General features: G+C 37.9%; 2 protein-coding genes across 4 annotated transcripts; one reads left to right on the top strand and one right to left on the bottom strand.

Moving 5' to 3' along the window:
- Nucleotides 1-2,829: 2,829 nt before the first annotated feature.
- On the top strand, nt 2,830-30,084 carry LOC149822762 (switch 2-like). 3 transcript variants are annotated; one of them, XM_089981251.1, is made up of 8 exons: nt 2,830-3,405; nt 5,321-5,427; nt 9,137-10,055; nt 10,130-10,377; nt 11,052-11,178; nt 11,247-11,522; nt 11,623-11,950; nt 29,483-30,084. In XM_089981251.1, the coding sequence occupies exons 1-8, from the start codon at nt 2,905-2,907 to the stop codon at nt 29,800-29,802; spliced, it is 2,826 nt and encodes a 941-aa protein (XP_089837377.1). In that variant the 5' UTR covers nt 2,830-2,904; the 3' UTR covers nt 29,803-30,084. The 3 variants fall into 3 exon arrangements, with proteins under 3 accessions (XP_089837377.1, XP_089837376.1, XP_089837378.1); XM_089981250.1 differs by having other exon boundaries at nt 11,052-11,181; XM_089981252.1 differs by having other exon boundaries at nt 11,052-11,181; nt 29,572-29,761.
- An 18,724-nt stretch (nt 30,085-48,808) lies between these two features.
- On the bottom strand, nt 48,809-50,892 carry LOC149822761 (glutathione S-transferase F9-like). The gene is made up of 2 exons (XM_089981249.1): nt 50,697-50,892; nt 48,809-49,307 (listed from the first exon to the last, which is right to left on the bottom strand). Exons 1-2 carry the CDS (start codon nt 50,890-50,892, stop codon nt 48,865-48,867), a joined length of 639 nt encoding a protein of 212 aa, XP_089837375.1. The 3' UTR covers nt 48,809-48,864.
- Between the last annotated feature and the right edge of the window lie 10,056 nt (nt 50,893-60,948).

The following is a 60,948-nucleotide window of genomic DNA, read 5'->3' as shown; positions in this document are numbered from 1 at the left end:
CCCGAACTAACTTCGTTTAAACAAGCCAACCTTGACCCAAATGGAGCACGGCTATGCATGATGAGTTTTACACACTTTAACTTAATCATACTTGGCATCTTGTTTCTTCTCAACATCACTATAATGTCATTGGTTTCAAATGGGTTTTTTGGATCAAGTGATACGCTGATGGCTCGATGGCTTGCTACAAGGCTCGTCTAGTCGATAAGGGTTTTCATCAGGAAGAAGGAATCAATTTTTTCAAACCTTTAGTCCTATTGTTAAACCCACTATTATCTGTGTTGTTCTTGCTCTTGCAGTTTCATCACACTGGCTCATTCACCAATTGGATTTTAATAGTGTCTTCTTAAATTGTTTAGTTTCTAAAGATGTTTACATGGCTCAACCTCTAGGTTTTGAAGACTCTTCTTATCCTCAACATGTATGCAAACTGGATCGGGCCTTGTATGGCCGCAAGCAGGCTCTGTGTGCCTGGTACCATCATCTTAGTTCTTATCTTCAGTCCCACAAATTTCTTATCTTAATTTCTGATGCCTCATTATTTATTTTTCAAGACAATGGTCTGGTTATCTATTTACTAGTTTATGCTAATGATATATCATCATCATCGGAAGCTCCACTCTTTTCATTAAGCAGTTGATTCAACGCCTAAGTATTGCTTTTTCTATCAAAGATCTTAGACACCTAAATTATTTTTGGGGTATTGAAGTCCATTATGCCTCCTCAGGTCTTCTTCTCTATCAGCACACATATGCTCTTATTTTACTCCATCGTGCTTCTATGGCATATGTGAAGCCGATCTCTACTCCTTTGAGCTCCACTACCCAGATATCCAAAGATGATGTTCCTCTCTTTCATGATCCTACTTTATATCTGAGTGGGTTACAATATCTAAGTATCACAATATTCGACATTGCCTTTGCTGTCAACAAGGTCTATCGGTTTATGCATCAGCCCACCATTACTCACGAGTCTACTATCAAACACATCCTATGTTATCTCAAGAATACCATTCAACATGATTTGTTTTTTGCACGATTGTCTTCTCTTAAACTCAATGTCTTCTCTGATGTTGACTAGGCTGGCAGCCTTGATGACTGGAAGTCTACTAGTAGTTTTGTTATTTTTATGGGCTCTAATTTGGTTTCTTTGTTTTCTCGCAAACAACAGACAATAGCTCGATCCAGTACTGAAATTTAATACAAATCTCTTGACTTTGTTGCGTCTAACCTTCTTTGGCTCAAGTCACTTCTAACTGAGCTTGGCTTCGTTCTTCCTTCACCACCTACTCTTTGGTTTGATAATATTGGGGCCTTATATCTCGCTGCTAACCTGATGTTTCATGCTAAAACCAGACATGTGAAAATTGATTTTCATTTTGTTTAAGATCATGTGCAAAAAGGTCATCTTCAAGTTCAATTTATCACCTCCTCTGACAAGTTGGCTGACAGCCTCACCAAGCCTCTTCCATTCTCTCAGTTTGTTTTCATTTGTAATAAGCTCAACGTGTTGAGCTCGTAGGAGCATGATAAGGATAATGATAATATGGTTACATCTCACAGAGATAAGGATATCGCAGAAAACAAATGCGTCAACTTGGATTCCTTCCATAACAGTTCTCATGCCTTGGATAAACCAAATAAAGACCAGAGAGATCAAAACCCATCAGGATTATCGTGAGATCAGAAATTATCATTTTTTATAAAATTATCAAAAACGCTAATTGCTGATAATTGTTATCTTTTGTTAGTTGTTATTTGTTATCTTTTTTATAGTTGTTATCATATCAAAATCGTGTAAATTGATATATCAAAAACCATGTATTCAAACTCTTGTAACACTACTATGTTCATAAATAGAATACTCTATCCTCTTGGTGAACAAGAGAGTGATTATTGAATTTATTAATCAAGTTCCTTATTCTTTCAGTAATTGCCTACTCAATTTCGTGCCTACCACAGCCTACCATGAGTAAATAGGAGGTTTTGAGGTTGTTTTGAGCAAATCTGACAATGTAGATACATTTGGCATGGTTGATTTACTAGAAACAACAATTGGATCATGTTTTTTATAAAAAAAAATATGAATTTTTAAGCTCTAGATATTTGTGATATTTATAAAATATATATCGTTCAAATCTTATATAAACTTACCCATGCAAAAGCCATTTCCAATAAAATCAAGCATGTAGAACACATTTGTACGGTCAGAATTGAGAAAATTTTGAAAAAGAATCCTTCAAAAGCCTGATAAGCACATGTCCAAGTAGAAGTGCCAATGAGTTAGTTTTGACCCTGACCCATACCAAAACCTATAGGGTCAGACTTTGTTTATAGCCCATACCAGACTCAGGCCCAACCCGAGTTCTGACTAAGATCCACAAAATTTCAATGTAAAATGATAAAAAATATTATTTTGTTGGGTGTGGTTCGGGTTTGGTTCATGTAATCGTTATAGGATCTGAGCATGGTTTCTCTTATAGTGGGTCCAATTAAACCTGGTTCGGACTCAAAATCATCATCTCAAATAAGGTATGGGTTTGGTTTCACCGTGATTCAAACCAAACCCTAACCATTGACACCCTTAGATCGGAGTAAGAAGCTACTCTTTACTCCTAGATTCAATACTATATAATCGGATCTTGTTAGGATTTAGGTACGGGTTTGGATGAATCTCATACAAATCGGATTTGGATTCGCGTCCACTGCACATATTTTGGATTCGGACCAGACAGGATTCGATTCGTGTCCGACCCGTTTGTAGGCTCTTCTCGTTGTCAACCCGCCCACGCCCCCACTCTCTCTCTCTCTCCAAAGGGACGACCTCGTTTGGTCGTTCCCAACCGCCTCTCTCTCTCTCTCTCTCTGCTTATGTCCGTTCTGGTTCGTCGTCTGGCATATTTCCATGTCTTTGAAGAGCTTGAAGGAATCTCTGAAGGCTTGCACTTCCTCTTCTTCTTCCCCTTCATTTTCTTCGACCACCGATGGCTCTTACCAGACATCTTCTCTTGTACCACCACCATGTGAGAGGAAACCCCCCAAATCTTCCCTAGCTCTACAGATTCAACGTTTAGAGCATCACTATCCTCCTCCTCCTCCTCTTCCCGCATCTCAAGCCGATGAAATCCCTTCTCGGGGACATGAACCAACTCTTGTACCACCATTGTTTGAGAGGAAACCGCCCAAATCTTCGCTAACTTTGCAGCTTCAACGTTTAGATCATCACCATCCTCCTCCTTCTCTTCCTGCTTCTCAGGCCGCCGAAATTCCTTCCCGGGGACCTGAACCAGATCCTGATGAATCATCATCCGCTTCCCAAAAGGCGTATCCGGTGCCTCTGCCGGAATCTCATGGACCCTATGAGCCTCTTCTCCTCTCGGAGCCCGGCGAGCTTCCCGTCGTCCTGGTAACCTCACCGATATCTATAGAAGTTTTCTTAGAAAGCGTCCAGCACTGTAAATTTTTTTGAAGTGTTTGGTTATTTCGGAACAATCAGTATACTTCTAATGTCAAATCGGGAAAGGAATCAAGAACTCGTTTCAACCAATTTGCTTCTTGGGGAGAAAGACAACAAAAATGATTCAGTGTGTGGCGTTAATAGGATAGGAGATCACCTATCATGGCAAGATTAACAACCTGATTGGAGTTTTATATTCATAATGATGTTCAATTCTCTTGTTCCTAGCTGCCGGAAGCTCTCTTCAGAATTGTGAAACTGCACCCTTCTTTTACCATTCGAAAGCTTTAGGAGAAATCGAATCCAAAAAATGGAAAACTTGCTCTTTTACATGTGGAAATAATTGTGTTCGTGTTCAAAATTTTGTTTTTATAACAAAATGTATTGAAAAATTCAAAGTTCATTTTAAGCCAAAAAAAAAACAAAGTTTTCACTATATGTAATTTGTTATTTGTTCCTGTTTTTCCTTAACTAGCTTCCGCTTTTTCTTCCTAAAGGCTTCGCTCTTCACATATCCTTCTCGCATCTCGCATATTGCTTCTTGCGCCATCTTCTTAATCTGGTAACTTTTTTCTTGATGCTTAGAAATTAGAAATGCAACAATCCCCAAACTATTTGTTGTAAAAAAAAGGGTGTTGCGTCTTTCTGGTTAACATTAATGCAGTCTAAGGCGATTTTTAAAGGAGTATTGTTGTGCGGACACCTCAAGGGAGCGTTTGGATGCACCAAACTATTTGGGAAATTGAAATGTGTTAGGATATTTGTGGGCTGCTCCATAATTCAATCTCCCAAGTTGTTCAAGTTTGCTGGAAAAGTAAATGCATCCAAACACAACTTAAAGGTAATAATGGTTATTGGATATATTAAAAGAATTAATTAAATCAAAAGGTTATGCTGAAAAACAGAAGGGTATGGTTCTTCTCTTTGTATGTTCAAATCTGCTTTTAGTATTAGCTGTAAGATACAAATATAGTGAGAATCCTTGATGATGGATTATTCATCATACATGTACCCGTTCTCCATCTTACTATTCATTATGATAACTATGACTTTTTTTCCCTTGTTTTTCTCTAGTTACTCATGAACTTGAGAAATATATAAAGCACAATAGAATGCTTGATTTTTGCTGTTTTGGAGCAAAAACCTGTGAAGACAATCAGTGTCCGACACCTGTATGTCTGATCAGGTAAACACAGCATTTTAGCCATACTTTTGGCATGGTAGGCCCAAACTTAATCAAATATATACTTTCTTGCTAGGCCAAACTTGATCTGTTCCCTGTTCAAATGAGTAAAATCTACTCACAATGAAGTTCAGCTAGTCTGGTCATTCTACTTCAAGAACCATTAGCGTATGTAACCCATCTATAGTGCCCCTAACCACTTAGATAGCTGAACTGCTGTAGAATATATATCTCTGACATAACAACCATTTGCATTTTCTTTAAATGTTGCCTATGTGCAATTATGTAGTGGGTCTGTCAGTGTACTTATTGGCTGGTTCATTATCTTGGATATGCCAAAAAACGTGATTTTGGATGCAGGTGCTTTTCAGTTTAAATTGACCTTTCATTCATCTGCAACGGTTATGTAACTTATTTACATATTACTGATTTTGGTTTTGTTAAGCAATTCTAGAGGGGCATAGCTTGAAACTGCAAACAGTGGTCTCCTGGTCTACATGTTGATGTTTTATGTGCTATTATTAGCGATTATTCTATAAGCTTGTCACCTCATTCTTCTGATCATGTTCACGGTATTACTTTATGGAACTGATAGCTTACTGTTAGCTAACAAGGCAAACATACTTATGTAAACTTTTCATGAAATACACAATCATGTTAAACATGCTTTCACCATCCTAGGTTCCAGCTTCCATCAATTGTAGGCTCCTCGAACATCAGCGCGAGGGAGTACATTTCTTATATGGGTTGTATAAGAACAATTGTGGTGGCATTCTTGGAGACGACATGTAAGTACATAGTATCTTTTTTGTGTAGTATTGGACATTGATGTATCTTTATTCATCTATCATTGTTCACTGTTCTGTGATATGATGGCCAATTTTGTCATTTGATAAACTAGATTTTTGTTTATATGAAGAACTTGTTAAAAAAATGTATGTGTACTTTAATCCATCTCCAAGAGCAGTATGATTTCATTTCTCTTTTTATATGAAAACTGTAAATGATATTCATCTTTATTCTTAGTTCTTGCTGCATCTGTGTGGACTTAAATTCCAACTTCCCAGAGCTCTATTTCTCCGTCTGCTTTTATTTAAAGCCAAAGTATGAGTTTGAACATAGCCTTACACGTATTTACTGTTCCATTTCAGTCTTCATCAGTCTACCTTTTTCTTTAGTTCCTTCGGAATGTATATTATCACATTTTCATATTATTGTTTTTCGCCTTCAATTTTCCCTCCTAAGCATCCGCTATTATGGTGATTTCTTGTTATTTCCTTCTTATTTTAGATGTGCACTTCAAGACACACACGCATGCACATGAACAAACATGCATGTATATATATGTTTATCTATGTGTGTTTTCTCTTGTTTTGCTACGTCACTTCTCAAGACTTGACATCATACCATAGTAAATATTTTAATGCAATTTTAGAGGGCCTCTTCAATGGGATAAACACCTTTTTGTGATGTAGCACACACTTTACATAACACATTACACACACATACATACATACCCCTCTCATTAGGCTCTCTCATTTCGTCCCCTGCCAATGTTGCAAAAAGCTTATCATGTCTTTATATATGAAGGGTCTAAGCAATGTTGCGAAAAGCGTTGAGGTGTAGCGAAGCACTCCACCAAAATATGAGGCGAGGCTTAAAATGTAAGCCTCAAAAACCCATTTGTAAAAACTTTAAAAAATATTTAAAAACACAAATAAATAAAAGAAATGCTTTGTTGATGAAGCAACAATCATTAAGAAATAGGAAATCTTAAATTTATACCAAGAAATATGAGAATAACATATGAAAATAACATTAATGCAACAACTTGATCTATCTAAGTATCTAACAGATAAAATATAAACATTCACAATCTATCTATCTAATCTATACTTGGTCTCACTAAAAATAAAAAGCTTAAACATATTTTTGATTTCCATGATCTAATGAGTCAAACTGACAGTCACAAATTCACATACACTCTTTATATACAAAATTACAAACCTACACATTCATGGTCGGTTACATGTACATACACAATCTTTATATGTACATGTGCAAACCTACGCATACATAGTCAATTACATGTACACCCACCTATCAAAAACTTATTTTTAAATAATGACACAAACTAACAGTCACAAATTGACAATCTTTATAAAAACCAAGACATACACAGTAGATTACATGTACATACATAATCACATGCATACTTGCAAATAATTACACAAACTGAGAGTGACAAATCAACTTACACAATCTTCATATAGACAAACTGACTCACAATCAATTAATTGCACATACAGATTGACAAAATGACACATACAGTCATCAAGAAGAAGAAGAAGAAGAAGAAGAGGAGGAGGGTGCTCCTGTCCTTCTTCTTTCGGCAGAGAGAGAGAGAGAGAGTCCTTGGTGGTGGCTGCTGCCAGTGATAGCTGAGAAGGTAAAGAGGAGGGGTGGAGAGGAAAAGAGGGGAGAGGTGCCCAAAACATCAGGCACTCCCCCTTTTGTTTTCTCTCTTTTTTTTAATTGATTTGGGTCAAATGGGGGCTTTGATCAGCCCCCGTTTGACAACACAAGTATGAGGCATGCGCCTCACCCTGAGGGATGCCTGGTCATGAGGTGTGCACCTCAAAGCGTATGAGGCACACACCTTAACCATGTTTACACATTAGGTTTGCGCCTCAAGGCGAAAATCCCTTCACCATGCAGCACACTTTCGGTAACACTGGGTCTAAGTTACGGACATTGTCATATAATATTGTATTGCATTTAAGATGCAGAAAAAAGGTGTGCTTGAAAATGAAAAGATTTTTAAAAATAGGGAGTATATTATACCTATATTTCTACATACATACACAAGCCACATATAGATCATGTTAGACAAAGCAAAATAAGAAAAGGAGTAAATATCTAAATTTTTAAGATTCTGAAATTCTTTTACTTACATTTATTCTTTGTTATCTATCTCTGTGTTGTGTCATCCATGATTATCTAAATTTTTAGAGATCCTGAAATTCTTTTACTTACCCTTATTCTTCCCTATCTAGCTCTATATTGTGTCATATGTGATCATTCTTGTGTGTACCTTGTATGATCGAGAAACTTTGTTTCCTCCACTTACAGGTAGTAGTGGAGGATTGATGAAATATGGCTCGACTAAGATAATGGTGGATGTATACAGTGCATACATAAATATGTACATGAATGTGTGCTTCTATTCTTCTAACAAAAGATATATGTATGTAGATATGGTCTACGTAAAGGGGAAATAAAGAATAATAGATAGATAAGTACATAATCCACATATTTTATGTGTGTGTGTGTCCTAGAGACAGATGGGTTAACTTGTGATGGTTGAGTTGACTTCTGACTCAGCCAGATCAACCTAGTGAGTCATCCGACTGGGAAAGCAGTTTATTCTAGATATAGAAGATCACCTTAACCTATTTGATTGACTAGGTTTCTTGTCGATCTGGATCAACTCGGGCAAGTAACTTGGTTGACCTGCTGAGCTTTGAAAAATGTTCTATTGGAAATTTCTTTGCCTAAACTAATCATGTATAATAATTTGATAAGCAATTCTAGAAATTTCAATTACCTGCGCTTGGCATGAACTATTATCCATGCCCCATTTCTCATATTTCTTACTTGTATATGAATTCTAATGCTCATAGGAAGACCTCTTGGCTTCTCGTCTTTCTCATATTGTCTCTTGAAATCACATTTCTCTTTCTTTTCGCTGTTCAACCAACTGAGCTACCTTTGTCAACAATACACCTCCACATAAGATGCTGCACATTCCTTTTATGCAATGATAAATGATATTTCCAATATCCAATTCACTAAACAGTAGTACAAGCACAGGTAACGGGTAACTAAATATTATATTTATTATTCACATAATATCATTGTGATTTTTTGTGTTTTTTGTTTTCTTCTGGTTGTAGAAATCATTCCGACATCGTCTTTTCATCAAAATGTTCTAGTTTGCTTGTACATTGCCTCTGGTTTGTTGGACTAGCATTCTTTGGACTGGTTTTGTGTGTAACTTCTTGTTGCTGGATTCATTGATTCAGTTTGTTAGGCTTCAATTTTGATCTGCATTTAAAAATGCATTTTTTTCTCCTACATTTGGCTGTCTATTTTCTGCATGTTCCAGGATTTCTAAAACTATATAATATATATTTGAATTATTTCATGTAGTTTCTGAACAATGCTTTGAATGGTGAAATCTAGTTCAAATGTCTCCTGTGGAGGTAATGATTGATGTAGAATGCATATGAGCTTTTGGTTTTTATGAAATATAGACACACTTTTTTTATTTGATTGTTATTGCAATTATGCCTTTTCTACTTATTTTGTACTATGTGTGGACATTTTGGTATTTATTGAGCCTACAACTTGTCTATCATCCTGATTAGCTTCTGTCACTAATTATAGCACTTTCTTTTCTATCTGTTTTTAGGCATTGACATTGATATTTGGCAGGGGACTTGGTAAGACCATTCAAACAATTGCACTCCTGGCTGCTGTTCTTGGAAAGGATCCAGATCATGGGGAACAAAGCTTGCTTAAATCAGAGAACAAGGGTTTAACGTTGATTATTTGTCCTACCTCTGTTATTCATAATTGGGAACATGAGCTGTCTAATTGGGGAAACTTCAATGTTGCTGTTTATCATGGCATAAATCGTGACCTCATTCTTGAAAAACTTGCAGCACGAGGCATTGAAATACTTTTAACCAGTTTTGACACATTCAGGATTCAAGATAAGGTTTTGTGCAACTTTAACTGGGACCTTGTGATTATGGATGAGGCTCATCGATTGAAAAATGAAAAATCACAACTTTATAAAGCTTGTTTAGGAATCAAAACTCGCAAGCGCTTTGGACTGACAGGAACTATAATACAGAATAAAATTATGGAATTGTTTAACTTGTTTGACTGGGTTGCTCCTGGGTCTCTGGGGAACCGTGAACATTTTCGTGAATTTTATGATGAACCACTGAAGCATGGTCAAAGGTTAAGTGCACCTGAAAGGTTTGTGCGTATTGCTGATGAGCGTAGACATCACTTGGTCACGGTTCTGCATAAGTACCTCTTACGAAGGACCAAGCAGGAGACAATTGGACATCTCATGATGGGAAAGGAAGACAATGTTGTTTTCTGTGCCATGAGTGAAGTGCAAAAGCGTGTGTACAGAAGGATGCTGGATCAGCCCGATGTTCAGGCCCTTATACAGAAGGACTTTCCATGCAGTTGTGGAAGCCCTCTGACACGGGTTGAATGCTGCCATAGAACTGTTCCCAATGGGATCATTTGGTCCTATCTTCATCGCAATAGTTCTGATGGTTGTGATTCATGCCCCTTCTGTCTTGTACTTCCCTGCCTCATCAAACTCCAGCAGGTGGGCCAAATTTCCTTTTACTCCTTGCCATTTCCTTGGCCTTAAATAATCTGGAGCTGGATTTTATTTATCAGATAAGCAATCACTTAGAGCTGATTAAACCTAACCCAAAAGATGAAGTAGAGAAGCAAAGGAAAGATGCAGACTTGGCTGCTGCTGTTTTTGGGAATGATGTTGATTTAGTTGGTGGAAATACTCAAAGTGAAAGTTTTATGGGCTTGAGTGATGTAGAACATTGTGGTAAGATGAAAGCACTGGAAAGGCTAATGGCCATGTGGGTCTCGGAAGGGGATAAAATTCTTCTATTCAGCTATTCTGTGAGGTGATCTTCTATATCTAGAATCAACTGCTTTCCTCTATCCTGATATCAGGTCTCATAATTGAAATAATGCCTTATCAGTGAAATCTAATGGATCTTTTATTCGAGAAATAGTTTTTATGAATTTTGGCTCTTATGTAGCATGCATGTAATATATGCTCTCATGCTAAAAAAAATTCTGTGTACTTTCCCTGTTAGAACTAGTCTTTTGCTGTTGTGGTTTCTAGTTTACTATGTATGCTCAAGCATGGTCCAGTGGCACTAGCGGCGACTGCTGCTAAGCTCTTTCAAGGATGCCTTTCAACTTGAAGAGGTGCAAACCTGGCAAATGTTTCAGCCTCCGAATGAACTGAACTAGAAATTATCGAGTGTATAGTGACCATCTAGTGTGCTCAACTGTTCATCCTCCACAAATGACAAACTTTGATCTAATCCCTTATGAATTTACCAACTGTTACCTTTTATATATTTCCTTTCCCAGCTCACCAAAAAAAAAAATCTAATTACTGAATAAACCTTCATGCCTCTGAATGACTGGAGGTAAATGTGCTTCACCTTCAAATGAAAAAGAAAAAAAGTTTGTTGTACAGCTCAAGCATTATATCATGCTGTTGATGAACAGCTTTAAGGTGAGCTCTGGCATGGAATGATCTGCCCATAATGTTTTTTACTTGCAGAATGCTTGACATACTGGAGAAATTTGTCATACGCAAAGGCTATTGCTTCTCCAGACTTGATGGTGCCACTCCAATGAACTCTCGTCAGCCACTTGTTGATGAATTCAATTCAAGTCCTAGCAAGCAGGTAGTGTTCAACAGCAATTAAATTGCATAATTTATGCAACCCTAGTCTCATGGTGTCTGTTCTTCAAGGTATTTCTTATATCAACTCGAGCTGGTGGGCTTGGGCTCAATCTTGTCAGTGCAAACCGAGTGGTAGTTTTTGATCCCAACTGGAACCCTGCGCAAGACTTGCAGGCTCAAGATAGGTCATTCCGCTATGGGCAGAGACGCCATGTTGTAGTCTTCCGGCTTCTTGCAGCTGGTTCTCTCGAAGAGCTTGTTTACACCCGTCAGATATACAAACAGCAGCTTTCCAATATTGCTGTTTCAGGAAAGATGGAAAAGCGTTACTTCGACGGTGTCCAAGTAAAGTTTCTATTCTTGTGTTTTCAGTGTTTTACTGTTGATTTGCATCCTGTTTCCAAATTCAGGTTTTACAAATTGAAACTCCATATTGAATTGGCAGGACTGTAAGGAGTTTCGAGGTGAGCTTTTTGGGGTATGTAATCTGTTTCGTGATCTTTCAGACAAATTATTTACCAGTGAAATAGTCAGAATGCATGAGAAAACTGTGAGAGAACCTGTTAGTCCCTCCAATGGCCTGGGAGGAGAAATGCCAGATTGTAAAGCACATGCTATACGTGAAAACTTGGAGACTAGTCCACAACTTATACATGGTTCTTTACAAGCACGGGTGGATGCAACTGTTTTTTCTGGGGATGAAATTTTCAACGTCATGCCCAGGAATTATGAAAAAGAAACTGCGCAGCTGTTTAAAGTACTTGATGGAACAGGTAAGGATGCTGGCTTTTCACATTATCTTTTACTGCATACAGCTTGCATAAACGTCTTTCTTCATTGAAAATTTAACACAAATTACATTGTGGTAGGTTTCCAATGTGAGTTTGAACTAAAACTTGATATGAGATGCATGTGGCTATATTTTTTATAAGCTATTGAGCAATCTTAGCAGTTGTATTAATAACAGGGCTATATATATGTGTGTATGTTTAATACCCACATTAAAAATTGCCACAGAGCTATCACCATATGGATAGATGATGAGGGTACCCAAGATCGACATGAAATTCATTTCATGCATTGTATCACTGCGTTCTTACAGTCCCCTTTGATTGTTTGCCAGAAATATCCCTGACACTATTTTTGGGCAGCATTTCGCTATTAACATGACAATTGTAGATGCTGAGGTGTCCTTTATTCAGGAATCTTCCTGTGTCCTTTGCTTAAGTGTTTAGTCTGACAGCTTGTTTCTTGAGGACCATATATAGATGTGTCTTCCATGTGAACACTTTATCCCTTGTACCTTCATAATCATAGGATCTCTAGAAGATGCTGTAAGAAAATAGGCGGAAGTGTTAACCCAAGAATGCGCAAGCATTCACAAAGTTCGATAATGGACAAGCACTACGGCATTCAAACAAGAAGTCCATAAAGGGACAATATGAAAGCCTAAAAAAGGCTACACAAGTATGAAAAAATAATGGAATATTTATTAGATTGAGCTTTGAAAGGCATTCAAATACAAGGGGGATAACCCCATATTTATACAAGAGAGAGGACCCAATGAGAGGCTCCCATAAAAGCATTGGAACCCCTCCAACGGTCATATTTATTACTGTTGGAGGGGCCTAACGTCTATATGGTGGGCCCCTCAATGCCTAAAAGACAAAAGAAATAAAAATAAAAATAAAAAATACAAAAAGAAATAAAAAAACATATTAAAAAATAAATATGCAAGAAATGGTGAAAGACTATTTTACCCCTATTGGGTATTACAAATGAATTACATGTTTTATATATATATATATATATATATATATATATATATATATATATATATATATATATATATATATATATATATATATATATATATATATAACACTCCCCCTCAAACTTGACGAGGAAAGTTATCTCAAAAGTTTTGAAATACAAAAAAAATCTCGGGAAGAAGTTCAAGTCTTCAAGGAAAATCTCTATCTTTATGGTATCTCAGAAGATTCTAACAAATATAAGTCTTCAAAACGTCTTTATTGGTGATCATCCCCAAGCACCTTCATTGGCTATCTCCATGATGTATCGAAAGTATCACATCTTAAAAATTCTGCATAAAAAGAACAAACAAAAAGAAAACTCCAAGTATACAAGCAAAATATTCTAGCCCAAGAGTTGCAATTTTTTTTAACAACAATATATTGTAAAGCAAAAATAAAATGGTTTAAACAAAATAGTAATAACTTTTTGAATCATTAGATATTAAGAAGGACAAGAGGAGTATCCCTCAAAGATTAAATTAAATCATAATCAACTTATTTTTCAAAAAACTATAACATTGATCATAAAAAGATTTGATTATTTAAAGGACATATGATTCATTGAGAAGAGATCAACAATTATGCATAAAAATTATCTTAAATAAAATGAAATGGTGGTCTTCCAGAAAGCTCACGAATCTCTCAAAAGAATGTCTATTAAAGACACTTCAAACAAAACCCATAAAATGGTATAAATGGAAGAACACAAATAAAATAAATGAATATTTATCACAAAAATGCTTAAGAAGCATTTCAATCAAGCACCAATTGAAAATGTCTTAAAAAGGAATCAAGTCCGAAAAATAACTTCAATGTGAAAATATCTTCAATAAGATAAAGTTCAAAAGATGACTTGATTAACCCACAAAAATCACAAAGATGCTACACAAAGGCACAATGAAATACTCACAAAGGAGTACAAATGCACAACGGCATAAAAAAAATCTTTATTTAGATGTAGTTGTTGTCATAGCACGATACTTAGCTTCAGTTGAGGAGAGAGACACCTTCTGTTGCTTCTTGTATCGCCAGGAGATTAGGGAGTCACCTACAAAAACACACAAACCAGTAGTTGAGCGTCTATCATTTACATCCCTTCCCCAGTTAAAATCTGAGTATGCAATGACTTCTAATGAGGAAGAATATGATAAAAACAATCCATGACTTATAAAATTCTTAATATATCTAATAATTCTCATTACAGCACTCATATATACTGTAGTGGGAGCATGCTGAAATTGATTGGCAGAATGAATAACATGAGAAATATCAGGACGAGTAATAGAAAGGTAGGACAAAGCTCCAATCATTTGTCTGTATGAGGTTGAAACTTGCTGAGGTTCTCCACCATCCTTCTTCATTTTTGCATTTATGACCTCTGGAGTGTCAACCCGTTTTTCATCTAAGAGTCCTGATCTCTCTATGATCTCTACGGTATACTTAGTCTGTGACCAAAAATAACCACGAGGTGAGTAAGCTACTTCAATTCCAAGGAAATACCGTAAAAAGCCAAGATCTGTCATATCAAAGTTGTCTTTAAACACATCTTTGATATGGTTTACTCCCTGCTTATCACCTCCTGTGATTATCATATCATATACGTAAAACAGCAGTATAAACATCTCTGCATTGGAAGACTTAACAAACAATACAGTGTCAATAAAACAAGATTTAAAATGCAGTTGAGTCATCAGATTATTAAATCTATCATACCAAGCTTTGGGAGCTTGTTTTAACCCATACAAGGTTTTTCGTAGACGAAGAGTTTTTCCATGTGCTAAATTCAAACCTGGTGCATGATCCATGTAGACCTCCTCATCCAGATTACCATTTAAAAATATATTTTTTACATCCATTTGAAAAATTAGCCATTTTGGGATTGATGCTATAGAGATGAGAGTTCTGACAGTTGTCATTCGAGCAACTGGAGCAAAGGTCTCATCATAGTTAATTCCATATTGAATGTATCCCTTAGCTACTAGTCTAGCTTTATATTTTTCCAATGTCTCATCCCATTTGGTTTTAATTTTGTAAACTCATCTACATCCTATAGTTTTTTTTCCTTTAGGTAATGTTTGAATTTCTCAAGTTTTTGTCTTTTCTAATGCTTCTAATTCAGCGCTCATGGTTTTAATCTATTCTTGATGTTTTTTAGCTTCATAGTAGGATGATGGTTCAGAATATGAGGGTATGGCCGTTAAGCATGCTCGGTATCTTGGTTCAAAGGAATCATAGGATACAAATCTACTAGGGGCTTTTAAAATTCTTACCGATTTTCTAATACTAGCAGAATCAATATCTTGATTTTGAGAATATCTTTCTAAAGCACATGGTGGGTTCCCTTCGGTCCGCTTAGTATATGTTTGTATGTTACTATGGGATGGGTCGATATTGTTAAGATTGTTGTCTATATTTTCACTTGCATCATGAGAGTCTTCATATTCACTTTCCTGCTCATTATGAAGATTTTCATATCCTTCATGTTTATTGATGAGATAAAAAAGAAACGAATAATCATAGTTTTCTTGGATTTTTTCCTTGCTAAAACCATCTTCATTTTCAAGAAATGTAACATTTCATGAAACATATAATTTGTTCCTTTCCCTGTCATAACATCTATATCCCTTTTGATTTTCGGCATAGCCCAAAAAAACACAAGGGATTGCTTTTGAGGAAAGTTTGTCGTTCTTATGAGTAAGAACAAAACACTTGCATCCAAATACTCTCAATCTTTTATAATCAGGGGGAATTTTAAGCAATTTTTCAATAAATGAATATATTTTCAATAGTTTTTTAGAGCATTCTATCTATCAAATAGACTACCGTAAGAGCAACTTCGGCCCAAAACATTTTTGGAACATTTCTTGATACAAGAAATGTTCTAGTGGTCTTAACAATATGTCTATGCTTTCTTTCAGCTAGTCCATTTTGTTGAGGAGTGTAAGGGCAAGATTTTTTATGAATGATGTCATTTGAGTCAGGAAATTTTTTAAATTCTTTTGATACAAATTTCCCCCTGGAATCGGATCTAAAAATTTGAATATTGGTTTTGAATTGAGTATTTACGTAGTAGAAAAATCTTTTAAAACAATCAAATACTTCTGACTTTTGCTTAAGAAAAAAAATCCCAGAATGTCTACTATAATTATCTACAAATATAACATAGTAAGATACCCTGCCTTTAAATATAACTGGAGTCAGTCCCCATACATCCGAATGTACTAACTCAAATGGATTTTTGGATATAAATTGTCTTTGCCCAAAAGGTAAAGCTTTCATTTTGCCAAGAATGCAATCTTCACAAGCCAAATTTTTTTCTTTATAATAATAAAAGAAAACAAGTGTAATTTGGTCACACTAGGATGTCTTAGCTTTTTGTGCCAATTTTCTATATTTTTATTTTCCACAAAATTACAAAAAGATTGTTTTGATAACTCAAGATTGTCCATTACATAGAGATCTCCTCTTCTATGGCCTTGCCCAATCGGCTTCTCGGACTGGAGATCTTGTATTAAACAATCATTAGAAGAGAATAAAACTTTACAACCATGATTCGTAATTTGTGAAACTGATAAAAGGTTCAAATTTAATTTTGGCACAACCTTAATATTTGGTATGTGAAAGTTTGGTTGTTTTTTAAAGATTCCAAAACTTTTGATTTTTAAGGATGTTTCGTCGGCGGTTGAAACATAAGAATCATTTGAGTTAGAATGACATTCGGATAATATTGACTCATTTGGAGTCATATGAAAAGAGGCACCAGAGTCCAAGATCCAAGAAGTCTTACCAGGGTCACCATTTGTAGATACGGTCGCCCCCGAAAAGGAAGAAGCTTGAGTTTTGAACATTGGTTGTAGCGCCTCCATTAATTGAGTTAAAGATAGGGAGTCAATGCATTTGGAGTCGTCAACATCATTCCTTTTCACCGAAGCAACTCTCTTATCATCTCGGTGATCTTCTTTCTTTCTTTTTGGATAAAACGGCTTAATGTGTCCCGGTTCATAATAATGATAGCATATAATTTTGCCACCTTTTTTGACATTCCTTTCATAGTTGTTAGGATTTCTTTTATTCTCATTTTTCACCAAGTGAGGAGGTTTATTGTAATGAAATGGTGGTCTTCAACAAATGCACGAATAACTCACAAATAAGTGTCTATTGGAGACACTACAAGCATGACCCTTGAAAGGGTATAAAAGGAAGAACACTTGAAAAATAAATAATACTTTATTCATAAACAAAATGCTTAAGAAACATTGTTATTTGCATTGAAGGGGTTCACCCCTATATATACAAAAAAGTGGAAGAGAGAGGAGAGCTCATTTTGAGCTCTCCAAAAGAGACGTTGGAAGTCCAACGTCTCTTAATATAGCTGTTGGACTACAGTCCAACAGCATTTATTATTATAGTTGTTGGACTATAGTCCAACAACATTTATTATAGTTGTTGGACTACAGTCCAACAACTATTTGCACAGTCAAGTTCCAACAGGAACTTGACTGGATCAAATATCTAGTTTCTATTGAACTAGATGCTAAAAAAGAAAATAAAGAAAAATAGAAAAAGAAAATAATAAAAGAAAATATAATAATATTAAATAATATATATATATATATATATATATTACAATTTACATTTTAACACTCCCCCTCAAACTTACGGTACAATGAGCGAAAGTTTGTCTAAGAGGAAGTGAAATCTGGGAGCAGCGAGAGGCTTGGTGAAGAAGTCTGCTAATTGATATTCTGATGTAACATATGGCAGATCAATGGTTCCATGTAAGTATTCATCTCTGACATAGTGACAGTCCATCTCAATGTGTTTAGTGCGCTCATGGAATGTCCGGTTGCTTGCAATGTAAATCGCACTTTTGTTGTCACAGCACATCTTTGAAGCTTGCGTTGCTTTAGCTCCCATATCCGCTAGCAATCGTCTGAGCCAAACAACCTCCATAGTGGTGGTTGTCATGACTCTGTTTTCAGCTTCGGTGGAGGAAAGAGAGACTTTTTGCTGCTTCTTGCACCTCCACGAAATTAAGGTTTCACCTAGGAATACACAAAAACCAGTAGTTGAGTGTTTATTATTGGGATCACCTCCCCAGTCAGCATCAGTATATGCAATTAAATTTAATGAAGATGAAGCAGACAAGAAGAGTCCTCGTGAAAGAGAGGATTTTAAGTATCTAATAATACGCAAAATTGCTCTCATGTGCACAGAGGTGGGAGCATGCTGAAACTGATTGACTGTATGAACCGCATGAGTTATATCTAGCCTATTAATGAAAAGATAAGAAAGAGCTCTAACAAGTTGTCTACAAGTAGTAGGATCATCAAGAAGTTCTCCATTATCAATTTTCATTTTAACATTGACAACTTCTGGAGTGTCTACTTTCTTATCATCTGTAATTCCAGACCTGGAAACAATATCAAGAGCAAATTTAGATTGAGATATCAAATACCCCCGAGGGGAATAAGCAACTTCAATGCCTAAAAAATATCTTAATAAACCTAAGTCAATCATTTCAAAGTGGGTTTTAAGAAGAGATTTGATATTTGCAACTCCATGTTTGTTGCCTCCGGTGATGATCATATCATCCACATAGAGAAGAAGAATAATGATGTCTGCATCAGATTTCTTAACAAACAAAGCAGTGTCAGTTAAACAAGGTTGAAAACCAATATCAAGCATAACATGACTAAATCGGTCATACCAAGCTTTTGAAGCCTGTTTAAGACCATAAAGAGCTTTTTCTAGACGAAGAGCTTTACCCTTAGGGATACTAATACCAGGTGGGGCTTCCGTGTATACTTCTTCAACGAGATTCTCATTCAGGAAAACATTTTTGACATCTAATTGAAAGATCGGTCATGTTCTAATGGAGGCCAAGGCTATTAAAGTTCTAACAGTGGTCATATGGGTCACAGGAGCAAATGTTTATTCATAATCGATGCCATACTCTTGGGCATATTCTTTTGTTACTAAACGGGCCTTATATCTTTCCAGGGTCCCATCACTTTTGGTTTTGACTTTGTATACCCACCTACAACCTATAGGTTTCTTACCCGGAGGGATATCTTGTATCGTCCAAGTATTGGCCTTTTCTAGTGCATCCAATTTTATTTTCATGGCTTCTATCCATTCTATATGATTTTTGGCTTGAGAATAGGATGATGGTTCAACATATGATTGTATTAATGTAATGGCAGCCCTATACGTGGGTGAAAAAGATTCATAAGACACAAATTTTTATGGAGGTTTAGAGATTCTAGGCGTTCCTCTAGGTAAGACTTCAAAGTCTTTTTGTAATGCACATGGAAGATTTTGCTCTCTACGTCTTGAATATTGTAGACTAACATCCCTATGGATTTGCTCTTCATTATCATTATTTTCAACAACAATAGGACTTTGATCATTGTCAAGGTCACATCCAACATCACATTCATTGGATTTTGAAGTTGGATCAATTAAAAACGAGTATTCAGTGACATCCTTGGATTTTTCAAATTCAAAGAAGCTTTCTTTTTCCAAAAAAGATACATTTCTTGACACATATAATTTATCATTTTGAAAATCGAAACACCTGTAGCCTTTTTTATTATCAGCATATCCTAAAAAGGCACATGGGATTGCACGAGGAGAGAGTTTGTCATTTCTGTTGGTGAAAACAAAACATTTGCATCCAAAGACTCTTAATCTAAAATAATCTGGAGTTAAATTAAGAAGTTTTTCTATTGGAGTTGTATTCTTTAATGAGGAAGATGGCATCCTATTAATGAGGTAGGTGGCAGTTAGGACCGCTTCAGCCCAAAAACTTTTTGGAACTTGATTTGCAATTAGCAATGTCCTAGTAGTTTCCATAATGTGTCGATGTTTGCGTTCGGCTAGGCCATTCTGTTGTGGAGTGTGTGGACATGATCTTTGATGTGTAATACCATGTAAATTGAGATAGCTTTTTAATTCGTTGGACATAAATTCTCTCCCTGAATCAGTGCGAAAAACAGAAATATCATTTTGAAACTTATTTTTAACCATTTTATGAAATATTTGGAAGTTAGCAAAGACATCAGATTTATGTTTAAGAAAATAAATCCAAGTATGTCTAGAAAAGTCATCAACAAAAATGAGATAATATGTATAACCACCTTTGGAAATAACTGGTGCGGGGCCCCAAACATCCGAATGTATTAACTCAAGTGGTCGTGAGGAAACAAAAGTTTTACTAAGAAATGGCAACCTTTTCATTTTGCATAGAATGCAGTCTTTACAAGAAAAAATTTCAGAATTACAAATTTTTTTCAAACTTAGAAAATATTGAATTTTAGACATATGAGGATGGCCAAGCCTTTTGTACCATAAATCCAATTCTAATTTCTAAATATTATAACAAAATGCATTCTTGGGTAATTCCAAAAAGTCCATGTAATAAAGTCATCTTTCTCTATGGCCTTCCCCAATTAGCTTCCCTAACTGGCGATCCTGTACCCAACAACCATGAGAAGAGAAGGAGATATTACATCCATAATCAGATATTTGCGAGACAGATAAGAGATTCAAGTTAAGTTTAGGGATATATCTAACTTCTGGGATAAAAAATCTTTTGGATTTTTGAAGATTTTCAAAACATCCTATTCCTTTTACTTTAAGAGATGTGTCATCGGCTGTAAAAACCTTTAACACACTTGAGTTATTTTTAAGACATTTGGATAGACTATTAACATTTGGGGTCATATGAAAAGAAGCACCAGAATCTAAAAGCCAAGGAAAGTTACCTGGATCGGAGAAAGATGCAACTGCCGCTCTAGTTGAGGCTTCGGTTGAGGAGGATACCCCTTTGAGAAGAGGTTGAAGGATTTCCATCAGTTGAGCCATAGACACAGGTGCATCTTGATCTTTTGACTCGGATTCAACTCTTTTTTCTTCTCTTCTTTTTAACTTTGGACATTGAGGCCTATAGTGCCCCGGTTCATGACAATGATGACAAATAACTTTTCTTTTATCAAAGTCGTCATTTTGCCTTCCAAAATGAGGCGGCTTGTAAGTACGAGTATGATTCCCCGGTCCAGATACAGCTAAAACGGAGTCATCATCAACTTTTGGAGTACTTTTTCTAAGTCTATTTTCCTCCATAGTGAGCTCTTCTATAGTATCAACAATAGAAGGAATTTTTCCACGATGTAAAAGGGCCGATTTGGTGGATTCAAACTCCGGCCTTAGATCATTCACAAATTGATAGAAATGTTCCATATCGAGTTGCTTTTGGCGAAGCTCGATATCTTCGGCACAATGCCATTTGGGCTCAAGAAGAGCCAACTCTTCCCAAAGTTCGGACAACTCATTATAATATTCTCAAATAGTTTTATCTTTTTGAGTCATTGTCCGAACTTTATCTTGTAAATTGCATACATGTGCAATATCTTTAAGGGAATACATGTTTTTGAGGTATTCCCAAGCCTTATCGGCATGCTCAAACTTAGCTAGACTAGAGCATTTTTTATTGTCTATGCTATTGATGAGCCATGACATAATTTTTGCATGCCCTATCCTCCATTCTTTTCATTTCTTTTCATAAGTGGCTACTGCCTTACTCTTCTCTTCTTTCGTTAGAGGAACCTCTTTATCACCCTCTTTCTTGGTAAGAGATAGTTTAAGTTCCAAATCGGAACCATCCACTATACCCCATAAACCTTTTCCCCAAATGTGGTGCTTCATAATCGAAGCCCACATTACATAGTTAGTATCATTTAGTTTAATAGGAATGATGGTGATCTTATCATTGTCATCCATCTTTTACAAGGGTAAGAGAGGAATAAATAGGAGGAGAGAGAGAGAGAAAAATAAAAAGAAAAGAAAAAGAGTAGACAAAGGAATAAGAGGATACAAAACCAAAATTTTTTGTAGCACAAGTTTGCCTTTCTTCAAATAAATCTTCTTGAGCCAAGAACAAGGTGATGAAACACCTTTTGTAAATATGGCATGGAAATCGAGGCGGAAGCACTTCAAGATCTAAGGATTTCGTAGCTCTGATACCATGTAATGAAATGGTGGTCTTCAACAAATGCACGAATAACTCACAAATAAGTGTCTATTGGAGACACTACAAGCATGACCCTTGAAAGGGTATAAAAGGAAGAACACTTGAAAAATAAATAATACTTTATTAATGAACAAAATGCTTAAGAAACATTGTTATTTACATTGAAGGGGTTCACCCCTATATATACAAAAAAGTGGAAGAGAGAGGAGAGCTCATTTTGAGCTCTCCAAAAGAGACGTTGGAAGTCCAACGTCTCTTAATATAGCTGTTGGACTACAGTCCAACAACATTTATTATTATAGCTGTTCCAACAACATTTATTATAGTTGTTGGACTACAGTCCAACAGCTATTTGCATAGTCAAGTTCCAACAGGAACTTGACTGGATCAAATATCTAGTTTCTATTGAACTAGATGCTAAAAAAGAAAATAAAGAAAAATAGAAAAAGAAAATAATAAAAAAATATAATAATATTAAATTATATATATATATTACAATTTACATTTTAACATTTATAACTCCTAGTATGATTACCGGGCTTTGACATAGCAAGCACGGTTTCTTCATCCTTTGAAGCGGATGACTTCTTCAATCTATTTTCTTCCATAGTCAATTCTTCAAGAGTTTTGACTATGGATGGCACAATTCCTCTATGAAGGAGAGCCGATTTAGTTCCCTCAAATTCGGGCCTAAGCCCATTCACAAATTGGTAGAAATGCTTCATTTTAATTTGATTTTCACGGAGTTCTACATCTTGAGGACACTGCCATTTTGGTTCAAGAAGAACCAATTCATCCCAAAGGAGAGAAAGTGCATTGTAATATTATCTAATACGCATTTCTCCTTGGGTTATGGTTCTCACCTTGTTTTGGACATTGCATATGTGTGCAATATCTTTAAGACTATACATGTCTTTAAGATATTTTCATGCATCACTAACGAAATCAAATTTCGCTAAGCTAGAACATTTGTGGATGTCTACACTATTGATGAGCCATCCAATTATTTTGGAGTGGCCCATCCTTCATTCTTTCTATTTTTCTCATAATCGGAAACGACTTTACCCATTTTCTCTCCTTGAAGAGCAACCTCTTTCTCATTCTCAATTTTCGTAAGAATGAGCTTGAGTTCTCTTTCGGTATCGTCCACCAAACCCCATAATCCTTTTTTCCATATTTTGTGTTTAACTATGGATGCCCACATCACATAGTTTGTATCGTTTAGGCATACGAGAATGGAGACCATTACCTCTCTTTCATTTTCCATTTCCTTACAAGGCTAAGAAAAAGGGTATAGAACGATGAAAAAAAAGAGTGAAATACAAGACTTATTTGAGAGATGACACACTTCCCGATGCAACAATCCTCGATTTGTTGAATCCCCTAAGAGTACGATTCTCCTCTTGATATTGTCACGAACTTTCTTCAAAAAACTTGCCTTTGGACCACCAAAGCTCTGATACCATGTAATGAAGTGGATTGAATCCGATACACATTCAAGAACACACTTTTAATCAAGTAAAAATACTTAGATTGAATAACGAAGCAACCCACACAAGGGTCTACAAACTTGTCATTGCATAGAAGCACTCAAGAATGAGTTGGGAATACAAGGTCACAAGAGGATAATATATAATACAATGGAGCCAATAGGGTGCAACTCCATATGGCTGTTGGGGCTGCACCCAACGGTCATAAATATAGCTGTTGGGGCAGCTCCAACAGCTATATGGAGTTGTCCCATCAAATCTGAAAAAGACAAAAGGTGAAAAAGGCAAAAAATAAATACATGAAATACAACAACAATAACACCAACAACTACTACGCCTTTATCCCAAAACAATTGGGGTCGGCGATATGAACCAAAAAAGAAAATCATTCTGAGTCTTCCACATGAATCCTTTTCCTCCAATCATTTCTATCCAATGCCATGTCCTCGGTGAGGTTCAAAGCATTCATATCATTTCCTATCACCTCCATCCATGTCTTCCTAGGCCTACCCCAACCTCTTTTAACTAATATATTTTCTCATTTCTCCATCCTTCTAATTGGAGCATCATTAGGCCTTTGCCGAATATGTCCAAACCACCGTAAACGATTCTCTCTCATCTTATTTTCAATGGGTGCAACGCCTACCTTCTTACGTATCTCTTCGTTCTGAATCTTATCTTTTATTGTATTTCCACACAAAAAAATAAATAAAAACTTAGTCATACCCTATGAATATGAACCAATATGAAAAAAAAAATACATGAAATAAAATACAGAAATGTCAGTCCCTAATGGGCTAATGCCTATTACAGAGAAAAGACCGAAATACCCTTAATGGGTATTTCAGTTAACAATAAACACACACACACACACACACACACACACATATATATATATATATATATATATATATATATATATATATATATCTTAACATTTTGCAAATCTCAACAGTAGTTCATCCTCTACAAGCAATCACGTCATTAGACCTTCAAACCTCAAATATCAAGTGTATTAGCGATTAGACCAAGGGCATAAACAAGCATGTCATTAAAGAGACAAAGACACACACAAAGGTGTATAAAAACACTTCTTGTCTACATATAATGATACTTAAAAACAAGTGTATCAATGACTAGAACAAGAGTATAAAGCCAACAATGGGCTAACAATCACACACAAAGGTATGAATAAACATCTCTTGTCTACGTATAATGACACTTAGATAAGAGGCATAAACATGAGAAGTCACCCGAGGTAAGATGACTTGTAATGGAACTACTAATGCAATTAAAAAATAAATAAATTTTTAATCATATTTTGAAACACCATGGTTTCAAAAATTAGATATCCATCGCAAATACACATAATAAAAAAATCCATAAAAAACAATGGCAAAAAACAAACGAGTGATTTAACACACTCACAATCAGAGATCACATAACTGTCAGTTAAAGTCAAACTACAAGTTGACAATCTAAAATGACATAACACGAGGTGCACATAACTCACCCTATCAAACATCTTTGATTCAAAATTAACAAGGCTAAGAAGATTGGTTCATCATATAAAAATCTGTGATGGACAAAAAACAATGCCACAGGAAGACAATAAATATTCACGGAAATCATTTTCCAATAGGTGAGTTCATAAAGGGAACCGATTTGAAAATTCAAATCGAAGATCCAATAATGGTAGAAGATCAATCTTAGAAAAAGTGCAATCATATGCACAACAATGTCTCATGACAACTTTTTACAATTTTGAATAAACAAGAATCATGCTTAACATAATCAATTATTCAAAATGAAGTCATTTACATCAAAAGTCTACTATGAGACAAACAAAAACATGTAATATTAAAGAAATAATATATATACAGTTTTTAGAAGAACCTTTTACAATCCCAAAAGTAAACATAATTACTATTAATCATGAATACTTGAAGCAATAAAATAATCTAATAACCCATAGTTATATAGAAGCTATGAAACTATACCAAACATCATTTATAAATGCAATCTATTTTGTGTGATTATGACACATTTTTAGATAAAAACAAGTTAACATTATAAAATGCATTCAAAGCATCCAATGCAAGATTTATTTTCTATATAAAAGTCAAACAGGGATGAACACAAATATCTAAGATCATTCTCAAGCATAATCAATCGAGAATGTTTTTCAAAGAATTAGTTTTACATAATGAGAGAAACATCTTAAAGTCAACCATTGAAATCACATAAATACGAACATGTCAATATGCAAAAATAACCACGATATTACCAAAGAGTTAAGGAAAACATGATGACATAAGATGTACATCATACAAGTTTCTAAAAAATTTAAGGAACTCATAAATTCATATAATATACTTAAAAGTCATATTTTAATATATGCCTAGAATTATCAATAATCATTAAGATAAACACCAAATGTATACAACAAAGGAATTAGCCATATGAAAAGCACAATATTTAAGATTTTAAAGGAAAATCATCTATTCTTGTAAAATATAATTTTTATGACGATATGCATAATTAAAACAAATATTTTATGGAAATATGCTTATGCACAAGATTCAATAATTACTTTTAAAAAACCTATTCATTTTTAACATATTTAGCAAGAGGCTACTATTTTTCAAATGCATACCGTAAAGAAACACTTATATGTATAATTTTTCAAAGGCTACTATTTAAAGTAGAGAATCCAAAGAAAATAACAAAAAATATATGTATATATATAATGATAACTAAAATAAGCCTTTTCTCATGCATAATGCATGAGATAAATAATACAAAAGACACTTAAAAAATATGAGATACATACCGGGTAAGTACTTTCCTTGAATCCAAGGCACACAACTTTGAGTGGCACGATTTTCGAGACGACCATAGTGATGATGCAACACACGAGCTATTCTCCTAAAGACCAAGCTCTAATACCATGTAAGAAAATAGGCGGAAGTGTATCCCAAGAATGCACAAGCATTCACAAAGTCTAATAATGGACAAGTACTACGGCATTCAAGCAAAAAGTCCACAAAGGTACAATATACAACAACAACAACAACTACGCCTTCATCCCAAAATAATTGGGGTCGGCGATATGAACCAAAAAAGAAAATCATTATGGGTCTTCCACATGAATCCTTCTCCTCCAATCATTTCTATCCAATGCCATGTCCTTGGTGAGGTTCAAAGCATTCATATCCTTTCCTATCACCTCCATCCATGTCTTCCTAGGCCTACCCCGACCTCTTTTAACTAATATATTTTCCCATTTTTCCATTCTTCTAACTGGAGCATCATTAGGCCTTCGCCGAATATGTCCAAACCACCGTAAACGAGTATCTCTCATCTTATTTTCAATGGGTGCAACGCCTACCTTCTTACGTATCTCCTCATTCCGAATCTTATCTTTTATTGTATTTCCACACATCCATCTCAGCATATGCATCTTAGTCATACCTTATGAATACAAAGGTACAATATGAAAGCCTAAAAAAGGCTACACAAGCATGAAAAAATAATGGAATATTTATTGGATTGAGCCTTGAAAGGCATGCAAATATAAGGGCAATAACCCCATGTTTATACAAGAGAGAGGACCCAATGAGGGGCTCCCATATAGGCGTTAGAGCCCCTTCAACGGTCATATTTATGACCGTTGGAGGGGCCCAATGTCTATATGGTGGGCCCCTCAATGCCTAAAAGACAAAAGAAATAAAAAGAAAAAGAAAAAAACTACAAAATAAAAAATAAAAAAACATATTAAAAAATGAATATGCGAGAAATGATGAAAAGACTATTTTACCCCTATTGGGTATTACAAATGAATTATATATATATATATATATATATATATATATATATATAAAGAGAGAGAGAGAGAGACATGCATATATATATACATATGTATATATATTTTTAACAGATCCATCATGTCTAAGATGATTTACATGGTGATGGATTGAATGAGTAGAGAAAAACAGAAAAGCGAAAATTGAAAGATGAGAGATGAGAGAAGTGACAAAGAGGGATTGAGAATATGGCTCATCATCCACCCATTCTTTTCATTCTGACAATCTCGTGCCTGTTCTGTTCTAGCTCATTCAGTTAGACTACTGCAATGAAAAAAAGAAAACCTTTAGCAACAAATTATAACATGTATAATATGTGTGAATACAAAAGGCATACATATATAATCAGTACTGCCTCCTACAACAAACATTTATTAACTGGCCTGGCTGGATTTTGTTATCGGCCTCAAATTTAGGATATACCTGTCAGATTTGTGAAGAAGTGAAAGATCTCTCTCTCTCCAAGGCAGCCTGCATACAATAATGGTACAAACACGTAAGGTTTGCTGTTGGTTTAAGCGGCAAACCTGAATCAGCCTAAACCCAATTCAATGTTCATGGGTTTGATAGCTAGCAGATCAGATTCAAGGTTGGCAAATGTTAGGCACAGTTATGGATGGGGGCATAACATGATCCACAGCAGACACCTTTCATCTTATACACGAGAGAGCGAGAGAGAGAGAGAGAGAGAGAGTTGCTTCTTTGCTTTTCCTAAAATTTTTCTAAATCTCATCACATACTCGGATACACAAACACACACAAATATCAATTTTCACCATCAAAATTCTGCATCTTTTGTCCTATAAATTAGAGAAATGATGCAACAGACATCACACAGCATCAAAACTTGTTTCTATGGCACTGATTGGTCTTTGGTTATGGTGAGGCGACAAATCTCAACTAGGTCTTGTCATCTGTGTTGGCCAACATCAACCTTGCTAGTTTTCGCTAGTGGAGATATATTCTAGTATCACAAAGCAGGATAGATGAAATCATTGAAATGTTGAGGCATGAAAAAAATCCTAGAAATGTCTGAAGTGTACATTTATGCAAATAAATTCATGTAGTCCAAATGGGTGTTGTCATAGTTTTCAGCTTGAACAACTGGATGATATTTATATGGATTGTATCCAGGTTAGATTTAATTGGATCAGATGAGTTTATTGGATCCAAAATTTTCACCATTAATCTGATAATGTGTTTGAACTATAAGGACCCAAGTGCATCCAAACAAAGCAAACATAAAAAAGGCTAATCCAAACAATAATTTTCTTTTCAAAATAAACATGAAAAGATATAAATAGAAATTCAGTACATCTAAACACCATAGTTTTCTCAAAATAATCTTTTGCATCTTTTTGCCTCGTCATTTGGTGCTCATGAAAGCAACTTTTTTTTTATTGTGCATGTTTGAAATTGTCAAGTTATGATATGATGAAGTTGAAAGATTCTGCTAATTAATGAGGATATACTGTATTTTCTGCAGCTGTATGTAATTTTGTATAAAAACTGCATAAGAGAGTCACAACATATAAGTATGCTTGAGGGCTAACTAAATGGAGGCAGTTTAAGTAGTTGAACGTCTACAGTTTTGTTGTGTTAATTGGATATTTCTGTTGTTTGGGATTTTATGATCATGCACCATAGCCTGAAGTTTGAAAAGATGTGACTCATTCCAGTGTGATATCTGCACATCCTACAGTGATGCTGAATCAAATGTAAAACCAGAAGTATTCAACTAACAAGTATGTGTATATTCCACTGTGGCGATTAGCACACTTCACAGTGAAACATAGGCAGCTCGTGAAACATAAATGATATAATATTAGTACTTTGCTTTTGAATCTTAATGTTAGCCAACGAAAAATGTGCGAGACTTCTGTGATCCTTGTGTTAGAATTAGTAACTGTATGTTGAATATTATTTTTTCATAACTACGCTGTCAGAATAGAATATGGGTGGCGGTTGCCAAACTGTTATCTGTGCATGATAATTTTATTCTTATTATACGAATGCTTTAGTAAATTTAAAGTTTTAAGCAATCACAATTTATGCTAGATACTGTCAGCATCAATACTCGCCATACTGCCTTAAATTGCAGGGATTATCTATACACATAGAAATGAAGATATTGTTAACATAAATGATTACCACCAATCAAAAGAAGCTGATGGATGTTTTACTGACAAGATCAAACCATGGAATACCAATCCAAAGAAATGGAAAGCAGATTGCAGTTCACCTGTGGCATATGAGAGGAGAAACACCGAGGAAAAGAAGGCAGAATATAGTCGGATTGCACGATTTATGAGTATGGGGGAGCTTGAGTTCAGTAAATGGCTACTCTCTGCATCGCTGTCCGAAAGAAAGAGTTTGCTTCTTGATTACAAGAGACAAAAAGAGCAATCAAGAAAGAGCTAGTTGATAAGAAGATCAAATGTAATGGTTGGTTACTAAGGTCTTTCAGGCTCAAACCAATGTGAGACGCATCATGTCTTGCTAAAGAAAAGGAGAAAAAGGATTTGAGAGCAACATGGTCTTGGGTGGTTACTCCCTATTGTAAATATCTTTAACTGTGAAATATGTAATCTGTTAAATGCCTTTTCTTCAAGCAATGGCCGCTAATCCCTAGCGTAAGAGCGCCTTATCTTGGCCTCTGAAATATGTAAATTAAAGAATTTTATGTGCCGTTTCCTCTCAAAATGATCTTTTCTCTTTGATTTGCTTTTTTCCACCCCATATAGTGAGCACGGGAACCAGATCATAGTTCTCAGAGTTCCCAATCAAGGCTTGACAGGCTGAGTTGACACCTCTTTTTCGGATTTTGTGAATGTAGACTTGGAGAGAGTTTTTGGAAGTAGGAAATCCAAAGACTTGCTGTCAATTGCATGATGTCGAGTATTCTCTAGCAACACAAATCCATAATTCATTAAGATCTCATGCTTGGTTGGTTGTTCTGATTGTTGAATTGTGACACATCAAGCTTTGAGTTGCTGCTGTCAGTTGGATCATAGTTACAGATCTTGTTCTTGGGATATTTTCAAAACTTATGTTTCTGAGGAAAATTTGGGAGCTCAGCAAATAAGAAAAACATATATATACTTTTTTGACAGTGGAAAGCTGGGGTTAGACAGACCCCTACCAGTTACATAACTATACCATAAGGATTTGAACTTGCAATGTCTCAACAAAAGGTGACCTGCACTAACTGCTCCTACCACAGAAGCAGAGCCCCTGAGGGAGAGAGAGAGGTGCGAAATGATGTGTTAAATGAGTTTTTCAGGGTTTTTTTATTTTATTTTTAAATTCTGACCATACAGATGTGATCTATGTACTTGATTTTATAGGGGAACAACTCTTGAAGTATTCGATTCCAGCACATGGATGGGTTTTTATAAGGTTCAAAAAATTAACGGTCCAAAATCTTTGTAAAATTTTGAGGCTCTAAATATCAATTTTTTCATGAAAACACATTATCCAGGTGTGGGTTCCTCGTAAATCAACCAACACATTTATGGGTTCAGAACTGCGAAAAAAATACTGAAAGAACAGAAAAACCCATTTATCACGTATCGAGGCCAGGTCTGGTTCTACCTGGGTCCAAACCAAACCCAATGTGTTGACACCCCTAGGCATGATGCATGAGAAAGTGTGCAAATAACATTGAAGATTTGTTTGGATTGTAATGGGAGGATGTTACTTGGATTCTCTCAGGATGGTGCCTTCACGGGTTGAATAGGATCCCAATCACATCCAATGAGACACTGTTGAATATCAATCCAAAATATACGTGGAATGATCATGTAGATGGTACTCATTTTTGGCACAATTCAGTGTTTTGGCGGAGACTAGAGAAATATGTCAGACATGGCCAACTCATGACTCAAAATATGTGAAGCATGGCGGCTTGATTTTTTTGTTAATAGATTTACCCTTATATATGTCGCCTAACAAAATAGGAGCCTTGGTCATGTAATTGTCGCCTGAAAAAACCAGGCACCGTGTCAGTTATCGTCTGAAAAAATCAGATTTCTTGAATTTGTAGGCGCAACAGTGTAAAGTAAACAGTAAGTTGGCCATCTTTGTTATATTATCTAACTTGTGGTTAGTAATGGTATTTTCAATAAAAGCAAGAGCCATCTACGTCAGAAAAGAAGATTGAAAAAAGATTTTCACATGATAAAGAAAAGCAAACATATTCAATTTTTATCTAAAAGCAAATTAGATCTGACCTAAAATACTGAACCGAATCCGAAAATAATCTCAGTAAGCAAGTTGAATTTGAACCAAGAGGATATTTGGATCTTATATTACGACTGGGATCCAAAAATAATGTCAGATTTGGATTGGATATACTCTATCTGTTCGCACCCTTAATTAGAAGAAAATCGAAACTTGAACGGTTGAACCCATCCAAAGAGCCAAGAATCACCTTATTGGATCAAACCTACCCATCGCTGTTGTGTAATAAAATCCAACCGAGGCAGTTCCAGTATGAGATATTAAAGCAAAATGATTTGGCCTGAGCTATACATTCATCAGTTCACCAGGTTTATGCCCAATCCTAATAATTAGGCTCAAGCTCCACAAGTGACTTGACAAACATGGCAAGTTTAATAAGGGTGATCATTCAAGGGTTTTATGTAAATCAAGTCATAAAAAAAAGTTGAAAATTTTTAAAACCTTAGAAAATACTGGAATGATGTATTTTTTATCTAAGAAAGCAAGATGGTGTTATATTTTCTCTTCCATTTCATTAACTCTGTTTGGAAACTGGCAGTCCGACGGAGTTTATGCATTTGGAAAAGTGGCAGCTGCCAAATCCTGGATTTGGTAGCTGCCACCTCTAGGAGGTGATAGCTACCAAATCCACTCTTTAGTGCAAATATAAAAGGAAACTGGTTTCACTTCCTCTTTCAAATGCATAAACTCCCATCTCAGCTGTCACTTTTCAAACACCCCACCACCAAGATAGTTTGACAATGTATCTATCAAATGCATAAACTCCCAACCCAGCTGCCATTTTTTTTTATAGTCAAACTGGGGTTAGGCAGAACCCTACCAGTTATACAACGATACCATTGGGATTTGAACTTGCAATGTCCCAACACAAGGTGACGTGCACTAGCCGCTCCTGCCAGACAAGCGGAGCTGCCGTTAGCCCGGCCGCCAGTTTCCAAACCATAAGTTTCTAAACAAACTATATTTTACAAAAGAATAAAATTGATTCTTCTTACCCTATCACCTTTTCCAAATTAACATGCCAATTTATCCTTTCAGATTTGAGTATCCCTTTCCACTTGACAGTGAGATAACAAAGAGTGCAAAAGCATGTACAAGGAGGTAAAAGTCTCTAGAAGCATGTACAAGGAGAATATCCCTCTCCTTATGTTGACATCATTTCCCAACCTGGTCACTGGTGGGAGAGCAGATCTATCGTACTTGGCCGAGTACCTTTGCCAATGTATGAAGCGCCATGCATTCCCAACCCCCAACACCCCTTCTTATGAAAGGCCATGCTAGCAGGACCTTTTAGGGCTTGTTTGGAATCTGGTAGCTGGGATGGACGTCTATGCACTTGGGATGGGAAGTGAGACCCTTTCTCCTTTGTATTTACACTAAAGAATGGATTTGGCAGCTACTACCTCCTGGCTGCCAAATCCCACTTCTTCAAATTGCATAAAGGCACATGATTCCATCCCAGCTACCAGATTCAAAACAGGGCCTAAATGTGTTGATGAAGAAAAGATGCACACCAGTCTTCTTTGGATCTTTGAATCAGGGTCAACCTGTGAGAGAGACTGTAAGACGATGGAGATGATTAGGAGTAAATAATTAATCTGCCATCAGTAGCAAAGGACCAAAGCTGCTCATGGATGTCTAGCATGACTCACCTAATGAAGTCCTTCGTGAACCATCAATTGGATCCACTTCTCCCGTTTTCAATAAACAATTAGATTCAGATAATGGAACCCAGGACCCAATTCTTGAAATCCAACCCATCTTGCCTGATGAAAGGCAAGAACAACCTGGGTGCTCACAAAGACAAAGGTCACAACCAGCCCATCCCAAGGAGTAAGGACTATGAGTGCAATATCACAGAATGCTCTTCGAATCAATACAGTTGATTGTTCACGTTATCTTATTAGCCATAACATTTCTATATTGTTCACGTTACCCTATTCGCCGTTACCTTCGATATGAGAAATTTTCAGATTCTCATAAGGCTTTCCTTACTGCCATTCTCCAAACACCCGAAACTACCTCCTTCTCTCAAGCTATACAATATAAGCATTGGCAATAAATAAGCCATGGCCGTAGAAATTATTCAAGAGAACCATTCATGGACTATCTCTCAAGATAAATATAGTCGTCGATATTAAATATAGTCGACTATTTGAACATATGTTTTTCAATATATATACCACGATAATTATCATCAATTTTTAATATATAACCGTCGATATTTATCATTGGCATTAAATAATAAAAGTGATGATATTTATCGTCGGTTTTAACTGCCATAGCTGATGATATTTATCATCGGCTATTTTAACATATATGATTTTCAATATCAGTACCATGATAAATTATCGTCGCCTTTAAGAACAAACCTACATTAATAAATTTTGTCGTTGATATTAAATATAATCAATGAATTTAATTAATATAACCAACAATATTTATCATCAAATTTAATTATTATTACCGACGATATTCTAAAGCTGACCATTTTATACAGGCTTTTATCAAATCATTGAATTTATTTTTATAAAAATGATGATATGTAAATATCGTTTAAAATATCAATATAAATGACCGTCAAAAGCCGATGTATTTGGCAATGATATTTATGAACGTTTATATTATTGACCACCATAAATCATATATAAGTGATGATAAATATCGTTAGCAATAAAGTGTCTTAGTGGTTGATTAAGCAACTCATTGCTTGCAAATGGGTTTACAAGGTGAAATACAAATGGGATGTTGGCCTCATTAGTAACTAAGGGGCACACTCATGTTGAGGACTTGATTACATTGAGACTTATATGCCAATGGTAAAATTGACTATGGTGCATTGTTTGTTAGCCGTTGTTGCCATCCATAATTGGCACATTTTTCTACTTGATGTTAACACCATGTTTTTCCACGGTGAACTCGAAGAAAAAGTTTATATAAAAATGTTGCCAGTTTTTTCTCGAAAGGGGGAGCAATTAGTGTGTTGAACAAATCCATTTATGGGTTAAAACAATCGTTAAGAAATTGGTTTGCCAAAATTTTTAGTGCTGTTAAAAATATTGGATTCAACCAATCAATGGCATATTATACCTAATTTAACAACATTACAAAAGATTTATTCCCCTTTGTCTTAGAGTAAATAGATGACATTATAATAGTGGTAAATGATATAAATCAAATAAATGATTTGAAAGGCTTTCTTAATTGGGTAGTTCTTATGAAAGATTTGGGAGTTCTCAAATACTTTTTTGGAATTGAAGTGGTCCGATCCAAATAAGATATGTTTTTCTTGATGACAGTGGACTCAGTCAGATTTTCCCATGAAGCAACATTTGAAACTTGACAATGCTCTACAGGATGCCAGTCAGTACAGGCGTGTTGGGCGACTCATTTATTTTACAATCACTCACCCAGACATTCTCTATATGTTCCTATTCTATCTGTTTATGCATCAACCTCGAAAGCCACATTTTGATGCAACATTACAATTAATTGTTGAGATATCGCAAGGGCAAGGGCACTCGCACTCCTGTACAAGGCATCTTGTTCTCATCAACTTATTGGTTATTATGATTCAGATTGAGCCGCTTGCCCAATGACCCATTGATCCATTTTTGGTTTTTGTACTATGCTTGTTGAAAGCCTCCTGATATATTGGAAGACCAAAAAGTAGACTACTGTTTTTAGTTCATTTGCAGGCGTTGGCATGTTGTGAGCTTGTATGACCGTGATCTCGGTATTCATAAGATGAAACTTGCTACTTCATAAGCAACACTCCACATTGTTGCCAATCTAGTTTTTCAACAATAGACAAAGAACATCGAGATAGATTGTCATGTTGTCCAAGAGAAACTTCAAAATGGATTTCTACAAACCAAATACATCCCAAGTGCCTTTCAAAATGCAAACTTGTTCACTAAAGCACTGGGACAAGATCACTTCTATAGGATTAAATCCGAGTTGAGCATGTTTGACCCACATGCTCATCATTGAGGGAGAGTGTTAGGAGTTGCGGTAGTGAATATGCATGGTAAATGTGAATTTACGAGAATATACATGGTAAGTGTAAAATGTAAATCTTTATTTTTATTCATCTATATATAGGATCACAGTGGTGAGTTGTACATTATTTTCTCTTTTTGGTTCCTATTGTCAAGGGATCTTGTGTAGCAGTCCTAAGAGTCTTGTGTAAGTATTTTAATCTGCATAGATGGAAATAAAAACATACAGTTATCTTTTTCTCATCTGGTTGTCTCTCACACCACGCTAAGTCACAAGGAAACACCATTTTGGTTGCGTGTTCTTAGTGACATGTCTAAATAGGCGTAGACATGTACAACCATCAGTACAAGAAATCTGCATTTTACTGGCGCATATGGAGGTAGCGCCAGTGTAAAACACGTTTTGCTTGTACAAATATTGAGTTGCGTCAAAGAAAACGCTTACGCTGGACCAAAAAAACCCAATGCTAGTGAAAACATATTTTTTGGTGCAATCCCACGTTGCATCAGAAAAAATAGTGTTTCTTTGGCGCATCTTTAACTTGAGCCAGTAAAAAGATGTTTTTACTAGCACAAAAAATTGTACGTCAATAAAAAAAGTTTTTTCTAGCACACAAAACAAGTGCGGCAGTAAAAAAGACTCGTTTCAAAAACTAAAAAAAGTTCACTCTGACATGCTCTCTCTCTCTCTGGTCACTCGCCACCACTACTGGGGTGGAGGGTGAGCACCTCAGAGAGGGGGTCGACCACCACCACTGGCCGTGCCTCCACTGTAGCGCCGATGTTGAAATTGCTTCCTCTAGCCCCGATTTGCTTTTTTTTTTTCTTTCTTCTTCTTTACCTTTTCCCCTATTGTTTCCTCTCCCTCCCTCTCTCTCTAGTCACTGGCCACCAATGTCAGGGTGAAGGGCGAGCGCCTACAAGAGGTTGGAGAAGGGGTAGACCAGCATTGGCCGCACCTCCACTAGAGCCACCGGCCATGATTTTGTTTTTTTCCCTTCTTATTTACTTTTCCCTATTGTTTTCACAGAACAATTCCCTTGAGTTGAAGGGTGCATGCTTTTACGATAACAAGGCTTGGTTTGAGCTCACCGGTGCTGAAAGGAGCATTGAAACCTGAGGCAATACATTTGAGAAAGAAACAAAGCCAACACAAAAGACTCACTAGTTGTCCCTTCAACTTAAAAAATGATAGACTATGTAAGGAAAGAAGTCGCTATAAACAAAAGAAATGTTCAACGATAACTTTTTGATCTAGGAGGATGGGAATGACTAGAGATGGGAGAAACACCCCCAATCACTGGCCTTGGACAAGGTTATTTTGAAGATGTTGAGATTGATAGGAACCCGACCTAGTTAGCTTAGGTATTTTGAATCTGAATATCCTTGTTAGATAAATGAGTCTGCAGATTCATATGGGTATAAGTGAGAATTGGGGTTAGGATAAAGGATAGTTCATGCTTCTGCAAATAAAAAGGCAAAGGAGATAACTTAGAGGACATGCAAAGGTAGAAAAGCCATATTTCTTGGCTTTCAAGTACAAAAATGGAAAGAAAAAGAGGTGGCACCCATTCAAGGACAAAATGAGAAGAAAAGGTAAAAAGATCCCCCTTTGAGAGAGAAGTCCAATTTGGGGTCTTCCAATGTAGTTTCATTTTTTTATTTTGTGTGTTATTTTTTATTTAAGTCCTATAATTTGTAACATCCATTCTTTATCTCACTAGTAAAGTATTTTTTAAGTTACCTCTTTTGTTAGGATTGAAAGAAAATTGGATCCTTAGGACTCTTGCCTACATAAACCCCCACTCATGTCTTCCTCTCTTTTTTTTCTCTCTTTCTCTCTCTCTCATGTTTCTCCTAGCTCTCCATCCATCTTACACCCCACCAGCATTCCCACCCCTCACGAGTTCCCCTAAAATCCTCCTACCATTCCACCTTTCGGCCAGCATATCCAACAACATTCCAACATCCTATGAGTCATTCGGCTCTATATCATTTTATCATCGTCATGTCATCAACTTCTCTGTTGCAAGCTCAATGTGCTCCCTATCTCATTGATTTTGAAAGGGAATGTTAGAAGACACTTTGAAGGAGTTCAAGCTCAAGGTGGACTTGGTCTTTCTCAAGACTCTCCTAAACCGTGGATGACTCTCTCAAGGACTCTTTTAAGAAGGACCTTCCCAAGGATTTTATTGCCAATCACGGGCTCCGTCCGCCGCGATCGGCACAAACCCAATTGAAGCATAATTGCACCCTAATAGGTTTCTCCATTGTCAACAAATATTGAAAAAAAATAATTAATTAATTAAAGTGGGGTCGCTATTGTATATCAGCTGCAGCTGCCTTTTGGTTTAACAATACATAACATAAATACACCCGCATGGGTCACCTGAGTGGCAGTGGGCTTGGAGAGAATGTGCTGACCCCTTGGTCCCAAGGTTTGACTCCCACAGGGTGTGTGGGTGCCTTTAACTGGTGGGCTCCCTAACTCGGGTCAGGGTTTACCTTGCAGGGGAGTGGACCCATTAAGTGATCCAGTTTTTGGTGAGGGTTCTTCGTCAAAACAAAAACAAAAACATCACATAAATAACTTGAAGCACGGTCACGAGTTAATATATCGACTTATCATTTTCCACATATCACATATCGGCTATAAATAGCCAATATATGATTGATTTACTGAGCACTAAATTAATATAATCGGTTGCAAATATCAGTTAATCTTAAGAAATAACAAATGTAAGCAAAAAATGTGTATATACAAGCCCATGTGAACTTATATCAAAGCAAAAAACTGCAAAAGTATGCTTTTTAAAAGACAATTTTTACTGCACAAATGTTAAAGTAAAACATAAATGAAAAATAAAAACTACCAAAATATTGCAATTTTACCATGGAAAACATAGATGATACCATGAATTAAAAGAATTTGGGCTTAACATAAAGGAATGAAATGAGAAAAAAAAGAAGGTAAATAGAGGAACCTATAAAGATTTGCACAAAATTAAAATACTAGACCTCCAACCATGACAAACCCAAAAAGTGAAAGCAAAAATAAAGAACAAAAAAAGAAAGGTAATAGAGAAAAGTTAAAAAATAATTCCTTTTATAAAAATGGGTGAAAAAATATCAATAAATCGAGGATTCATGAAGTCTCCCAGATGAATACCTTAAAATCGATTTTCTTTGTAAACCTACATCAGTTTAGAAGGCAAAATCTGAAAAAGAAAACAAAAGAAAGGAAAATATCACTATTTTTATTCAAAACTTATCGTGATATATGTCAATACATATCTTTTTGGCTGTTTTTGATAAATTTACCGGTTTTGAAGCTATATATATATATATATAGTGATATATTGTTACCATGACCTGAAGAAGAGCGTTAGTACCTTCTTGTGAGCACCTACCATTAAGGCTACCATAGTTAGTGGCAGGTTGAGCTTAATATCGGACAAAGGCTTAATTGCAGCACTTAGAGAATCTGCAAGCATCTTGATGTCAACTAGATAATACATATCTTTCCACACATTTTGATGCCTTTAGATATTGATTGTTGAATTGAGCAATATGGATAGCGATGCCCTGGGGGCAAGAGTTAAGCTCACGAGTTGAGATCAAAGGAGTGGTTAAGTGACATGGCTAAGTGTAGGGATGGCAGTGGATAGAGGGAAAATGGGGCCTGCCCTGCCTCGCCTTATTTGGACCGGAGATAAAGGTTAAAATCAAAACTTGTGCAGGGATAGGCTTACTCTCCCCCCGCCCCGTCCGCAATCCTGGTTACAAAAATTATTATTATACCCTTATAAATATTATAAAATTCGATATATATAACCTTAACATAAAATCCTTTCTTGAATCTCTCATTTCTCTAATGAGTCCTGTGAGCTTCCATTTCTCTCACTCCTTCCAGCAGCGAATGGCAGCAGTAGTAGAAGGACTATAGAAATGGAGCCTTGCCCCGCTTTGCCCTGTTTGGACCGGGAATGAAGGACGTGAAATGAAGAATGAACCATGGATGGAGGTTTAAATCAAAACTTGTGCGAGGATAAAGAGAAAATTTTTGAGATGGGGCAAGGGTGGAGACCTTCTATCCCTTGCTAAGTGCCTTAACCAATCACATGGCAGCATTGCATGGGGTCCAGAGTTACAGAGTGCAGGCCCCCACATAAAATGATGTCATGTGATTGGCTATGACACTTAGTCGCTCCTTGGAACCCTGCTCTAAGCTCACAGAGTTTTAAGCTGTCAGGACAGCCACACTGTAAGTAAGCTGGCTAGGTCTCTGGTCCTGAGAGTTGTTTCTTTGTGTCCGAAAATAAAAAGAGCAATATGAAGGGTGGACAGCTATAAGTCTCAAGCTATGGGTACCTTGTTTGTATTAGCCAAGGACTAGTTTTGTAACCATTGCTTTAATCCAACGGAGTGCAAATTGGCTGGACCAAGGATTAGGGTTGCAAAAGGGTCAGATCTAGGTTGACCTGACATTAGATCCAGCTTTCAAGTGTAGGTCCAGTTCTGAATTGAAATCCAACTCGGTGCACATGGTAGAGTTCCTGATCCGGATATGATTTGTCCCCTTCTGACAATGTATCCACAGAAAAAATGAGTCAAGTATATTAACTTTCCTGTAAAATATATAGATTGGACCGGTTTAGACCCTGTTTTGAACCCATTTAATTTCCTATCCGGTCCTGACCTAGATCCGACTGTATCTGACATTACTTTTTCTAAACTTGACCCGTTTATTAAATGAACCTCATTTTAGTGAATCACATCAGTCTGAATTACTTTTGGTCAGGTTGGACTCAAATGAAGACCTGACCCTAGGGATGTAAATGGTTTGGCTTTGGATTAGATGTGGACAATACCATATTGGACTAATTGTATGTTCACTAAATGGATTCCAATTCGGATTCAGACAGTGAAAAGCTCACAACAGATCTGATTTTACACATGTAAACGGATTCATATAGTTGTCAGATTCAGTGGCAAAAAATCAAATCCATATTCGCATCCAATTATAATCTAATAAGGTTTTGGCTTACCAAACACAATTAAATGGAATCAAAATTGGTCAGATATCAGATAAAATCTGATTTATTGACATCCCTACCTGATCCACTTGTAACCATACCCAGGATGATGAAAATGGCATCACAGCATGTGTTCTCAAAGAAGATGCCAAGAGGACTAGGCCATCATGTTTGGACAAATGAAAACAAGTAGGAATGGATCCACCCAGATGCTTAATGTATCCCACAATAAAATGAAAGCGAGACTAACTGGGGCTCTGCGTGTTTGGTAAAAGCTGTCAATGCACATCTCCTTGTGGTGGAATGTTATAGGTTCAAAACCCAGTGGTACATTAAATAATAATTGTTGGGGGTTTGCTTGTTCCCTTGCGACTTATATTGTAAAGTTGTGCTTAGAGTCTGTTTTACTTTTGTTGAGTTTGATGTAAGCTGCTCGGTTCAGATGAATCAATACCCCGAAGGGGCAGCTCATATGCTTGAACTGTAATAGCCCTCGGGCAAAAATTGTGAATGAATTAAATGCGTTGAGCTTTCTTTTGTTCACCCTCGTTGTGATTGCTTCTTGTGATTGCAATTCTTTTCTCTCTATTCTCTCTTGCTCTCTTGCACTATGATTACAAGCTTCCGCGACTGACAAGCGAGCTGACAAGTAGGCTTACGACGGTAAGGAAGAACCGTCGTGCCGCACTAGCCCATTGAAGGAAATAAGCTTGTGACAAGTGGTACTAGAGCTCATTCTCGTGTTGGAGAAAGGACTCTGGAGTCAGTGTCGACAAACACGCCGACAGCGCGCGATTTGTGAACAAGACATTCTGGTGCCTTATTAAAATTTGTGCAACACCAAAGGCAAGGCAATTGCCGAAGCTGAGGAGATGGGTTCACCTCGGGGCCAAGAAGAGATGGTTGCAACTGTCAACAAGCTGGTGGAAGATATGACTTCACATGAGGAAGTGATTTCACGCGCAGTTGAATCATTCGGTAGACTGAATGATATGGTGACAATTCTGCAAGAGCAGGTGAACTTACAGATGGGGCAGATCACTTCGTTGACGAGAACAGTGGCTAATTTGTAGACTGAAGTAGGAGAGCTTCAGTTGAAAAACCGCACATTGCAGTGGTCAGTGACCCTAAATGGCAGAAATGGTGAGAGGTCATCAAGGATTGATGTGCCAAGACCTGCAAAGTTCAATAGTTCTCGAGACAGCAAGGTCATTGAGAACTTTTTGTTCCAAGTAAAAAACTACTTGGATATTCAAAATGTGACGCTTGAAAATCTCCAGATTAAGGCTGCAACAACGTTATTGGATGGGGATGCTATCGCTTGGTGGAAGCGGAAGCACAGTGACATGGAAAGGGGTCAATGCGTGATAGACACCTTTGACAACTTCAAAATAGAGTTGTGCAACTACTTTATGCCGAGGAATGCGCAGAGGCAGGCGTACCGGATGGTTCATGAGCTTAAATATACTAATGTGTTACAAGACTATGTCAAAACGTTCCAGAAGTTTATGCTAGAGTTGCCTAACATGCCAGAAGAAGATAAGCTCAACTGGTTCATTGTGAGACTTCAACCATGAAAACAGTCTTAAGTGGAAAGGAGCAACCTTTGTATTTTGGAAGATGCATATGTGGCGGCCAAGCGCTTAGTTGACACTCAACGCAAGCCTTTCACCCCATCAACCAAAGTCGGGAAGAAGCCCAACCACGGAAGAAAGAAGAATGAGCAGTGCAACAATAAAGGTGAGGTGTCAACACGCCATAAATCCGACAAGAAACAAAACTACATAAAGTATAACAACAACAATATGAGTATAATTGTGACATGCTCGTTATGTGGCGATAGGCATATCGCCAGACAGTGCCTCAAGCGCCTCGTAAAGGACAACATGCAAGCCAATGCAATAAAGAAAAAATACACTGATACTAAATGCAATGACACTGAGACCATGCAACCATGAATGAGAGTCATGCGGTAGATCAACGCAACTAGAAATTGCATAGTTGAGAACAAGCAGGTTAGCAAAAAATTGATGTATCTCAAAGTCATTACGAATGGAAAGTCTACTACAGCTATGATAGACTCCGAGGCTACAGACAACTTTGTCTCGCAGGAAGAGGCAGAGCGATTGGGCTTGAAGCCTGGGCCAAAATAGAGCATCGTTAAAACGGTAAACTCTGAGGACAAGCCCATCCTTTATAAAGCAAGAGATGTGGCTATTCAAGTGGGGAGTTGGGCCGGCAAAGCCAACTTCTCTGTGGTGCCTCTGGACGATTTCAAGATGATTCTGGGTATGGAGTTTCTACGAAGCCAGAATGTTATGATGCTACCAAAGTTTAATACATTGACAATTATGGGGCCAAACATGTCCCACACAGTGCAGTGCCTTACGCAAAAAAGAAAGTCTTTAGTGTTATCGGCGATGCAGCTGAAAAAGGGTGTCAAGCATGGGGAGCAGACATTCTTAGTTGTTGTGCGTACAGAAGAAGGGAAGGTAGAAGCAGCAGTGTCGCCGACCCTAGTCCCACTGTTGGAGGAGTTTCGGGAGGTGATGCCTCCAGAATTACCAAAGCGCCTTCCACTAAGACATGAGGTTGACCATAAGATTGAGTTAACCCTAGAAGTGAAGCCTCCCGTAATGATTTCATACCGTATGGGGTCAGCTGAGTTAAAGGAGTTGTGCAAGCAGTTAGACGAGATGTTAGACGCATGCATCGTTCATCCATCGAAATCCCCATTTGGCGTCCTAGTTCTTTTTCAGATGAAATATGATGACTCCAAACAGTTATGTATTGATTACCGTGCTTTGAACAAGGTCACAGTGAAGAACAAATACCCTATATCATTGATAGCAGACTTGTTCGATCAGCTAGGCAGTGCCTATATCTTTTCCAGGTTAGATCTGTGATCGGGTTACTGGCAGGTGAGGATTGCTGAAGGTGATGAGCCGAAGACAACTTGCGTCACTCGCTATGGTGCTTACGAATTCTTAGTAATTTCATTCGGGTTGACAAATGCTCTAGCCACATTCATGACTTTAATAAACCAGATCTTCTACCCTTACTTAGACAAGTTTGTGGTAGTCTACCTGGATAATATCGTAATCTACAACAACAATATAGAGGAACATGTCGGGCACTTGCGAACAGTGTTTCAGGTGCTGAAGAAAAATGACCTATGTGTTTCAGGCAAGAGGAGATCAGCTTCCTTGGCCACGTTGTGTGGTGTGGTGTGGTGTGTATGGATGAGAAGAAGATAAGGGTCATCCAAGAATGAGTTTCGCTAAGCAAAGTGTTAAAATTATGATCATTCCTTGGTTTGGCAAATTATTATTGGTGTTTCATCAAAGGTTATTCCATCATTGTTGCACTCCTCACAGATTTATTAAAGAAGAATTGGGTATGACTCTGGACAGGAGCATGCCAAGATGCCTTTGATGGCTTGAAGAAAGCCTTAGTGAGGGAGCCAGTGTTGCGACTGCCTGATCACTCAAAACCCTTTGAGGTCCACACAGATGCCTCAGACTTTGCCATTGGCGGAGTTATTATGCAGGAGGGTCATTTGATTGTATATGAGAATCAGAAGCTAAAGGATGCAGAGAGGCATTATATGGTGCATGAACGTGAGATGATCGCCATCGTGTATTGCCTCAGGACCTGGCAACACTACCTTTTGGATGCTGAGTTCATCGTCAAGACGAACAATGTGGCCATGAGCTACTTTCAGACATAGAAGAAGCTGACGCCTAAACAAGCTCAGTGGCAGATGTTTTTGGCTGAGTTTGACTTGGCCTTGGAGTACAAGGTTGGAAAGACCAATGTTGTTGCGGATGCTCTGAGCCGCAGAGCTGAACTGGCAGCTGCGCATGCGGAGCCTTCTAAAGTGTATTTGGAGGGCACATTGTTGAGCTGCATACGCAACGAGATACAGCAGGATCCGACAACATAACACCTTATTTCTCTGGCATAGGCAGAAAAAACTCAACGATTTTGGCTACATGATGGCCTCCTCATGACAAAAGAAAGATGCATCTTCATGCCACGGTGGGGAAGCCTTCACCGAGAACTGCTTAATGAGTACCATAATACACTATGGGCTGGCCACCCTAGTCAGGAGCGGACCTTAGCACTCCTTGAGTGCGGCTACCATTGGTCGCAGATGAGGGACGACGTTGAGAGGTATGTGCGGACATGCCTCATCTGTCAGCAAGATAAGGAGACAAACCAGAAGGTTGTTGATCTCCTTGAGCCTCTGCCAATTCTAGAACGTCTTTGGGATAGCATCTCCATGGTCTTCATTATTAGTCTGCTAAAGGTAGAGGGACTCAGTTCTATTTTGGTTGTGGTGGATCATTTCTCAAAGCATGGCACATTCATCCAAGCTTCTAAGAAGTGCCCTGCAGAGAAGAATGCAGAGTTGTTCGTAAAGCATGTAGTGAAGCACTAGGACATACCAAAGAGAATTGTGAGTGATCGCGATGCTCGCTTCACGGGCAAGTTCTGACGTGAAATATTTTGGCTATTTGACTCTGATTTGTTATTTTCAATAAGCTTTCATCCGCAGATATATGGGCAAACAGAGCGCATCAATGAGATACTTGAGCAGTACCTTAGGCACTTTGTTAGTGCCAATCAAAAAATTTGGGTGAAGCTCCTTGACGTGACACAGTTTTGTTATAATCTGCAGAAGAACGAGTCTTCGGGCCATAGCCCATTTGAGATGGCCACAAGACTCAACCACTAATCCCGCACACTCTTGCCGCACACGAAAAGAAAAGGCCATCCTTCACCTATCAGTTTGTTCACAACTGGCATGAGCAGAATGAGTTGCCAAAGGCATTCTTACACAAGGCAGCAAAGAGAATGAAGAAGTGGGCGGATAAGCATCGTCGGCCCGCTGGGTTCCAAGTTGGGGACAGAGTGTTGGTGAAGTTATATCATGGGCGCATAGACATCTTTTGCAGACGACACTGCGGACTGCTCAGAAAGTATGAAGGATCATTTACCATCACAAAGAAGGTGGGCAAGCTAGCGTATAAGTTGGAGTTGCCCCAGACTTCAAGGTGCACCCAATGTTCTACGTGTGCAACCTCAAGCAGTTACATCCAGACGATGGAGATCCAGAATACGGTGTGCCACAACGCGTTCCCATCATGCAGAGGGTCCCAACATCACAACGGGCCAAGAAGCGCCTCAATAAGATCCTTCGTCACAAGGTCAACTACTTGGGTGAAGCGAAAAAATATCTAGTGCAGTGGGAGGAAACAGTGAAACCAACATGGGAGCCTGCATTCTGAATGAACAACCGCTACCCAACTGAAGTCAGAACTTATCTTGAAACAGATGGCGCCGAGGACGGCGTATGATTTGAAGGGGGGAGCATGTTCCCTTGCGACTTACATTATAAAGTTGTGCTTAAAGTCTGTTTTGCTTTTGTTGAGTCTGATGTAAGCTGCCTGGTTCAGGTGAATCAATACCCTGAAGGGGCAGCCCGTATGCTTGAACTGTAATAGCCCTCGGGCAAAAATTGTGAATGAATTAAATGCGTTGAACTTTCTTTTGTTCACCCTCGTTGTGATTGTTTTTGTGATTGCAATTCTTCCTTTATTCTCTCTTGCTCTCTTGCACTCTGATTACAAGCTTCCGTGACTGACAAGCGAGCTGACAAGTAAGTTTGCGGCGATAAGGAAGGACTGTCGCACCGCACTGGCCCATTGAAGAAAATAGGCTTGTGACATTGCTTGCCTTTAAAAAAAATGAGAGGGGATGCATACAGAGGAATTGTACACTGTAGTGTTGGTAAACGAGTTGAGCTTAAAGTGTTCAAGCTTGGCTCATTCTTGTAGTGAGCCAAACCGAGTTCAAGCTCATAATGAGTTCGAGTTAAATGGGCTGAGTTTGGGCGCATAATGAGCTTAAGTTAAATAGGCCCCAGTTCGAGCTGGATTGATCATAGAAAATTCACATTCATTTCTGGAGCTGGAAGAAATAAGATTACAAAAGAAAGTTAATGTAAAATATATTTCTTGCTACCTAATGAGTTTATGCGAGTCGAGATGAGCCCAGCTGAGTACCTATTGTTCATATTCAGCTTTCCATATCACTATGTTTCGCGTTGTTTATAAGAATGCCTTGTTTTTTTTATTGGCAAAAAATATATACCAAAAAGAGCTGAATTGGCTTATTTTTAAAATACTTTTTTTTAAAAGTTTTAAATATTTTTAATATCTTCCTGACACGGTTATTTGTGGGTTAAAAATTGTCCAATTCAGCTCATAATCAGAATTGGCAAATTCCCTGAATCGTTTTAAAGACTGATTTAGGATCCGCTACTATGCTGACAACACTGGTATAGATATAAGCTATATGGAGATAGTACAAGTTACTCTAACTTGTTCTTTGAATGTGTCATTCCAGTTTGGGCTAATTAAGGTGCGTTTGAATCATGGAAGTGCATGGACAAGACGTGCTGGGACGTCCATGCATGACCGTGAACATGACAAGACACATTGTTCTGCCTTGTCCACATGGCCCTCCCAAAAAAACAATTTTTTTGTCTGAGAATGTCTGTCACTGAGCAGTGGCGGATGCCAAATAAGCACCCGCGGAACACACGTCACATGCCAAACAGTGAACGCAACATGCAAAAGGAAACATCTTTACAATTTTAGCTGCCTTTTGATCTTTTCATGGGCATCGCCCCTTACTCAAGCCGAAGCGTGGCAGACTCCCTGGGGGCAAAGGGTAAGCTTAGAGTTTTACGCTACCAGGACAGTGACCGAAAGCATGACAGGCAGAACCAGTGCGGCTAGGTGTCTATTCCTGAGGTGGTTTGTCACTGTAAATATATAAAAAAAGTGTCTTTTGATCTTGATGGAATGGACGCAGATAAGGTATAGATGTGTGACCCACATCTGATCTGTTTATTTTGTCAATTTTCTTTTCAGCCTTGCCAACAACAGTTACCACATTAGTTCAACAATCTTTTAAACCAATTAATAAATTTGAAAGACACACAATAGTGCTTGGAGGCCTCGTCTGAGAGAGAGAGAGAGAGAGAGAGAGAGAGAGAGAGTTGTCCTCATTTTCATATCATGATTGTTCTTTTTTTTTTGGACTAGATCAAGGGAAAACCAGTGGTCCTGTTTCACTGATCATCCCCTATCTTCATGCCCCTCTTAAATCTCATGATGCGTGTTGTTTTGATTAATTCTGACCTTACAGATGGAATCAACATGGTCGAATTAATAATAAACAACCCTTGGATTATATATTTTTCAACAAACAATATCTTTTAAATAGTAAAATTTTGTGTTTTCTCAACCGTTGATTTTTGAATCACCATAAAATCTTAAACATGTCAGGTCTCGGCTATTTAAGTGTCAATCCTCACTAAATGAATTATATAATAGATCACATCTATAGAGTACAATTTGATCAAAACAATTTGCATCAATAAAATCCTGAGGAGGATGAAGATAGGGATGACATAGGAGATGAGTGGAACTGATTTGAGGAAGAACTCTCCTTCACCAACGGCATATTGGCAAGTCTATGATTGGTAAAACTCTTGACACCCCCTGCCCAGCGGGAGTACACCTTGTGGCTGGGGATGCCTATATGTAGGTTTCAAAGTTGTGACTTAGCTTTCAGCTTGGTGACCTTCATGAGTCGATCGGCCCTACCTGATGAATGGAATCCTTGTGGGCTTTCGTATCATAATTGTTGCCGAGCAAAACTTTTTTTTTTAATGTTTATATGGAGAAACCATCCCCGGATCAGAGACCTAGCTGCATTGGTTTTGCTTGTTGTATTTATGGTCGCTGTCTTGGTGGGGTAAAACTTTGTGGGCTTACCCCTTGCCCCTAGGGAGTCGCCATGCTTCGGCGAATGCAAAGGGTGATGCCCAAGGGATTTGAACCTAGACCACTGCTTAACGGCCTATGTCCCAAACCACTGCGTCAAACCCACAAAAAAAACCCAAAATAAAACAAAAATATGTTGCACTTAATCATTTGAAATTAGACTCCTCTTATATACACGCGTCGATGGGTTTGGTATTTAATAACTTGTCAATGAAAATATGCTCGACCAAACTGAATTAGACAACCAACACACCCCCCACAAACTTTATTTACTACTAAAACATCAATGCCACACATAACAAACAAGTTCATTCAACTCACAAGAAACATAACACCTTCCCATTATTGTAGCTCCAACACTTTTTTCCAAGAAGGCCTGTTGGAGATGTCCTCCCACCATAAACTCACATGCTTCCTGTCCTTTACCAAGGACTCCTTCCCACACTCAGTAACCAAATAGTGAGTCAGTGGGAGGTGACTCAGGTCAGCCAAGCTAAAGTAGTCCCCTCCAAGATACTTGCTCTTTGACAGCCTTTCCTCATAGACATCAAGAACCTTTTGCAGCTTCTCCTCACTGCCCTTTATCTCTTCTTCATTCTGTGGCATCCCTAACTTTGGTGCAAAAAGCAACTGGAAGGCCAATGATAAAGCAGGTGCATTGAAATTTTGGGCCTCTACCTCCAACCACTGCTCAACTATGGCCCTCTCTTCCAGGTTCTTTCCTAGGAGGTCAGTTCCTTGATTGGAATACTTCTCTGCACAGTATCTAAGAATAGCCCTTGATTCTGCAAGCATGCCAAACAAGAAAAGAACAATGGTCCTTGTTAAGTAAAGGTCACCAAATATTAGAGAAATGATATGGAAGGTAGATGACAAAAAGAAAAATTATTTCTTCGTGGGATCACCATGAAAAGATTTTTCTAAAGATCTTTTTTTGGATTTATAACCTAAAGAAACCGCACCGGACAGAAAGACCTGGTTGTACTGTCTCAGCCATCCTGCGGGCATCCTAAAACTCTGAGGCTAGGATCCCTGCCTCTGTGGCCTATGCTGGGTGTCAGCTTGCGCAAAGGGGTGATGCCTGTTGGAATTGAACCTTGACCGCCCATCTAGCGTTCAAGGACTCATCCCACCCCCCTTGTTGCATTGATTTCTCTAAAGATCTTGTCTTTAAATAATTATAACTAAGACCTTTGCTTTTTTGGATATTCGGGGAAGCCACGTCACTCGTTCCTAGCTCATTGGCATAACCCAACTTCAACCTTGCAACAAGGGACTCTCACCCGTGGGTTTCGAACTCATGGCATCCCTTCAAGTTGGTAACGCCAACCAAGTGACCATACCAGTTGAGCCGAGCCCTCATGGAGGCTGTCTAATAATTAAGAGCCTTAATACTTGCTGGGAGAAGGAACTTCTAATTGGACACTTTTTCTTGCTAAGGCGTTGTGCTTATAACATGAAATGTGGGTAAACCATTATTTGAACATATATATCTAAATAAACAACAAGAGTGGCCCCATTCTCTCTTTTTTTTATTTTTACTCGGAGAAACTCTTCAGGCGTAGAGACCTAGCCAAGATGGCTCAGCCTGCCATACTTCCGGTCGCTGTCTATGTCAGCATAAAACTTTGAGGGCTTACCTCTCGATCCCAGGGAGTCGCCAAGCTTTGGCTTATAGACCGCCCGTCAAATGGTCTAGGCCCCCATCCCACTACGCCAAACCCCTTGAGTCTAAGAGTGGCTGTATTCTCACAAAGATAAGATGCAGAACCATTTTTACTACCTGGAAGTTCACAATGAGAGAGAGAGAGAGTGGGGAGGGCACAAGTTCGTGGCATCTTACTAAGCAGATATCCACTCTGACACATTGTATTGGTGGTGTTACTAAGCGCAGAGAGAGAGAGAGAGAGATGGGGAGGACACAAGTTGGTGGCATCTTACTAAGCAGATATCTACTCTCTGAAACGTATTGGTGGTGTTACTAAGCGCACATTCAGTCTCACATCAGACAGAGAGAGGAGGATGTGTGAAGGACAAGTTGGTGGCATCTTACTAAGCTCATGACACACTCACACATTGTATTGGTCGTCTGCTACTAAGCACACATTCAGTCATACATGAGAGAGAGAGAGAGATGGTATTCCAGCAAACACAAAAGGGTGCAGAAATACTACCGAACAAGGTGAAGTCGCCGTCTTGAATGACAGGAACAACGCCAAACGGTTGGAGCTGGAGGAACTCAGGCTTCTTGTGCTCCCCAGCAAAGAGATCCACAGGGATGAGCTCAAACTCAACCTCCTTTTCGAAGAGGCACACCGCAACCCTACGCGGCCCTGCAGCAAATGCTGGTCCATGCAGCTTCACCACCATTTTTCTTTTTCTTTGGTTTTATAACGCTCTGATATCATGTAGAGAGGTATTTATAGTATTACAGAGGTGCCCGCGAATCATTTCACTATCATTAAATTAATAATAACTCACAAAGTTCGGCAGGCAGTCAAAAAGATGAACATAAAGTTCGTAAAGAGGCCATATAATAAAATCCTCTTTGCCCTAAGACCCATGTCTAACTTAACCTTCAAGTTACTTTAGATGCCGTTCATCCCTAGAATGGAAGGCATCCAAGTTCCCTAGAATGTGAACAATTCAAATGCGTTCACATGATCCCTCCCAAATAAGTGTTCAAATAACATCATGAGTCTGTGTACGGTGTGTGTTGACACTTCATACAATGGGGCCTTGGATGCCTTTCATTGTACCCTTACCTTTCTAAGGGTATCCTGCTTGATCCGTCCCACAGCACCTGAATGAAAGCCCCGTTCAAATCGACGCTGTGTGGTTAGTGTTGTGAGATTGCCTATGAGATTAGTCATTCTTGGATCCTATCTTATACCAAGTTCGATAATCAAAAGTTTTCTAGATTCTTATCCCATCACATATATTCTAGCATTATATGTACGATTTGGCTTTATTATGCAACATGTCCATATCTTAATCACAATTCACGTGACGCCAAGTATACTGACATTTCATGGAAACAATGTAAAAAAAAAATTTAAAGGCAAGCTGGGGTTAGGCCTACCAATTATACAAGGATACCATGGGATTTGAACTTGCAACCTCCCAACACAAGGAAACGTGCACTAGCTGCTCCTACCAAACAAGTGGAGCCTCCGTTGGTGAAACAATGTAATTGATGAACCTCCTTTGACCAAATGCAATATACATGTTGCTCAGGTTTGTTGGATTTCTCTAATGGTGTTCTATGCTAAGTTTCTAACTGCAATTACCAATGGCAGTCACCGAGGTGGTATCCCATGTGGTAAGGGGGTTTGTGTCAAGTTGAAGGCCCAGGATTGAATCCTTGTGTCACATGGGGTGGCTGTTGTTTTGGTAGGAGTCCGCCTAACCCCAGCTTGCCTCAAAAAAAAATTTACGAATGGGGGGCTCTGATTGTCTAGTAGGGGCATCTAGTGCACGTCACCTTGTCTTGGCACTTTGCAAGTTCGAATCCCAATGGTATCGTTGCATAACTGGTAGGAGTCTACCTAACCCCAGCTTTCAAAAAATTAATGTTGCTAACTGCAATTATTTGGGTTGAGCTATATATATATATATCATTTGGTAACGGCCACATAAAGTATAAACCAGGGTCACCGAAAGCGCCATAAGATATGAGAAAGTGTACTTTCTCAAAGCATGTTTAAGAAGCACGAAACATGCTGAAAAGCATCAAAAAATTGATAAGTGTCCTTATTTAGGGTAAGCACGCTTCACCATTAATGGAAAGCTCATTTTCCTTTGGCTTCACCTTCTTTTCTTTTCTTTTTAGTTAGTTTTTTTTTTCACTTCTCCCTCGCTTCCACCTTACTTCTTAAGTCACTTTCGGTTCGCTTCTCTTCTTGATCCCAAGACGATTTTTGGTTCGCTTTTAAGTCATCATGCATTCTCGCTTCCTAAAATTTTGAAAGTGCCTCGCTTTCCGAATCGCTTTATGCTTCCGCTTACAAAGTCCTTTTTTTTTTTTAGTTTTTTGGTTTTTTCATTCAACTAACCTTACAATTGTATTGTACATATTTTTCTTAGTCCAAAAGTTGGTTCCCACTATTTTATACATGCTGAATCCATTCATAAGGCGGATTTGGTCAAAACAACCCACCCCATAACACCAATACCATGGAGATTTGCCAAAAAAAACATACCCAGTATACAGATTTTGAATGAGGGGGATAAGGGCCCTAGTTGGGTAGACCATCCCCTTCTCTTAAAAAAAATAGGTGAGGTGCCCATTCAGGTTGATTTTTTATAACATTGCTTTTTAGATGAAGCGAACCAGACTCAGGTCATCATTTTAGCTCGGATCTATGTTCTGATTCGGATCCAATGCATTCCATTTGCACCTTTTACATGTGTAAGCCTTGATTCGTTCTTCTCTTACCGGATCCAATATTACCGTACTTGAGATCCAAATTCAACTCTACATCATTGGATCTTATTGGGACGGATCCACTTGCACCCCCTACAAGCAGTATATATGTCCCTGGCCAGTGGCCAGTGACCACCAACTGTTTGTAAGTTTGTCAGTGGGATCAAACCAATTAATAATAGAGGTTTGGTTTGGACTTTGGAACACAGGCACATGGGGAGGGCAACGTCGTGGATGGCGTCATTATTGCGTTTGAAAAATGGGGCATAGAGCTCTGTGCGAACGTGATCAAGAAGGGTGTTTGGTCAAAGGAGAAGGAAGAACAGGGGGGGGGCACTCGGTCAGCTTTTAGGTGTCCTTCCCAAAGAACTTGTGTCTCTCGTTCACATGGCCCTCGTGACCTGCAATTCCATCCTCGCCCTGTCCGCAACTGGATGGATAATGGATCACCACTAAATTCGGATCCGTTTATGGGAATTTGAGTCCTTTAACTCAATGTTATCAGTATCAGTGTGTCGGCCGATACTTATAGTATCGGTAGAAAATAATCGGATATGTTTCACCCCCTGAATCGGGTATTTTTTATTAATTTTTTTAAATATTATTGTAGTATTATTTTAATGTCTTTAACACTGTCTCATTCTGATTGATTAGTAATATTTTTTAATTATTTTTGGCTGATTCAGAACGATTCACTTGAGTATCGGTATCGGATGATTTACCAGAATTGTTGGCCAAATGATACAGGGCCAATACCGATACTGACAACATTTCTTTAACTTGCTTGAGTTCATCTTTAAAAAAAATATTTTTTTCTTTTTTTCAGAAACTGCTCTTACCAGATTGTCCGAGCCCAATTGGTAAAAAAGAAAAAGAAAAAATTCTTGCCAACCTACGTCACAAAGACATGCGAACACGAGAACGCATGACGCAGATTTCACTCACAAGTTTGCAATGTTTTTGAAAAATAAGATACAAGGGCATGAATTTTTTAATTTTTTTTATAAAAAATAAATTTTGATATTTTAATATTAAAATGTATTTTATATTGAAATAGTACTTAAAAAATCTACAAATTTTTAAAATAATGTTTCTATGTGTCGTGTTCATGTCCACATGTCTGAGCGTGTCCACTTGTGTCATGGGGGACACACCAACAAAATGGTGTGTCCCTGTGACATAGTCTACGACTAATGTTATATAACAAAATCAATCTGAATCAGACTGAGTGATTGAATCGCACCCTTAAGTGTGCGTTTGAATGACAGGATGTTATTGTCTGCCGGGACGAGTGTGTCTCGCCATTGGTGAGCTCCACGTCTCACATCGAATGTGAAAGGTGGGAGTCCCACCAAAGCAATATGCATTTGTAACTTGTGTCTCGCTTTAGTGGGACGCCATTGTCACTGAGGTTGGCAAACGAGCTGAGCTTGAAGTGTGTAATATTGATTTATTCTTGTGGTGAGCCAAGCCAAGTTCGAGCTCATAATGAGCTCGGTTCGAGCTGACTTGTTTATAGCAAAAATACATTGTTTTAGAGCCGAAAGAAATAGGAGTAAAGAAAAAATATATCTAAAATGTATTTGTTATTACCTAACAAGCTTATATGAATCGATCCTATTGAGCCAAGTACCTAACATTTATATTCAGTTTGCTGAGCCTATTTTACGAGTTTGAACCAGCTCTTTACCAAATAGAGGCCGATTCGCAAATCCTAAAATCAGATCTAAAATTTTGCCAAATCAGCTCGAATCAGGTCATATTTTCATGTTCTCTAGAATTATTATAAAAATAATATTAAATAAAAAATAGTGTGTGAAATAACCTGATTAAAAAACAATCCGATTCGATTCGATTGGATTTAGACCGATTTTATCATTTTTTTTTAACTACTCACTTAGTGAACCGATTTTAACCACATTGGCTGTAACTCATGGCTCCAACAGTACAAAACTGGCCTGCGATTGCTGAGAGCCGTCCATCTCTCAGATGAATGTACGGCACTGATTAATGGTTTCCAGTTTGAGCAACAATTCTGAATTCAATGCTTTGGATCCTCTTTCAAACCCTCAGCTGAAGAGCATCATGACAAAATGGAAGGTGGCCGGTGGTGCAGGATACAAGAGGACAGCAGATTCTGAAATCCCATTTAGCATAAGTTGCTATCTTGCCTGCCTGATGATGCTGACCATTCAATTGGGCTTTGAAAAGAATGGGCTGGTAAACGAGCTGAACGAGGCAAGCTTGAAGTGTCCAAGCTGGGCTCATTCTGGTAGCCAGACAAGCAGAGTTCGAGCTCATAATCAGTCCGAGTTAAACCAGCTGAGTTAAAGTTGGTTTGTTTATAGGAAAATTACAGTCTCAAAGCTGAAAGAAATATGATTACAAAAAGATACATGTAAAATATATCTAAAATATAGTTTTTACTGTCTAACAAACTCATATGAGTTGAGCCCAACTGAGTACCTATTGTTCATGTTCAGCTTGCAGAGCCTATTTTATGAGTTTGAACAAGCTCTTTACCAGCCGAGCCACAAGCGGCTTAACTTATTATCTGCCGGCAGGTAACAAAGAACATCCTCTTGGTTGATGGCACATTTTTTATCGAAATCATTTTTAGTGGAAGTCATATCTTTCTAGCATTAGAGGGTGTTGCATGTTCTCCCCCGAACACGCACTGTAGCTACAGTGCATGTCTTCGGGGTTCCCGACTGAGCACCGCCGCATGGTGCTCAGTCGAGTGTACAGAGGTGCCGGCTCGCAGGCTGGCATACAGCGGTGTATGATGCCCCCGTACACCCGACTGAGCGCCATGTGGTGCTCAGTCGGAACCCCGAACATGCACTGTAGCTACCTTGTTAGGGGGGTGCACATATAACCTGCCCTGCCCAGCTCTAGCATCGAGAGGTTTACAATCATAGCTACTAGAAGCTTCTTAAAGCCTCACAAACCCCTTCTAAAGAGTAAATTTAGGCACTTTTTCACATCTTTAAAGCTTTATGAGAAATAAACTTGATCACATCAAAAAATTATGAGAAGCTTGCTTCTCTTTTTATTAAAAAAAATTCCTTGATGTTCGAAAAAAAATTTATTGCCAAAAGAATTGCAGAGTCTTTTTAAAAAATTATGCTTGAATTTTAAAGTCTGTTGCTTTTATTAAAAAGCATGAAATTTACTTTAAATGAATGAACATATGGTCTTAACTGTGTTTTGATACTGTTTAAAAGTTGTTCCTATCGTCATTTCGTTGTGCTTCCTAACTGTTTCATATGTTTGGTGCATCTAGACTTTTCTCAAACACTCGACACTCGCTTCTCGCTTCCCATCTCAGGGAGTGCTTCTCACACCTGCTTCTTACTCTGATAACTATGGTTAAAATATTGATTAACTCGATGAATCAGACTGCGAACGTGCTTCTTATTTTGGTAACTATGGTTAGTTTAGCCAGGGAGTATCAACTAGTGGCCTCTAGGGCACAGTGACTTTTTTTTTTTACGTGGAGTGAGTCAGGTGATGTCAGGGAGGCAGGGGTCCATCCATCTCATGGACGAACGGCATCCAAGGCACCTCTAACAATATTATCACCAAAAGACGCCTCTAACCGGATAACAGTCAGTCTTGATTGTCGGCCATGGCTAGGGGTGTCACCCGAACCAATCCCTATAGAGTCAGGGTATATATATGGTGATAAATAAGAAGACCTGATTAAGACCAGGGTCCAGACCCGAAGATCCAATTAATACATGGGGTCCGAGTATAGTTTGTGAAATTTTATACCAAACACAGGTCCGACCCGAGTTTTGATTAAGACTCACAAATTTTCACTGTAAAAATGATAAAAAAAATGGGTTTACTGGTTATGGCCTGGCTCTAGTTAGGGATGGCAGTGGGGCGGGGCGGGGTGGGGGACAAGGTCTCCACCCCCGCCCCGCCTCAAGATTTTATCCTCCACCCCCGCCCCGCCTCCCTGGCGGTGATGGATTTTATCCTCCACCCCCGCCTTCATCCCCGTTTCATGTCCTCCATCCCCGGTTCAAACGGGGATGAGGCGGGGCGGGGATATTGCGGGGAAAAGTGGTTGGGGCGGGGATGAGGCGGGATCGTGGCGGGGACGGGGTGGGGTGGGGAAAAGTGCACGTCCATCCCCGCCTCCACCCCTGGACGGGGATGGATTTTAACCTTTGTCCCCGCCTCCATCCCCATTTCATACCCTTCATCCCGGGTCCAAACGGGGTGAGGCGGGGCGGGGCCCTGCTTTCCCCCGGTCCACTGCCATCCCTAGCTCTAGTTCATGTAGTTCTTATCGGGTTCGGGTATGGTTTCTCTTATAATGAATCTGATTAGACCTGGATCTGAACCCGATACCATACCCAAAAACCTGGAACAGGTCTGATTCCACCTGAGTCCGAACCAAACTTGACCTGTTGACACCCACGCCTGCCGGCCACCTGCATGTGGGTCGTAGAGGACGATTCTTCTTTTGGTGCAATAAATTATTGTTCGTCTTGAATATGCACTGGTTACTATCAGCGTGAAAACTTCAACATGGAAGTTATTGGTCCCATGATTCTCTGTTCTTACCTCCTCCTCTCTCGCATTATGCAGTTGTCCCATGACATTCATACGTTCATTTATACTCTTTTTTTTTTGTTCTTTGTCCTCTGCTTGTAATAAAAAGATGTGTTTAATTGCACTCCTCCCTAAATAACAAAGCCATTTGATTTTTCTCCTGTATAAAAGCATTCATGGATTAGCAATCTAAAAAAAAAAAGTGTTGATGGAATTTCTTAATCTCTTTCGTACCTGCTTCTTTTGTTGTTTATTACTTGCTTCCTTTTATGCATTCTAAACGTTTCACGCTTCGCGCTTCTACGTATTTCTTAAATACTTGCTTTTTTGCTTCACTCGCTTCTCATCCCACGCTTCTTAGTATGACACCTAACTTCCCAAGCTTTTCTGCAAATCTCCTATTTTGAGTTTTTTTTTTTTATGACGGGGAACCAATGTTATCAGTATCGGTGTGTATTGGCCGATACGTATAGTATCGGCAGAAAATCGATACGATGCTGACCTGAATCGCTTATTTTTAATAAACGTAAAAAAGACTTAAAATTTATTTTTAATATTATTTTAATGGTTTTAACGCATGTCTCTGTCTCTGATTGACAGCAAATATTTTTTATTAATTTTTAGCCGATTCAAAACAATTCACTTGAGAATCGGAATCGGTTCGATTCACCTGAATCATTGGCCAAACGATTCCGGGCCGATACAGATACTGACATCATTACCAGGAACCCTTGCCCATCTTGAGAATTGGCTGATCTCAACCTGGGCCTTCAGCTTGGCACAGGACCCCGCTTACCACATGGGATACCACCTAGGTGCTATAGCATAGGACACATACATAGGTATCTTGTATGCAAGGGCTTGAAAAGAAGTTGAGCCACTCAAGACTAACTTGTAAAGGCTTTGATACAAGTTATCTCCTACAAGAATGTTTAGTAATAAATATATTTTAGATATATATTACATTGTTAGAATCCGACCTCAGATGCGGACACGGTTCCGCAGATCCAATTGTGGGCGAGGCCTGAAAAAGGCTACAACGAAGAGGAGAGAGAAAAATCGTTCTCTTTTAAGCTGACATTCTGTGTAGAGGAAGAGGTAAGGAGGGAGAGACATGTTTCTTTGAGTTTGAAAATGATAAGTAAGAAGAAAAAAGAAGAGAATAATTTCAATCAAACTTGGTTCTTTATTAATTCAAGAATAAAAACACTTATTTATAGAGTCTACCAAAAAAATATAAGTCCCAAAAGAATAAGAGTCAAAGAAGCCAGAGGAATCCTCTGATAAGATTGTCTCCTAGCTTCGAATCTGGTTCCTAGACTATCATGAGTGAATCTGGATGAGTCCTGTTAGTAACATACATCATATAATATAGTGTACAACAAATGATTAACATATATTGTTTGCAGGAAATAGGTTTCGAGCTACAACCACTCTATTGAATATTACTATTACATGCAGCTCCAAAACAATCTGTTGTTTTTGTGAGAAGCCTCTCGAGCTCAGCTCATTCAGCTCAAGCTTATTGTGAATTCGAACTCAGCTTGCCGCAAGAATGAACAAATCTTGAACAATTCAAGCTCGGCCAGAGCCGAACGAACCAAACAGGTGCTGTTCAGACTCGGCCCATTTACAACCATATAGTGTTTTGTCTTGTATGGCTCGTATAGGCCCGAGTCAAACGAGCCGAGTTCGAGCTGGCTCACCTAAATAAAAAGTTATATTTTTGAAATTAAGCCCAACCACCCAATTGAGCTAATATGTTTTTTTTTTTATTCATAGTACAACAAACTCTACCTAAGCTATCTATACGTGGTTATATGAGCTGAGCTGAGCTCGACTCGGATAGGTATAACGAGCGAGCGCGTGTTTGGCTTAACCTTCAAATGAACCGAATACGAACTAGTTTAGGATGAGCCGAGCCACGAGTTGCTCAGTTCGTTTACCAGCCCTACTTGGATGGGGGGGCTTTGACCGAGTGTTTGAACGACCTACAAATTAAACAAGGGGACCACATTGCATATAAACTTGTGCCCTTGGGACGTACCAGCCAACTTTGGTAGGTGCAGTTTTCTAATCAAAGAGAAGCTTTATAAAAAGTCATTATTTGACCAGATGATCAGTCTTTTTACCTTTAAAAAAAATACTAGAACTGACCTGGGAAGTTGGTCAAAAATTGAGCCCTAAGCTTCTTTCATCACCTACAACCAATCTTCCTCAATAAGCAATTGGCAGTTGTGTTGTGGTTTACTTTAATAGGACCGGGTCATACTTAATTGGTTAAGAATCTGGATCCGTTGTGGCCTGGTCCAGGTCTAAAATGGAACCACTAACATACAACTTTGAAATATTTCAATAAAGCACCTTAGTTTTCAAAAATTGCTCGGTTGGCTGCTTATATTACTGAATTTACGTATTTGCCTTAGCTATAGTTACAAAAAAATAAAAAAACATTTATTAATCTAGAGAAAGAAAAAGGTTAAAACTGTTATTTGCAAGAGTTAACTACAGTTTGGTGAATAATAAGACAGCTAAATATAAATTTCCATATACATTAGGTGTTTATATGTGAATTACCCTTTTTTATATATTTTCTTAAATAAGTAAAATTAATATTATGACTACTAAAATATTTTAATATCTTTAAATATTTAAAATTTTGCACTCATGTCCTACTTCTCATAAAAATCAATATATTCATGTCCCAAATCTGTATTGTACGTGTTTGGGAGGACGATCATTGTGGATGAACCAAAGTTGTCAGTATCGGTGTTGGCTCTGAATAGTTTGGCCAACAATTCAGCTGTATCGGGGGCAGACACGCGATACCGGTACTCAAGTGAATCGTTCTGTATCGGCCAAAAAATAATAAAAAACATTGTGTCAATCAGAATGTGATACATGTTAAAGCCATTAAAATAATATTTAAAATATATTAAAATTTTATTTTTTTGTATTTATTAAAAATAGCCTATTCAGGAGTGATGCGTATGGATTTTCTGCTGATACATACGTATCAGGCCCGATACAGGCACCGATACTGACAACATTGGGAATGAACAGTATCACAGGCAGCTCTGACAGATTACCTTATGCACTCTCAAATTTTCTCGAGCTTCACCACCTGAATCGGAGTTTCTTCCGGTTCATATCAACAAAAAGTTTTATTTTTCTTAAAATAGACAAATAATTGGATTTGAGACCAAAACAAATTGGGCTAGGTAATCCAAATTCAAACACAAACCCAACTAGTTGTGAAAAGATCAGGTGCAATATGATTGCACAAATATTTGTGCCTAAGCACCTGATCACCCTCCATCTTGGGGACAGGCCTGTCAGGTGTAGGACCCAAGACCTGATGGAGGGTGATCAGGTGCTTAATGCACATTTTTTGTGCAATCATATTGCACCGGATCCGGACTTGAACTAAT

This window comes from Nuphar pumila, chromosome 11 (genome assembly GCF_984573655.1).
Source record: "Nuphar pumila chromosome 11, dmNupPumi1.hap1.1, whole genome shotgun sequence".
In the NCBI taxonomy this organism is placed as follows: domain Eukaryota; kingdom Viridiplantae; phylum Streptophyta; class Magnoliopsida; order Nymphaeales; family Nymphaeaceae; genus Nuphar; species Nuphar pumila.
The sequence above is the reverse complement of the archived record's forward strand: the minus strand, read 5'-3'. Positions and strand labels throughout refer to the sequence as shown.

What these genes read in the sequence shown, in the direction of transcription:
- LOC149822762 (XM_089981250.1), top strand. Translation starts at nt 2,905, where the DNA reads ATGTCTTTGAAGAGCTTGAAGGAATCTCTGAAGGCTTGCACTTCCTCT. An exon ending in GCGAGCTTCCCGTCGTCCTG is followed by an intron (nt 3,406 to 5,320) that starts GTAACCTCACCG and finishes TCACCATCCTAG; the next exon opens with GTTCCAGCTTCCATCAATTG. An exon ending in GGCATTCTTGGAGACGACAT is followed by an intron (nt 5,428 to 9,136) that starts GTAAGTACATAG and finishes GATATTTGGCAG; the next exon opens with GGGACTTGGTAAGACCATTC.
- LOC149822761 (XM_089981249.1), bottom strand. Translation starts at nt 50,892, where the DNA reads ATGGTGGTGAAGCTGCATGGACCAGCATTTGCTGCAGGGCCGCGTAGG. An exon ending in CGGCGACTTCACCTTGTTCG is followed by an intron (nt 49,308 to 50,696) that starts GTAGTATTTCTG and finishes GCATGCTTGCAG; the next exon opens with AATCAAGGGCTATTCTTAGA.